This window comes from Brassica napus, chromosome C2 (genome assembly GCF_020379485.1).
Source record: "Brassica napus cultivar Da-Ae chromosome C2, Da-Ae, whole genome shotgun sequence".
In the NCBI taxonomy this organism is placed as follows: domain Eukaryota; kingdom Viridiplantae; phylum Streptophyta; class Magnoliopsida; order Brassicales; family Brassicaceae; genus Brassica; species Brassica napus.
Window position 1 is genome coordinate 7712580 of NC_063445.1, and position 71281 is coordinate 7783860.

Here is a 71281-nt window from a genome sequence, read left to right on the forward strand (position 1 = left end):
CCATCAATAGCATCTCATCTTCCTCATCAGCATAGTTGGCTTCTTCTTCTTCCCACTTTGTACACTCACTCTTGAAATGTCCAAGACGATGGCACTTATAACATTCCACAGTGCTTTTGTCTCTGAATGTTCTGCCTCGACCTCGGTCTCTGCCTCTTCCGTAGGAGCCCCTTCCTCTGGTTTCCATGCCTCTGATGTGTGTTACCTTCAACACATGATCATCACCCTTATCTGTATTCTTGAACTTCTGCTCATGTACCATTAATGAGCTCTGCAATTCTTCAAGAGATATGGTCTCGGTGTCCTTTGATTCTTCTATCGAGACCACAACATACATGAACTTCTCACTGAGTGTTCTGAGGATTTTCTCAACCACCTTTGAGTCCATCATTACTTCACCGTTGCTTCTCATTTGATTAGTCACACTCAATACTCGGGTGAAGTATTCTTCTACACTCTCGGTTTCATTCATCTCCAGCAGCTCAAAGTCTCTTCTCAGCTTCTGCAGCAGTGACCTCTTGACTCGAGCGTTTCCACAAAACTTCGACTTCATCGAATCCCATATGATCATGGAGGACCTCCTGTCCAGGATCTGCTCAAACGTCACCCTATCAATGCTTTGATAAAGGTAATGTTTCACCTTGTGATCATTCGTCTTAGCACTCTCGAGCTGCGCACTATGTTCTGCCGTCAGGACCGTGGTGATTTCTGGTTCTTCAAACCCCGTCTCAATCACGTCCCACAGTCCTTTGGCTCGGAAGAAGTTCTCCATGACTTCGCTCCAATGGTCCCAATGGCCATCATACTGGGGTAACTTCATTTTATCATCACCCATCTCTCTTCTCTCTTTTACTGCTTTCTTTCTCAAGTTTTTAATATCTAACGGAGCTCTGATACCAATTTGAAAGATCAAATGCTCTTTGTTTAGATGCTGAAAACTTGCATACTTTATTCAATGATAAACGATGGCTTTATATAGCCTTTACAATAACTAGAAATCCTAAAACTACTCCAAAGGAAAAGAGTTACTGCTACAACTACTTGACCGATATAATAGGTCTTTATTTGAAAACAACTTGAACTAACTTGAACCGCAAGACTCGTTCCATACTCCCACTTCTTTCTTGTTCCTTATTTCTCGGTGATGCTGCTTCCAACAATATCAACAATGGTCATATAGTTCGACATTGATTATTTCCATAGATGTGTAGTTTGATCTTTGTGGCTACAAAACTATTGCAAGGAAGCTATGATATAACCTTTAAACAAATAATATATAGTTAGACATATATATATTAATTAAGTGTATTAACCTATCTAATATTTATTCATGCTTTTATTTGATTTGTTTCATTTATCTGAATATTAATATAAGTTCAAAAAGTGATACAAAAATGGACGATCTAAGATAACTACAAAGACATGTGCATACAGTCAAGCATGCGGGGGCATGTGCCCCCAACTAATTTTTATTTTTCTTTAACAATTATTACTGTATCTATTGAATGTTCCAAATTACAAAATTAAATATACAAGCGTGCTCCCATCTGATTAAATTTCTACATCCGCTCATGGCATTCACACAGGATTACACGATCATGCTGTTGGATAATTCCAATTAATTTAAGGAACAAGTTAACTCATTAAAGTGAAGTTTGATGGGTTAAGGAAAAAGGAAAACATATCGAGCTTAGGAATGTTTCCATATTATTATTAGGAAAAGATGTAGCTTCTTCCTATATAAAGAGTTCTCATGGAGAGATGTTCCATTAAAAGAAAAACACATTGAAAGGTTTAGTTTTGAGAGAGTTTCTAAATCTAATAAGAAGAGAAGTTCTTATAATCTTTGTGTTTGATGCAACTTTAATTGGTATCAGAGCTCCAGGTTTCGAAGGTCGTTTACAAGAGGAGTTGTAACTTCGATCAAAACATGGGAGATGATTCTCAAGCACGTGATAAAGGTCTTGAGATGAAGAAGGACATACGATGTCTGATGCTAACATCGACCAACTACACCGTAGGGTCGATGCGAATGAAAGTGATGCTTCGTTTATACGAAGTTTGGGATACGATTGATCCAGGGAGTAACGATGCAAAGAAGAACAATATGGCGATTGCTCTAATCTTTTGATCAGTCCCGGAGGCGCTAAGACTTCAGATTGGAGAACATGATACATCGAAGAAGATTTGGGAAGGTATCAAATCCCGTAACCTAGGTGCTGATCGCGTGAGAGAAGCAAGGTTACAAACTTTGATGTCTGAGTTCGACAAACTGAAGATGACAGACACAGACACGGTGGATGACTACGCAGGAAAACTTTCAGGCTTAGTATCGAGAGCAGCCGCGTTAGGAGAGATAATGGAAGCATCGAAGCTGGTAAAGAAGTTCCTGAAGGGACTTCCAAGAACGAAGTTCATTCACATCGTAGCTTCGTTAGAACAAGTGCTGGATCTAAATTCAACGGGATTCGAAGACATTGTTGGGAGATTGAAGGCTTTCGAAGAACGCATCAAAGAAGAAACCCAAGATGAATGTCAATCGAAGCTCATGTTTGGAAAGAATGATATGCAAGGTGGTGGAAGCCATAACAACTCGCGAGGAAGAGGCATAGGTAGAGGTTATGGTGGAAGAGGAAGAGGACAAGGAAGGTCTAATGTTTCTGATGGTCATAACAAAGGAGGAGAAGCTTCAGACAAGACCAAGAAGGACTACTCTAAGGTTAGATGTTGGCGATGTGACAAGATGGGGCACTTCGTGTCACATTGTCCTACACGACCAAGAGAAGAAGCTAACCTAACGGAAACACAAGAAGCGGATGCATTATATATGCATGAAGTAGTATTCCTCAACGAAGAGAGAGTGTTTCCTAAGAGGTTTGATGAATGCGATGGAAATACGAGTATATGGTACCTTGACAATGGTGCAAGTAACCATATGACAGGCAAGAGAGAGTTCTTCTCAAACCTAGATGATAGCATCAAAGGCAAAGTCAAATTCGGTGATGGATCAAACATCGAGATTGTTGGGAAAGGTTCGATCACGTTCATCGGAAAAACAGGGGAGAGAAGAGCACTCAAAGATATCTACTACATCCCAAGTCTTAAACACAATATCATAAGTCTTGGACAAGCAACCGAGATGGGTTGTGAGGTTAATATGAAAGAAGACTTACTGATGCTGAAAGATCCCCGTGGAAGGCTATTAGTACAAGTCGCAAGGCAACCAAACCGATTGTACAAGACGCCAATGGAGGTTGAATATCCGAAGTGTCTTTAAATACAAGAAACTAATGTTACATGGACGTGGCATGCACGGCTAGGACATGTGAACTTTGGAGTCATGAAGAATATGGTAGACAAAGAGATGGTAGTAGGGATGCCTCAGGTGATACACGAGAAAGATGTGTGCAACGCCTGCTTAGTTGGGAAGCAAACTCGGAAGTCTTTCCTGCCTAAAGCAAAGTATCGAGCATCACACGCATTGGAGTTGGTACATGGTGACTTGTGCGGTCCGATATCACCATCAACACCAGCAAACAATAGATATGTATTTGTCTTAATTGATGATTACTCAAGATATATGTGGACGATGCTGCTAAGAGAGAAGAGTGAAGCGTTTGATCGGTTCAAAAAGTTCAAGGAGTACGTGGAGAATCAAACAAAGCTACAACTCAAGACTTTTCGCACCGATAAAGGAGGAGAGTTCACATCTTCTGAGTTCATTCGTTTTTGTGAAGAAAACGGTGTAACTAGATATCTCACCGCACCGTATACACGGAAACAAAACGGTGTGGTTGAGAGAAGAAATAGAACACTAATGGAGATGACTAGAAGTTTGATGAAAGCTATGAAGATACCTAATCAGCTATGGGGAGAAGCAGTACGTCATTCAACGTATCTCATAAACCGCATTGCTACAAAGGCTTTGGAAGACAAGACTCCATACGAAAGCTTGTATGTTAAGAAACCGAACATTGAGCATCTAAGGGTCTTTGGATGTGTAGCTTTTGCAAAAATCAACAGTCCTCATCTCAAGAAGCTGGATGATCGATCAAGGATGGTGATCAACCTAGGCACAGAGCCCGGCTCAAAAGCTTACAGACTCTATGATCCGGTCGCGAAGAAGATAGTTGTTAGTAGAGATGTAATCTTTGACGAGAAGAAAAGTTGGGATTGGTCCACACTATCAACAAACGTAGACGAAGAACCATGATCATTCAAGCTTCCTCATATTGATGTTACAGAAGAAGGAGATGGTGATGAGCATCAAGATCACCAACACCACGAAGAGCAAAACAATAATGAAGAAGAAGAAGCTGTAGACGCAGATGAACAAGAGCAAGTAGTAGAGAACAACGATGCAAACCAAGACCCACATGTAACATTAAGATATGGTCGTAACATCAGAAAACCAAAGCGGTTCGATGATTACATCCTACTCGCTGAAGTTGAAAGTGGCAGACTCTTGCTCACCATCGATGGTGAACCAGAAAGTTACATCGAAGCTGCAGTAATACAAGCTTGGATCGATGCAATGAAGGCAGAGATCGAATCTATCATCAAAAACAAAACCTGGAAGCTCGTCAAGAAGCCGGCAGGTGTGAAACCGATAGGTTTGAAGTGGATCTATAAGATCAAGAGGAATGCAGATGGAACGGTGATCAAATACAAAGCAAGGCTAGTTGCAAAAGGTTATGTGCAACAACAAGGCATAGACTTCGACGAAGTATTTGCACCAGTTGCTCGGATAGAAACCATACGACTACTCTTGGCGTTAGCAGCAACTAATGGATGGGAGATCCATCACTTAGATGTGAAAACTGCGTTCCTGAATGGAGACTTAAATGAGGATGTATACGTTACTCAACCAGAAGGCTTTGTGGAGAAAGGAAAGGAGGATCATGTGTACAAACTTAGCAAAGCACTATACGGTTTCCGTCAAGCTCCGAGAGCTTGGAACATCAAACTCGACCGTGTTCTCAAGGAGATAGAGTTCACGAAGTGCACCAAGGAACCTGCGGTATATCAAAAGAAACAGAAGGGGGAGCTTCTGATCATAGCTATATACATCGATGACTTGTTTGTAACAGGGACTTCGCTCAATGTTATCAAGCAATTCAAAGATGATATGTCAAGAAGATTTGAGATGTCAGACCTCAAGATGCTTACATACTATCTTGGTATAGAAGTAACGCAAGGAGCTGATGGCATTCACATCAAACAAGAAGGATACGCGCAAGGTATACTTGTCAAGACGAAGATGGAGTCATGTAACTATACTCACGTTCTGATGCACACGAGTTTGAAAGTATCAAAGGCAGAGGAGGAGCCTGAGATTGATGCAACATCGTATCGAAGCACCATAGGATGCTTAAGAGAGAGTCATAGAGAAGCAGTGAAGCATCTATACTCACGTTCTGATGCAACATCGTATCGAAGAAATGCGATGCACCTAGTAACGGTCTATGGAAGTTCATCGGAGTTCAGAAGATCAACATACCTAAGATTCAAGTTGGAATTAAGGGGGAGAATGTTGGATAATTCCAATTAACTTAAGGAGCAAGTTAACTCATTAAAGTGAAGTTTGATGGGTTAAGGAAAAAGGAAAACATATCGAGCTTAGGAATGTTTCCATATTATTATTAGGAAAAGATGTAGCTTTGCCCTTAGGAAAAGATGTAGCTTCTTCCTATATAAAGAGTTCTCATGGAGAGATGTTCCATTAAAAGAAAAACACATTGAAAGGTTTAGTTTTGAGAGAATTTCTAAATCTAATAAGAAGAGAAGTTCTTATAATCTTTGTGTTTGATGCAACTTTAACATGCAAACGCGTGAACATGCAAACTTAGAGAAATGTACTTAACGAAATCATATTGAAACTGAACTGCAATTAATAAGACCAAGCTAATAACTATATGATTAGTATATAATAGACAATGAGTCTGGTAGAGTTTACCTAACGAGCTTAATCCAAGGTTAATTGAGGGAAAACCACCATCCGTACCCAATTTATTCGTGACACTCAACATCAAACTTTTAATTATTTGTTTTTTTATTAATAAATCAAAACTTTAGGTCCATGTATTGTCAGTACTTTGCTTTAATGCGCTATTATTAACGTTATTATGATTGTATATATGTGGCCCCAAAGCCACATCATTTCGTAGCCACTATTTGCAAATCTTAAGCTACCTTACAAAAAATGATCATGCCTAAACTGCACATATTGCATCAAGGTCTCTAAACCCACTTGTATGGCAGAGGTCTCTATCAAGTATCAACTATTGCGATCAAAACTATTGATTATGGGTAACTTTATATTTTCGCGAAACTTGGTACAGATTCATATAACGTAACTATCTGCCTATTAAGATATAAAATGACTTACATAGTTCAACTTGAAAAGAGTGCATGAGTTCAGAAGATTATGTAAATAGTTAGCGCTTAGCAGATTGTTTTGCTCTTTTCCTTGCATAGTTTCATTATATCAGATATATACAGAAACCTTAAACAAGTTGTAAGGAAGCTATGATGTAACCTTTAAACTATAATGTAACTTGCAATTACCATTGAAGTTTTATAAACTAAAAACTATAACCTAGAATTCTTGATGTAATCAGTGGTTTTGTAAATAATTTGTATTTATTAAATTTAGTTCTAATTTTTATAAATCATGAGTCTGCATAGCTGGATGAATGATATAAAAAGGATTGCAGAACCAAATACCTAATGACAGGATTATCGCAGGATATAAGTAGGGTTTTTAAGTTGGGGGTCTCACTTTTTGGGTTAAAAACGGTGATAGAAGAGGCTAAATAAGGATCGACTTTGGTGCAATTCTTGCACTGTTCGCAGGCTCCACTGACACGTGGCGGCCCGTGATTGGTTCGATTTTTAATTTTTTTTTTTAATCAGCAAAAACAAAAAAAAAAAAAAAAATCGACCTATGAAACCGTGCAGCGATAATCATGGTCTAATGATAGTATTAATCAGTAAATCACCGATGACTTACGACAAAACATCATAGTCCTAAATGACTTTGACTTTATCTGACAATGATCACGATCTTGCAGAGAGATAAAGATTGGCTCTACAGAAACCCAAAAGGCAAAGTTTTATGAAGTTTCGGACAAAACCATTAACTGCATTCTTCCTACTTCTCAAATTTTCTGAAAAGTCAACCTTTTCGTCTATTACTCTGCGAAAATTCCAGATATGTTGGAATATACAACGCGACTTTTCAATAATTGAGGTAATTAATTACTTAACGGAGGAAAAAACAAATATCTCTCTCAACGGCGGATTGAATTGGATTTTCCGTTTTACGGCGAAGTAAAAATATTGAACCAAGACTGTACTTTTACAAAAATAAAAACAACAGTAAGAGTTTGATTTCCGCTATAAGTCTATAACTATATTTAATTGATAAATTTTGTTATAAAACACTCCACCTAATCTCCTCCGTCAACATATAATAGAGAGACAAGACAACATCAGCCAATATATAAATCGTAATTACCAAATTATATGATTTTCACTTTTCTAAAATAAGCACACATAAATAGAAAAAAAGTTACAGCTTACAGTGGCAGCGAGCTGCGAGAGAGAGACGGTAAAAAAAAAAGTAATCGGGCGAAGCTGTAAGAAAGGATAAATTGGTTGTCTACGGTAAGTCGACGGGTGGAAGAGAGGAGGAGCTTTCAGGTAAATCAGAACGTTGGTACGACACCGTATTGTCCAGCTGAAGCGTAAACCTGACTAAAGAAAACGTCGTCGTTCTCAGTCTCCGTTCGTTTCGCGAAACGGCCTTTGATCCTTGGCCGTGACTCGGCGTAAGCTTTCCTCGAAGCGTAACGTATCGTCTTCTCGAACTTCCTGTTCTTTCGCTTCTCTCTGTACCTCAAAACCCTAGCCTCCCTGTCCATGGAGCTCGGCCGCTCGCCGGTTGTCGCCGTCGAAGTGGTGATCGTGCTCCGGTTAAACGGAACGGAGGTGGTCCCGTCGGGAACGACGCCGTATTCGAGAGACGAAGTCGAGACCTGAATGTCAAAATCGAAATCAGTTGAAAAGTTTTCGACTTTCGAGAAATCCACGGGGGAGAGGAGACTTACACTGTGGCTGATTGATTGAGTTGGGTAGGTGAAAGTCGAGAGCTTTGATCTGCAGAAGTCTATGTCGAAGCAGTGATCGTTGTTAGTTACAGGAAGAGGCTCTGTTTTTGTCTGAACCGGTACGAGGCTGTCTGCTCCGAACGTGTTTGGGTACTCGAAGTCAATGAGTCGATCGAAGTCTGAGAACATAAACTCAGAAGACTTCAGTTCAGTTCCGGTTTCGATTTTGGCGGGTTCGTTGAAGTCGGTAGGGAGCAGCCACGGGCACAAACCGAGCTCATCGGCGTTTCCCATCGCCGGCACGGCGGTTAAATCCACGGTGGTGGAATCGCCGAGGACTCCAAACGTGGAAGGTGAGATTTTCGCGACGGCTGCGTCGAAGAAAGACTCGACGGGGACTCGTTCATGGCGGCTAGCGAGAGGATTAGCCGAGTGGATGTCGGAGTCGCAGGTGACGCAGAGTGAGGCGGCGTCGGCTTTGCAGGTGACGGCGGCGGGAGCTTGTTCGCAGACTTCACAGACGTACACGCGCTCGTGGCGCGTGAAGGAGTGGATGCTTGCGTCGCAAGTGATGCATAAGAAAGCTGAGTCGACTCGGCAGAACACGGCGGCGGAAGCTGATTTACAAGCGTCACAGGAACGCGCCGCCGCGCCCCAGCCGCCGGAGAGTGGTTTGATGCTCTCTAAGCCGAATCCCATTTACTTCTCTCTCTACTCTTTTTTGTTCTCTCTTAAATTTAATTTTCACAAAACTCTCTTTGGAGTTTTTGGAACCTAAAGTTTGAGAATGTGTGAGAGTTGGGTATTTGATTTGCTTGGATGATCTGTCATGCCCAGTCGGATAGAGAACACACAGTACACGCCAACGAATTATAATGTGACACATGTAGAAATATTGTCCACATAAAATACTTTTTTTCAGTGTAGTATGGGGTTTAACAATCTTTTTTTTTCTTTTGCTTACGCACGGAGAAATATGTTTCTTAGAAACTAAAATTAGGCTGACAAGAAACCAGCTAATTGTAAAATATATTAGGCTGGATATAATAAATTTTTTGGTCTTCGAATTGTCGGAGTATATGTTTTAAGTAGGCTTCGGTATTTGGGGTCCCAATCGGATTTCGGTTTAGTCCAATCGGGTTTCTATTTTTCCGCTTTATCAAAACCAGTTTCATTCGGGTTATATGAAAATTCGGTTTGGGTTCTATCGGGTTCGGATCAGGGTTAGTAAATCTTCAAAGAACCGGTACAATCCGATGTACTTTCGGATTCGGGTCCCAATCGGTTCTTCAGTTTAAATGTACATGATCTATATCTATTTTGTAACAAAAAAATAAGTAAAATCGGTTCTTCGGTTTAAAAATACTTGATTTGTACCTATTTTGTAACCAAAACATAAATAAAATCAGTTCAAAAAAAAGAAAGGAACATCAAATGTGATTATTCAAAATCAAGTGAAAGGTAAACATAGTTATTGATCGAAAGAAAACCAAATAAATAAAATCATAAAACGAAAACCAAGTTCTCATGAAATGAAAAACATTATTCAATGAAAACAAAACAAAAATTTTAAAACTTCAACCTTCAACCGCCACCTTTAATCATCAATCTTCATATAATAGATAATTATTTAGATGTTCAATATATTTGGAATACATATTAGGAATTGAGATCATATTTGGTACAAGTTCTTTTTGAGAATTTTGAATGTTTCGGGTTCTATCAAATATCCATTTAGGTTCGGGTTCGGTTCGAATAATACCCATAACCCGAAATACCATAAAACAAGATCCATTCGGAATCTATGCCGGGTTCGGATTCATTTTATCGGATCGGTTTCGGTTCGAGTTTACGGGTTCGGTTTATTTGCCCAACCCTAGTTTTAAGCTTTTAATATATTAAATATATTAAACATTTTCATGACCCTTAAATTATTTGGATGGTATTTTGAGTGGGGTTTATACATTATGGTATTTGGTTGTGTTTGGATGCTTTATTATAATAATTATGAAGTTTTGAATATATGAATTTTCCATACCATATACTTGAAGGAATATCTATGGCCTCCAAAATGTTTATTAGATAACTTATAGATTTTAACTATTGTGCTAATATGTAGCCAATTTTCATGTATCAATAACTTTTATGCCATTTTCGTACATTATTTCATCTGTGAATGGATTGTAGCCTGCTGTCAAAAAAAAAAAAGAATGGATTCTAGCCTATAGTCTTCTTTTCAAACAGGACTTCGAATTTGATAACTACTATTGAAATTTTTTTGTTAAAACATAACTAACCAAATTAATCAATTATAAATAATAGCTCTGTAGTGGATGACTTATTCTTGCAGCATATTCGGATGGGGTCCCTTCACGTAAGTGAGGAAAGTTCTTGGAATTATGAGATTGGATGGTCGGCACTAGGCGTCGGCACGATTTAGCTATTTATCTAGTTAAGCATGAAAGCAACATTTGATTTTCTTTCTAAATTCAGAAACTTTGACTTCGAGAAATCATAAAATATGAGCTTGCTTAAGATTTCATTTTTACGGTTTTAGTAATGAAGATTCGGTAACATATTACACAATGAATAAAGCATTACGCATTTTGTAATGTGTTGCAAAGCAACGTGTTGGAGCATAATTAACCCGGACTCTTAATTTGAAGTTTTTAACTCATAATTTAACACTTTTTTCTTTACATTTTTCGGCTAAAAATAAGTTCTTTTATCTCTTAATTAAGAGACAGTTTTTAGATTTTCTTAGTTAAAAACTAAGAAACGGTTCTTAGCCGAAACTAAAAACCTCACTCTAAGAACCTGGGTTACTCATAGTCTTAGGACATGATTAACCCCGGTCTTTTAGCTGGGGTTCTTAACTCATGATTTGACACTTTTTGTTTGTTTTTTTTTTTACAATTTTCGGTTAAGAGACGGCTGTTATATCTTTTATTTATTCTTAGCTTTTCTTAGTTAAAAAACTAAGAAAAACTAAGAACCGCTTTTTAACCGAAATTAAAAACCCTAGTTAAGAGATTCGGGTTAATGATGGTCTTATAGATTCAGTTCTTTTGAGAGATACCTGATTTCACACTTTCGCAGCACAACTATTGTTTTTTTTTGGGTCAGCACAACTATTGTTATATGCTACATTTTAAAAGAATTATTTCTATTCTGTTCCAAATTATATAAGTTCTATAAAACTCTCACCTTTTGAACTGGATTTATGGTGATAATATTTAGATTTTTTATTTATCTGACATATTGGTTGATATCTTCGGCCAAATGCCAGTGATATCTATCTTTATTAGATATCTTCCCGAGGTACACGCACCCAAAAAAGTGTTGCTGTTTTCGGCACTGAATGCACTGTATATTTTACTCGATTTGGACCCATCTCCAGTAGTGTCAATGTGTTTTTACTACTGCAAGAAACTCTCTCCGTATTGAATGATAATATTGTGATATCTATATATATTCGAGTTGTGGTTAAATTCGTTCCAAAATATTATTGGTCTTGTGCCTAGGTTGTGATTATGGAGGATAAAATATACGATTATGCGGCCAGCAAACCTGTAAAGAGGCATAAATAATGAACTGTACTGTACATTGTTAATCTACTGAATTATATAGTAATGGAATTATGGTGCGGAAATTGTGAGACTCAACGTAAGCACTAAGTAAAATATGTTAGATATGTATTTAGTGGAATGGGTCTGGTTTTCATTAAGAAAAACACTTATCACTTCCGATCCGGTTTAGAAAACCTAACCTTGTCTTGGCATCAGAACCATTAACATCGAACAGGTTAATTTATAGTCCCTAAACCCTTTGATCCAACGTCACCTTGCGTGTCAGTTCATGCAGAAAGCGTCATGCCTTGCGTAGGCTACACGTGATTTTGTTTATATTATCATCAAATCTTTTCACGTTAATGTCTGCAGATTACAACTGTATTAAGAAACAAAAAGAAGTTGTGTCAATAACCCTTTGAGTTTTATCAAACTACAAATCCTTATATCTTCTGATGTTTAAACTAGTATATGTCGCAATGTCATATCCCCACGACCCCACCCAAACATATTTCTGATTAGTATCATGCTTGGTAATATTGCCAACTAGTTCAACTCAGGATCTAGATGGTGTGTTAGCGCTTAACAACCGAAAATTATACTAAACAAAATCTAGCTCTCCACAGATGCAATAAAAAAACCCGATAATAATTCCTCTTCGAAATTGTATAGAATAGATAGACAGTTTGTACAGTTTCTCCAAAATTAAGTCTTAACAAGTCTCATAAGTTTTTAGTCTAAGCAATCGTTGACAATGAATAACGACTTGTAATCCTTGATAAATATTAAATACTAGTATGGATGTGCATTTATTTTTCCCAAAAAAAAAAGTATGGATGTGCATGCCATGTGAGAAATTGAAAGCCAAAATGGATCGATGAACAACGTATATTTAAATGAGCCCTTATTGAATTCTACCGTACATTGAACGTTGACATAATCATTCGCATCACGATTCTTTAATAAACTTGCTATTGTGAGATGCAACCAATCAAACATTTGTAATTTCAATCATTTATAAAGGTCGTAACACTTTCCCTCAAAGGAAAGTGGGTGATCTGATCTTTGCCAGTCTCGCAAATAATCTAATACATGTCAGCATCTTCTGATTTCAAGTAACACGTGTGAGGGTTGGAAGGTCGTGTATCATAAACGGAGTATATATTAGTATAATAGTATTAGTCACCAAAATGATAATTGGTTAGAAAATTCAATAAGTTCAATAATATATTCATTATTGAACTTAATTTCTTTATTCTTCTCTTTTGTCGTCTATTCATCATCTTCATTGTCACTAGAAATTCTCGCCGTACTACGCGCAGTTTATTTATTTTAAAATTTTATCATTTTTTGTGTATGTGAATTATTGCATTTTATATTATATTATATTTAAAATTTTGTACAACTAATTTGAACATTTGTGTTATTTTTACGGGCAGTTTGGTTCATATTAATTGAAAAACATATAAAGTATATTCTAAATAAATTAACAGGAAGAAATCAATTCTCTAAGAATACACTTAAAATAATATTATAGATTAAGTTTTTAATGTGAATATTTTTTTTGAATTCTGGAATAGATCTAAATCATTTTTAATATGTTTGATTGTGTTATATTTAATTTAGTTAATAAAATTTAAAATTTTGTAAAGTAAGATTAATTAGAAGTATATAAAATATATTATCAATTTTATTAATATAATATTTAATTCGCTTTTATATTTTTTTCTTTTTATTTATAATTTTGAAATGTTAACTTATGATTGGTTGATTTTCTTATACTGGTCTCATTTTTCGTATAAAAATTTGACATATTTGCTAGAACAAAATAGTAATTGGTCGATTAACTGTTGTTTCTTATTAAAGGTCTATTAACTACTTTTGATATTTTCTGTTTATTACAATAAATGAAGTTTTATATATTATTTTTTGAACGGTACACAATATAGTATAATATGTTTTTCTTCTATTTCTTTTTTTCGCCCCTTCTAAAATTATTAGAAATAAATCACAAAAATATATTTAATAGGAATTTAATATATTTTATTACTGTGTGTGAAAAACTAAAACATATATCATTTGGAAACATAAGAAGTAGTATTGTATATTATTCAATTTAAACTTCCCTAGCAGTGAAATATTTAGAGATTGTCTCTCACATAATTTTGACAATATTTTAATTTAGTTTTCAGAAAATTTAATGCAGTTTTAACTATTATATCATTTCTAGTTAAATATATACATAGTGTGTGTGACTTTATAAGTTAAAATAAATTAAAAATGATTATAAAATATTTTTATTTCAAAATTAGTTGTTTCTAATATCAAATTGTACATTCAAAATAGTATAAATATAGATTAATTTAGTTGCTTTTTGATTAAAATATTTTATTTTTCACAAAAATTATCAAACTTTCTCCATTTTTTATTCTTTCCAGTATGTGAGATACTATATTTTTACAAACATTATTAAATTTCCCCAGTTTTATTTTTTTTAATTATTTCCCGTATGTGAAATACTATAATTAAATAGAATATAATATCAATATGATAGAATTAAATATTATAATTGAGATTCTATTAAATTATAATTCTTTACGCGTGGAGTATGTGTTATGAATTTATTGTACTTTTCTTTCTTTATAATTTTATTTGTTTTGTTCAATTTGTATTTAAGATGTTTTGCTCCATGTAAATTTTAAATTCCCATAGTTTTCATTAATGTCTTTCACTGTTTTGTTATAAAATATGAGTTTTTTTAATAATAAATATGTCCAACATGTTTTTAAAATACTATTATGTATTAGGAAACAAAAATGGTTTGGTGTAATTTGTTTTTTCTCCTTATGTTTTTAAAATTCCCATATCTTCTGTAAATTCAACCAAATTGTAGCCTTTGATAAGTTGAATATTATTCTAGACGTTTTCTGATTTTGTGAGAATTAGTTTGCATTTGACTTTTTACTCTGGCAAATTCGGAAAATAAGTTTAGTATATGTGACTAACTAATATATTTGCATGACTGAATAAACGGTTTTGTTTAAAGAAAACCGAGATGATGTATCGAGGTCACTTACCAGTAGGCTTATTTGTAGGCTTAAACCATAAACATCGCAGAACAAAGCCTTCAGACATATTGAATATGATGGAGCAAGAAAAAGTTGTTGATTCAGCTTCTGCTCCAGTAATTTCAGAATCAGAAGAAACATGCGTGAATTCAAGAGAAAGCAAATGAAGAGGTGAATCAGTTATAGATATGCTTATGTCATGGCTAGAGGTAGGCATGGACGGAAAAAAACAGAACCGAAGAACCAAATCAGAATCGAATCGAAATCGGAACCGGATGCAACCCTCAAATATTCGAATGGATCCTAATATTTATATATCTAAAATAACCGAACTGAGAACCGAACGGATACCCGAATATATAAAAATATTAATTATGTATACATATAAGTTATAACATAACTAAATATATATTTATAATTTAAAAATTTATTAAAAGTATCTAAAAATATTTGAAAAAATAAATTATTATAAAGTATCCAAACTACCCGAAAGTATCCGGATATTTTTATCCAAAATATCCAAAGTAATCCAAAATATTCGATATTCGAAATTTTTATCTTAATCATTCTAATTATTTGACATTTTATGATAAAATACTCGATATTTAACATGAATTACCAGAACTATCTGAAACCATAATCGAATGAGAACCATTTTTTTTTCTGGGTATCTTCTGGTTCCTATTTTACTATCTGAACCGAATGAGAACCGGTTTTCTGGCTTATATTATTGTTTTGAACGTTTCTATTCAGATAGTTTACTGTTAGATTTGGTTTCTTAATATTATTTTTTCTTTTTTGGTCAACTGTAACTAAGCTAGTTTAAAGGATTCGTTTCCATCATACGAAATTGTAATGACTAAAAGGCATAATATTTTTAGCATAGATATCTACTAATCACAATGACATAAAGGCTGATTCAGACCAGGGCCGGCTGAGGAGGGGGGACAAGCGGTGCGACCGCCCCGGGTCCAAACCCGTGTCCAAATCCGTGTCCCCCCGTATAATAATAGTTAAGGGGTCCAATTTTTTTAAAAAATTCTATATTTGTATATAACAAAAATTATAAATATAATAAATAAAATTGAAAAGGGTCCAAAAATATTCGATATGCATATAGTTTTATTTTCATCACGAAATATACAAAATATTACTGATTAAATTTTAAAATTATTTTAAACATTATCTAAATATAAATTTTAGAGTGTTAAAATTTTTTTTTTTGCCCTATGGCCCATAACAAAGTTAAGCCGGCCCTGATTCAGACACATTTACTTTTTGTGATGTAAATGTTGCTTCAGACCAAAGATGCATGTCCACCGGAGCTTAGGGATTATTTTAAACATACAGTATAATCGTCGTTAACATTCAGTGACTGAGAAGCATGCGATTAATGGTGAAGTATTCCCCCGAGCAGAGAGTTTAGGGTACCTCTTAAGATAAGGATCCTTGCAGTCCACATAATATAATCCATCTCATGTTATACACTCCAAACATCTAATCCATCAACGACCACTGAGAATGCCCTTTAATGTTTAAATCTTTCCTGCTGTGGGATGTTGAATCTTAAGAGTCCTTGCTACTGTGGAAGTTACCTGAGTGAATAAAGCATTGCTTCAATGTGTGAGCTCAGATACTTAAATCTCTTCGTGTCCTCAAGTGATGAGCTTTGAGGACGTCGTCTGACCTGTAGGAGAAGAATCATTCACCGGAAATAGAGCTACAGCCATGAAACGAACTGATGTAAAGAGAGAATATTCTCTGCGATGGTGTACAACTGTAATTGTTGCAGACTCCATGGTGTATTTGCATACTGAAATAAGCAAAATCACCAAACATTAGTATCTCTCTCTCTCTCTTTTAATTGGTAACATATGTAATATATTACGAACCTCATTCTTGAACATTGTGTTTCCAAACGCTGCAAGGTAGATTGACGCAATCAGTGAGCCACATCTTTAGCAATAATCTCACAGAATCATATAATTTAAGGGGAAATTCCACAGCCATGTCTATGTTGAAATCATGGAGATTTTGATTCAGAGAGGAGGACTTATCCTTGACGTAATGTTCCATGTAATTTATAACTCCTACAAAATCGATTGCACCCTTAACTTGTTCCGGCTCACTCATCCTCTGCAAAAGCGGGTAATATAGACCCAAGTCCAACTATGGTCGATTGGTCGTCATCGTCTCAGGATTCTCGCCACTTGTAAGAGCCTTACAAAAAAAACTAACTAAGAAACTCTGTGATAAAAATATATAGATGCTTCAACATTTGATTCTTTGGGCTTAGTAACTGATAGACCATGGATTTTACCCACTTTCAGCCATGGTCTATAAGTGTTTTAATATATATTTACTACTATATAGAGTTTATTTAGAGTATTTACAGGTACAGGTACCTTCTGGAGAAATATGGTGATTTTGGAGTCTTTTGAAGTGTAAAACTGCACAGACATATCAGATGTTTAGCTATGGATGGAGACCTTACCACCGTTAGATATAGCCCATATTTTGACACAATATATAGCTTTGAGTTATCTTTCTAATGCCACCAGTTTGAGGTCAATCATCATCCTGTAGCAGACGTTATGCCTATTTTACTGAAGAGTGGTCAGTCTGCCTCGCAAGAGGAAGCTGTCGAGGAGATGAAGGACTGTCGATCGATGAAACAGTATTGGTGTCGATCGACAGTGATGCCAGAATATGGGCTGAGCATATTTTATGACCGCTGAAGCCCAGAAGCAAACCCAAATTACCAGAATACCCTTGGACGACCAGAAACCCTATTTATGTTATTTATAAGCCATTGTTGACGGCTACGCTATCTAAGCTTTATTATTCATTGTTCTTAGTTAGGAGAAAAAGGAGGAACTCCTTCAGAGTCCTCCTGGAACTCCATTGTCTTTGGTTTTTATATCTATTACAATTTCATCTATTTTATCCATGTTTTATGTGACAAACTTCATGTCTGAATAGATCCACCTGTTAGGTTTAGGGTTCAGATAGGTTATGAGAGATTACCCTAAATTATAGAACTGCTAAGTTGTGATATTCATCATAGGATTTTTCTTACTGCTTGTGTTCTAGAGTAATGAACTAGAACCCTGATCTTAGAATCATTAGACACAATGCCATCGCTTGGTCTTTTCTCTAAACTGAATTCTATTGAGCTAGGATTGCTAGAAACATACAAGAGTTTATTTAGAAACCTTAGTGAACACATATTCAATCCGATCGTAAAGCTTTCTAGAAGCGATATCGATCGATGATCCAATAGATTAATCGATCGATATTGTGAAAGGTGTATCGATCAATATTCCTATAGAATAATCAATTGACACTTTCTACAGATCAACATGCGAGAGCTGAGATCTTAGATCTAGTGATAGATAATCTAGACATGCGAGAGCTGGTAAATTATTGTTATTGTTTGAGTTCTATAATATCTTGCAAGCGACAATTAGCCTCTATATCATTATAATCCTGATTACCTGAATAGAAACCCTAGATCTAGCAAACCATCCTTCCATCAAACAAATCTTTGCCAAGCTGAACAATAGTCTTGTTCAACTTGTTTACTGTTTTGCTATCTATATTTACTACTTTATAAACTATTAGCCTAGCTTAATCGTATAACTATTAGATTTTTTGTGTGCCCTAGCTCCCTGTGGATTCGATCCCTAAGTACTACAACTCGACCTCTTATTTGAGAGAGTATAAATCACTCCTTAGGGTAATTTGAGTGGTATCACTAACAAATAAAGAAATCAGTAATCTATCTGCTGCTTGCTTATCCTCTGCCGAGTTAGTTAAGGGGACATACCGTACGTGTATATTCTAATGCCAACCGATCCATGTTGCTTCTGTTGAGATACTGTCTCAGCTAAAGACAATAGTGCATATGGAAGACGCAAAAGAGAAGAAGAACCTGGTATTGTTACTTGTATAAGTTTGTCGCAGAAGCTTGTGCTGGTAAAATATTGTGTAGGGAAATGTAAAGCTCCGAGGAAGAGTTTCCTTTGGAACAATTAAGTTCAACTGGAAGGGAGCATCGGTACTAATCCATCGTCATAACCTCCAAGTGAAAACACGCTGACCTCGTTAATGTTAGTTCAATGCGATAAACGTACCCTGAAGATTTTGAAAGACATCGGTACCATGTACACTGGCTTAATGTCAATACTGTCCAGACATGCATCCTGAGAACAAACAATGTATGACAACCCATAAAGCACAAAAACTGGGAATAAGCTTTACAACGAAAGATGATTACTTCACACCTTGACTTCTTTGTCTCTAAACAAATTCAACAGAGTTCCCATCAGCATCAAGTATCCTTCCTCTTTCTCTTTGTACAGACAAAAAGCTTCAATTTGGATCCTATCTTTCGTGCAGTTCCCATCATTCCACAATGTGATAGTTGTGCATCAAAATGATCCTAATCATGTCAAAATCGAGTTGTCTAAAGAGACATTACTTCTTCACGGAACAGTCACAAAAGGAAAAAATACAAAAGGGTATTGGGAAAGTCTTACCTCAAAAGCCTCCTCAGCGTCATCGCCATAGCTTCAATTTAGGTTTTCGGGTTTGCTTCGAAGAAAGAGAGGTAGAACGAAATATTAAGAAGAGATTAAAGAGTGTCATTGATTGATGAGGATAAATAGAGGGAGGTAAAACGAAACATTAAGATGAGATTAAAGAGCGTCGTTGATGGATGAATAGGAGCAAGGGAAAACGGAGCTACAGAAAAACCTGTGAAGATGAAGTGGAAGAGTCGGGAAGATCAGCTCTACGCTTCCACTGAGGGTTAGGGGATAATGGGTTTGAACTTGGTCTATGTAAAGACAACGCAAACAAAGGCCCATATACTCTCTTCATTCGACAGAAAGCAGTAGTGACATGACGAATTAGAACTTCTTGATTAGTTGATTTTTTTAAAGGACGTGGCATCCCTCTCCATTGAGCATATCTCCCTTTTAGTATTGTTAAATTACAATAAAGCATTGGCTATATTTATATAGGTCATGGACTAATGTCCAAAAGAAACGGACGTGTGAAATTATAACTTGAATTTCTTCACACTAAAGATCGGTTCTTTTTACTTTGTTTTGAAATAGTCATATAAACTGAGGATCCACTTAAAGGATAATAGAAATTTTCCAAAACGATTCATATATTATGTTTCCTGTATGGTTATGTTTATAATTGTCGAGATAGCTTGCCGTTGAAACATATAGTGGAGTGACAAAATTGAAAACATCACCAAGTTGTATGCTTTTAGGTGAGAGATAACGAATAAATAATATTCACTTCATTTTTTTAACAATCTATATTCTGATATGCAAGCTCCACTACTGTGGTTATGTTTCATACAATCACATGAAAGTTGCTTTTTTTTCAACACATGAAAGTTACTCTAATGCATGAGTTTTGTAAAAGAGGAACTACTATGGATAAAGTATTAATGTCATTATATAATGGGAAAATTGCCAAAATAGAACAAAAAAACACACTCGTTGTCCTATTAGTATAATACCAACCTTAGTTTGTCCCTTTGGTATAAGTTTTTTTATAATTCCAAAATTAGCCTGTGATTAATCAAATAAAATATGATTTAAACTACTTTAAATATTAAAAACGTAGTAAAAAATAAAAGAAAATAATAATTAAAAAAGTTCATTTCTCCGTAACCCTAGATCTAATTGTTTTCTCAGTCTCTCTCGACAAACTGAGACGGCTACAGATGTGGATCCCTTCGAGAAGAAGTAGATCGTTCGGAGAAGAGAAGACGGAGAGACTATGGCTGTAGACGACGCTCTCAAGCCTGTTGTTGCTACCAAGGAAGCGAAGCCTAATTCTGTAGAGCATCTGATTGGACCAGGTGACGATGCGGTAGAAGGAGAGATCGTAGACGGAGATGTTGACGAATCGGGCAAATCCACAGTTCCTGAATCGCATCCCTTGGAGCATTTATGGACTTTCCACAGTTCCTCTTTTCATTCGTTGATTTTCTAACGAAAAGACGACTTGGAGAAGCTCCTTAGATCCGCGTTCACGTTCTCCACTGTCGAGGAGTTCTGGAGGTTGGTGCTTTAAAACAATCTTTTCGTTCTTACAATAATTCTAAAATCTGGGTTTTGGTTTGGATTTCGATTTCTCGAGGAAAGTTATGTTCTTTGTTGATGGGTTAGATCATATGAAGTCATCGTTCTTATCTGTTTTTGAAGAATTGCTTGTTTGATGTTTGAATTTGTAGCTACAAGCTTATATGTTAAGTTTTTGAAAAGATAGCTAAGATATTATGTTCGATGTAAATCAATGTTTTACACCTTAGTATTTTTGTTGGTAACAGAAGATGAACAAAGAGTTATTTCGTTAGTGTTGGATGCTATTGTATTTCTGTGCACTCGGGTGTATATATACTTTCTTGTATTCTCCTTTCTTGAGAACCTTTCTCTCAATGGGAATAATGAACTTGTGGTTCGTTCTATTGGGAGACAATAGAAGGAGTTCCTGAATTACAACAGCTGAATTGGTTTCATCATCCACGTGGGAAGAGTGATTGTCTTGATGCTAATTTGAAAGGCTTTTCTTTTGCATTTCTCAATGTTTGTTTTTTGTCTGTATTGGTTTGTTTTCCCTTCACGAGGATGCGAAGAAGATGAGCAGGTACAACCATACTATTATTGATCAACAATTTGAGTTTTAAGGCTGACGGGCTGACCAGATTCAATGCTTCAGATCCGACACTGAGCGCATGCCTGTTCGATATCACATTTTCACTTTGGTATATTTGTTACAAACTTAGTTATTTTCCATGTCAATATCAAGTTAGGCTTGTTCCTATACTCAAGCTTGATTTCTTTTCCATGTTTAAAGTTGTATTATATTGTACCAGATGCAATTGAATGTCTTGGTGTAGTTTAAAGACAGTTACTATAGAAACGTTCCTTCCAATTTTTCAAACCCACATCTCAAATTTAACCAATTCAACAGTGCACGCACCCATCTAGAGATATTTGACTCGTATCCTTGTTTATGAACAAAGATAAGTTTCTCCTAAATGAGACCCTAAACAAACCTAAATGAGACCCTAAATAAACCCTGAACGATACCCTAAATCACAACTATAGTGGTAAACTAAAACTTTAGAATACACAACAAATATACCCTAAGGCAGTGCTACTAATTCCTTAATTAGAATCGTCCCAAAAGTAGTCTAGAGACAAAGTTATCAAAACAATTTGTGTAATTCTCTTCCACGAGTTCATATCATGACTGAAATACAACACTCTTGACTATGTTTCTCATAAACCCGACATTAGGATCCAACTCAGTCATAAAACCCGACCCGATTGAGATCCACAATTAACCTATTACCCAACATATGTAAGAACAAAAACTCAAACTTTTCCCATTTTTTGTTAGGTGAACCATCGTTGTATATTAACAGATTTACTATGAAAGCAATTGTACTGCTCATCCTAGTGGTTTGACATATTGGTCATTATAGTAAAGGTCGGGTGTTCGAGGTGAAACTGTATTATTATAATTTTTAATCCAAAACACGAACAAAAAAAATTCAAATTTGACGTTCGAACTCGGGTCCGTTAACCCCTAAAAGTCTTTCCTTCACCCCAACTGAGCCAGCTACATATACAGTACATTTAATGCAAATATATCATCTAATTAAATCTCCTACTACAAATATACGCGGAAGTTAGAATATTATAAATATTCTTAGAATATTTTTTTAACTGAAATTTTCATAAATGCCAAAATCAGGTTTTTTTTTCCGTAGAAGTTACTTTCTACACTGGGTAGAACCAAGACAAAAATCCTATAAGCAGATTCTACCTTACGTAGACGTTTGAGTATTGTCTAGATTTCGCATTCCGGGAATTTTAGAATACCTCATAAAAATAGAAACTGCATTCTTAGAAAAAGTAGCTAACTTTACAATTAGTAGAATTCACATTCCATATATTTAGAAGTTTAATTAAAAGTAGATTGTTCGTTCTAAAAAAAATAGATGAACTTGTTTAATCTGGAATTTAATTTCTACTAACCTATTTTTCGTAGAAGACGAAATCTACTTTTTGTAGAACGTAAATTAAAATTTTTATTTATCAAGTTTTTCAACAAAAAAAAAATATCAGTTTGTATATATGGATATTTTATCAATTGTTTCTATTTTTTATAAATTTTTTGATTCATAAAACTATTTATTTCATTAAGTTTTAGAAATGGAAAGGATAAAAGTGAGAAAAAATAGATAAAAAATGTTTTATACCAAAAAAAACAACCATTCTGTTTTCTTGTACCGTTTCGACAATTTTACCTTATATAATTAACATTATCATTTGTTATAATGAGACCTTTCACGAGACTCGACTTTCGGCCACAAATCGACAAAAAGAAAAGACTTACTACTTTTTGCCGACCATTTTATCATTATATTTATAATACATAATATACATATAAACTTAATTCTTCAACAACAAAGTATGTAGCAATTAGATTCATCATTCGTGTGACGACAAATAGACACGATTATTGTAATGTGTACATTAGGGTCGTCGCAAATTAAAACTGAAAAAGACAAAGTATATCACAACTATTTCATAGCAATTATACGGATATCTATTCCATATATAACTTTTCAACTATTGTTATCTTTGTTTCTAAGTTTTTGTCAACAAATACTTGAAGTTGCTAATTTCAACGTCAAGTAATTTTTCAGCATTTATTTTTGCTATGAGGCACAAAAACTTACTCGACTTCGTAGTAGTAAGATTCCAACGGTATCGATCATATATATAATACATATAAAAGCTTATGTTAATTTTTATATCATGTTAAATATCTAGTAATAAATCAATTATTTATGCTACGTAATATATCGTGTATCCTAGTATAAGATCATTATAATAAAAAATAGAGATCTCCATATTAATATCCCACTTTTATTTATTTCAAAAAAAAATATCCCACTTTTATTTCAAAATGGAATAATTCTACAATAAAATTATTTTTTTCTTCAGTTTATTTTATATTTATGTTAAGATGGAACCTGATAAGAAGTCATTGATGAAAATTTTAGTATAAAGATCTATATCCAATCAACTCACACTTGAACAAAGTTGAAACCTTTTATCTATTCAAATCATTAGTTAACCTCCAAGAGTTTGACTGCATTTCTAAGCCCACGAGCGAGAGTGTCCATACCACTAATATGAGCAATGAACAAGTCTTCTACATCTGTACTCTCTCTTCGCCTGTTTGATAAAGAAAACATTATTAGCTTCTTTTTGAGTTCAAGAATGGGAATCAAGAAACGCTCTTACAGTTTTGCGTCTAAGTTGAAGCCTCCTGGAGCAATCCCATCCTGTTTCCAATACAAGACAAGACATGAACATAGGCTATTAATCAGAATGACCTTGGGAGATGTGTTTTACATACATTTCTGAGGACACTCATCATAAACATAGTTGCTTCTCCAACATCTGTAAGAAACTGATCCGTGTCCCATCCTGTTGAGGCAAAGAAAAAGAAGTTGTTTGCATCACCCGGAACCTGATAAGAGTCATTGATGATCAAGAGAGGTGAGATTAAATAAGCATTACCAGTTTGAGCATCGCCAGTGTTTGCATCAATGTTCCCAAGTAAACCATTAATTCTTGCAGTTTCAAGCTCGTGATGACAGGTGTGTCCAGAGAGCCTAGCATGGTTACACTCAATGTTGAGTTTAAACTCGTTAATAAGTCCGTACTTCCTCAGGAAATTGGCAGCTGTTGCAGCATCCCAGTCATACTGGTGCTTGGTTGGTTCTTGAGGCTTAGGCTCGATTAAAAGTGTGTATGAAGATAACAAAGATTATATTGCAATAGTTTACATACCAGTTATTAGCCATGCGGGTTGGTTAGTTCGGTTCAGCCGAAATCTCGTCTTATTTCTAGCAATTTTTTTTTATTTTGGTTAAATTTCAATTTAAAGTGGCTACAAATTCAAAAATTGGTTATTTTGGTTCGGAATTTTGGTTAAGATAACTATAGTTTCCGATGTTTTTAATTAGAAAAACCGAATTATCCGATTGAGCCAAAAAGGAGCTCGTTGCTCCTCGTGCATGTATCGAGGATGCAAAAAAAGCTGAACCGTTCCCCACAACGGTCTAATCTTGGTTTCCTGCAATTTAAAGAAGAAGAAGAGGAACCACATCAAACTAAAGATAGTGCTTTCATCAGTTAAGAACTTAAAAAAATGAAGTGGCTACAGAAGCCATCATCCAAATTTGGATAATTAATTTAAAACAACTTGAATCACCTTTTGGAGTTCTTTGGCAAGTTCAATAACTTCACCCAAGTTTTTATTAGATTTCTGCAGAGAATAGGTTACAGATTCAGAGAAAGTAATGAACTAGTGAATGTTTGGGAAGCTTGAGTTTAGTTCAAGTGTATTGCCATCAGGGGCAATGTCTCTGTCATGGAAACACCACCAATCAACTCCAAGCTTCTTCAAAAACTCAAAGTTGGCTCTCACTGTAGTTGCAGCATTAAACAAACAATCAGTAACTCACTCAATATAGAGAAAGTAGTAAACATAAAACATGTCTGTTTAACTTCTTCTCTTAGCCATAGACACAGAGTTGGTACCATCTTCCCAGGGCCAATACTTGGTAGCAGCACCAAATGGGTCACCTCCAGTCCACACGTAATGTATGCCAAAACGCAACACTGAATCTAAACCAGTCCTGTTCCATTTCACGAGAATTAATATAAAAACAACAACTTAACCCTATCTATCTTCAAAATCCATAACACATGGTTGAAAATGCTGACTTTTACCTTCATTTTCTTGCCAAGAATCTCCTCTTCAGCGTTATACCACTTGTAAGTAAGTGGGTTACTGCTCTTAGGTCCCTGTAACAAGTCGTTAACAATCAAATCAATCTACACATGCAAATAAACTAGTACCTACTCTACAGTTTCACTGCTTACCTCATACTTAATGTGAGGGATCTCAGGGAAGAACTCTCCTTCCCAATCATCAGGACCACTACACTTCCCTCCTGAATCCGCAGGACATGTTTGTGGATCGGCGGACTTCATACAAATCAAATCAACAAACAAACTTTAGAAGAATCTCAGATATGTTTTAGTGATCGAAAAAAAACTAGAGCTTTGGATATAAGTCTTACCACTAGAAAGGACGCTGCGTTAAAACAGAGAAAGATCATAAAGATCTTAACTTTCTTCATAGTGTTCAACCAGACGAACAAAACCCTGAGCTTTGTGAAGTTCAATGTAACCAGCCCAGAGCTTTGTGAAGTTGGATAAATATATGGGTTGGATTAAGAAGAATTGGTCAGATAATGATGTAACGTAAGCCAGATTTTGTTTTGTTCTACCGTTTTGGCCTTACTATAGATGAAACCGATGGTTGTGATATTACGGGGTGACTTAAAGCAATCGAACACTCCTTTATCCGGAAACTACGTAGCGAATATCTCCTCCTGACTCAGCAATTCCTTTCTATTTTTAGGCACAAAATCAAAATACTGCATATCTTGTGTACCCTTTGTGAGTGTAAAATGTAAAGATGTGATACGTTTCTCCGTGAATCTGTGACGCAATCAAACAATATTGAATGTGCCTACGAGATTTCTTACCCATATAGTCCAAATTTATCAAAATGAGGAGCAATCGTTGACCGTCAATTCTCAGTTCTATAATATGTGTTGCAACAAGACACTGTGTTTTCTTTCATTCTAGCTGTAGCTTATTACATGTGCCGTGTGGCCTACATGCATGTTTATAACAATAGGTGGGACAAAACTAATAGTATCATCACTTTATGTGGTTTCTGACTTCAAATAATAAGATTTCAGCTCAGACTCTTCTATAATCCAAAACATAATATATGAGATCAACAAAGAGAAACTGGTCGATAAGAAGTGAATATCAAATTGGGATATATATAAGTTAGAGCAACATTAGTAGGGATGTTATAATGGGTTTTGTTAGTGAATTTTTAATGGGTTTTAAAAATAAATAAATGTCCATTTAGATCCATTTAGTTAAATGGGTTTTAAATGAATAGTTTTGTTAAGTTTCATTTATTAAATGAGTTCTACTTAAAGTTAGTGGGGACCTGTTAACCCATTTAACTTAATATAATTTAATTAATTATTTTTTGTAGGAAAATGTGATTGTATAGTTTTGGTGAAAAATTCGATTTTATGATTTATGCGGAAAAATTTCGATTTTGTAGGTTTGGCAAAAAAATGGATTTTATAGTTTTGACGGAAAACACATTTTTTGGTTTTAGCGGAAAAATTTGATTATGCGGTTTTGGCGAGAAAACTCGATTTTGCGGTTTTTGCGGGAAAACTCAATTTTTATGGTTTTGGCAGGAAAACTCGATATTGCGTTTGGGCAGGAAAACTCGATTTTACAGTTTTGGCGGAAAAAACTCGATTTTTCGGTTTTGGCGGGAAAAGCTCGGTTTTTCGGTTTTAGCGGGAAAACTTGATTTTACGGGTTTGGCGGGAAGACTCAATTTTACGGTTTTGGCGGGAAAACTCGATATTGCGTTATGGCGGGAAAACTCAATTTTTACGGTTTTGGCGGGAAAACTCGATTTTATGGTTTTGGCGGGAAAACTCGATTTTATGGTTTTGGCGGGAAAACTCGATATTGCGTTTTGGCAGGAAAACTCGATTATACGGTTTTGGTGGAATTTTTTTTTTATTTGTTTCATTTAATATCTGTTAAAAAACCATAAAGTTAAAATAATTAAAAATATGGGTCTAAATGAATCTAAATGGGTTAGTACAAATTTTGTGGATCTAAATGGGTATCTCTAATAGACTTATTTTTAAATGAGTCTAAACGGGTATGAATTTTAAATGAAATGAGTCTTAAACGGAGTGGGTTTAAATGAGGTGGGTTTTACCATTTTACCATCCCTAAACATTAGTGATGAATTCTTTATTATGGGTACCTCACGTATATAATACTAATATAATTAAGTTTTATAATTAAATGTAAAAAAAAAAAGTCAATAGGAAGGAGACATGTTGGATTTGAGTCTCTTGACAATCAGAAAAAGTCTCTTCCTAACATACCATCCTCATTCATTCTTACTCTCTCTCTCTCTCTATTTTTCTCATTTAATTTTGCTATTATAATGGCAAGAACTAGCATAGAGACTGCCACAAACGGTGGCCTTATTAGAGCATCAACAACCGAGGTTACTAAAGGGGTTTTCAACCCTTGAGCCCCACAGAAAACACGAAAAACGGTCACAAAAAGTTTGAGATAAGGATCGTTTGTTGTTAGTTTTTTACACTGTTCGCGGGTCCCACCAACACGTGGCGGCCCGCGATTGATGCACTTTAATTTTTTTTTTTATAATTAGAAAAAAAAAAAAAATTAAGAAACTACAGTGTGGGTTTCAGCGATAATGTTGGTCTTATGCGGCTGGATAGAGGACCGCACTGAAATTTATGAGGTTTCAAACATGTCATGGATTGAGGTTAAATGATTAATACATATAATTTTTTAGTTGATGTAGATATCAAATGATAACCATATAAAATCTGAGGGATGAGAAGAATGTTCATTTCACTATGGCTAACACTGGTCCTAGCTGAATATGGATAACTGTTGGAGGGTGAAGTCTTGACTTTATACAAATGGCATGAAGCCTCGAATTTAGAGAAGAATTTTTCATTTCGCTATGTCTAACATTTGTCCTAGCTGAATACTGAAGTCTTGTAATTCGTTTCTTCAGTTCAATTATGCATTTTATCAATGTAAGCATGGATAATTTGATATTTTTGAAGTTAAATGATTTCCATATGCTAATAAAACTCGGTTAGTCAATCTTTCACGATGTTACCATAATAAGGCCAATCAACAGAATTTTGAGGACAAGACGGTTAGGACATTACACAAGTCAACAACAACAACAAAACGATGTTACATGCAAATTAGATGTCTCGCAAACTTTAATTTTACGAGGATATTGAAACAGAAAATATGAAGAAATTAAATGAAATCAAGAACCAAACAAAAAAAACCGTTTAAAATGTTTTTTTTCTCTTAGTAAGGCTTTTCGCCAACGTAGTTACCCGGAGGATCGTAGTTACAAGTGATGAAAACTCCTGCACCATTCTCACAGACCACACTTGCGCATCCGAGCCTTTTGGTGTCACGCCACACAATCTGAGTGTAGTGACCACACATCCCACTTCCGTCACACGAGTTGGTGTTGTAGTTGTATGAGCTACCTTCAACGACCCATGACTGCACCGCGAATCCAGGTGCCCAGCTCGATCCACTTCCCCAGAATAAGTTCTCACCGTATGAGCCGGTCGAATGGGTCATTGAGCAGTCGTAACGCCTCTGGTTCGCCCACCATGTCGCGTAGCTCGCCAGCTTGCCGTCCCAAACCAACGGAGGCAAACCTAATAGGAAATGAGATTCAATTTATTACAAAACAAGCAATAAGAATACCAATATACAAAATAAAAAATATGTAATGGTTAAGTTATATATACTACATGTAAATGTAAACTTAGGCGCAAACAAAAACAATGTAAACCTACGTAACATACTAGCATAGCCAAATTACCCCGTAATTCTGACGTATGTAACAACTTGTCGTTTTTTTTTGTTACTCCGAGGAAACTATGGCAAAGGCTACAAAGCAAGGAGTAACCATCAGACATGTGAAAGATATGGTTTCTTGGCACTTACGACTTCTACAACACACCCAACCATAATCGCATTTTAAGGACTAGAACCCAATCTCTCAACTAATATGGTGAATCATAACAATGTACATTTAAGTAATTTCAAAAAATCGTTAGGCGTTAATTAAAAGATTAGTGTCTATACGGGACTTCTATGTGCCGCCTATACCGATTTCGTAAAAAATCGTTTTAGAAAAATCATTTCGCTTATGATCGATATGCCGTCTAGGCTAAACCGAGTTCTAGAACATCGCTATTGCTAATAAATACCTAGTCTAGACCGAATAGCGTTATGTGGGTCAAGGAACTGTCTAGCGATGGAGCCAACTGGTAGACGCGGAGTGTAAGGAGGCCGATAGACAGGCTTGGGGCTCGGCGTTGGAAGTGGGACCCATGGCTTAGGGACGTAAGGGGTAGGGATAACCGGTGGCCTTGGACGGTAATAGTCTGCATGGACTGCTTGGAAAGCGACCATGAGAAGGGAAATTGTGAAGAAAATGACTTGGGTTGTCGATGAACCGGTCGCCATCTTTGTGGTGTGACTATGAAAGATGTGTTTTGGGTGGTGAAGAGAAATTACTTTGGTGAGTGATTATTTATAAGTTATGATTTCATGAATTAAATAAAAAATTGGACCTTTAGAGGGGGATGTCAACTCCATTTGTGGCTTCCATGTTCGATTATGGTTACCACTCTTTTATCTTTCGTTTTGATAAGATGAATTCTATGGTTAATTATTAATTGTCAATTGGGATCTTTGATACTACTCCTTTTTGTTACATGTACATGAACTTCTTGATTAACTAATGTGGACTCTGAAGATTTTTTTAAAGTTCATTTTAAACTTTTTTGAAAGAATCTTTCATTTTAAATATAGAGTTATGTTTTGTTCTTTGCAAAATAAAACTAAACTAGTTTTCTTCGCTATCTCTCATATGTGATAGTATGTTCGGATGGAATTAAATTCTAATCTTAAATATGCAATGAAAATATGTCGATCAATCGCATGGACTGATTTTTACTGATTTCTTAAAACCAAGTGGCATAAGGAAAAGGTGATTGTCCATGATTTTTTTAATTTTGGATAGAATTGATCAAGTATACTAGTTTTAAATTGATCTTAATATATTAGTTAGCAAGTAACGGATAATAGATGCGAGATAATACAGCAATGTAGCCGGCCTAAGAATGTTCCCTGAAAAGACATTTTAACTAATGCTCCTATGGCCTTTTTATATACAAAAAACTTAGTTATATATGGTCAAATGTATAATAGTATTTTACTTCTAGTTGAGTAAATTAATTTTAAGTTCCTCCTTGTCATACGGTTAGGCCATGTCACTCTCAGCAACTAGTGGGATCTTTATATGGCCTGGCCCTTTATAACTGAAAACCGGACAGGCCCATTGTTTCCTGGTTTAATTATTATTAACCACATATCTATTATTTCTGGCCGAAAAGCCCAAAAGTATACATAAAAATCTTGAGAGAAAAACACTAAATCTTATTCCCCCGTTGACGATCCAATTCCATTCATTCACTCATTCGTTATTATTATAAGAAATATCACTTTTTCGGGCTAGTTTGTTCCGAGTAGATACCGCTAGTTATAACATACAAGTAATTTTTTTTTTTTTGTCTATTGTATTACTAAGCTTTCTAGGTAAAGAATTCTAAACAATCAACGAGAACTAGCAAAATAAGTATAGAAAAATGATACACTAGTATGAATCCAAAGTAAACTAACATAAATCTATCTTACGTGTGGATTACCAAAATTTTTAAGTAAGCATAGTTTGCAATAAGAACTCTGTCACCATCAAATGAAGAACCATCAACGATTGAAGCCGGTAAGATCCGTCGGCACCATCCGCAATAGATATTTCAATTATCTTTTCTAAACGGTTCAACTGAACCGAAGTTTTTGTCTTACCAAATCCATAGGAAGAAACATACAAAGGAACAATAAAATTTTTTGCCAGATTTAAAATAAATTGACAATCAAACAAACCAAATGATAGAAAGTAAAACAAATCAAAGAAAAAAGAAGCAAAGCGAATTAAACAAGCCGATGTCGGAGTTATAGAATCCTCCGACCATCAGCTTGAAACTAAAAAAAAAATCTCTCTCTTTTTCCCTTGACCGCTAGGGTTTTTCCTGGATTGACATTTACTTAGAACCTGCTTTGGAGAGTCGTTTGTATGAATCCTACGAGTAAAATCTATTAGATTACAAAAATCAGTAAAAACTATGAAAGATGTTAACATCTCATCGTAAATTGGGTCAGTAATTACTTTTAAATCCATGTAAGTTTTCAGGTCATTCAATAAGAAAAGCAAGTAAAACTAATCCATGTAAGTTTTCAGGTCATTCAATAAGAAAAGCAAGTAAAACTAATGATTTACATTATTATTATTATTATTATTATCCACAACTCGTTACATTTAAAAAGAAAATGAAAAAAAACCTTTCACCCTCGACATGCTACAATAAGCTTATGACTGTAATAATACATATTCATCAATAATCCAGCCCTATACTTATACATGCATGTACATATGCATGATAAATAAAAATGATTAAACACTGTGGTAGCTCATCTGAGCGTAGTCTTGAAGTATATCCACTCCTTCAGTCGTCTGATCAAGAACAGAAGCTGATCCCCAAGAAATCGACGACATTGTTTTCCTCTCTAGCTCCACTTCTTCCGACCACCAGCTCGAATCGTTCGTTGGCCCAAACTCGTTGCCCACTTGAAACCATTCTTTAGAACCAGATGATCTGTTCATAAGGTCCATGTTATGATTATCTAATTGAAGGTCCTGCGAAAAACCGAAATTAGGTTGAAATTCATTAGCAGGGTTGAGGGCTTGCTCTACGTTGTCTGAATAGATAGGAGATGCTCCATTGCTGATCTCAGCTAGATTGATATGACTCTTCTGATGAACAAAGTTAACTCCTAGAGGGTGGAGGGTTTCTAGGGATGCTAGCTTAGAGTTTTGATCCGGAGTAGTCTGCAGCAATGGATGAAGCTTGGGCCACAAGATAGGGTTGTTGTAGAAACTAAAGAAGGGGCTTTGTAAGTTCTGAAGCTGCATGTGAAGTTGAAGCCTCTCTAGAGCCGAGTTACTCAGATTTTGAGGACTCTTGTTGTTGTTGTTGTTGTTGCTGATATTGTTTTCATTCGAATGGGTGATGGAGTCTTGACGATTCATTTGTTTCTGTCTTCCGAGCAGCTTTTTCTTCAGTTTGGTGTTCCAGTAATTCTTGATATCATTGTCTGTCCTTCCAGGAAGCTGAGCTGCAATTATAGACCACCTGCATGTATCAGATTAAGGTTACAATTATTAGAAGATTGATAAGAATTATTTCATTATATATAGATCACTAATTAACTTCATGTTTCATATTTTACCCAAAAAAAACTTCATGTTTGATTGATGTAAATAAACAACAGGTGCCTCCAAAGTGCAAAAACACCAAATCAAAGAGAAAGAGACAATATAAACCCTAAATTTTATGAGATATATCATAGCTTGAAACATGGGCTTGCATGTGTTTCAGCGTAAGATTCATAGACAAAAGGTAAAAAGACAAGAAGCCCAAGTTAAAGTCTTACAGAAATTACCTCCAATTCTGAATCACGAATACATTATATATTAATTAAGAGGTGATGATTTATTTAAATAACTAATCAATAGATATCAAGCGATATAGATAAATCACTGACCTGCTTCCAATGCTGATGTAAAGATTTAAGATGATACTATCTTCTTCCTCAGAAAAGCCACCATGTTTGATGTTTGGTCTTAAGTAATTAAGCCATCTCAGTCTGCAACTCTTACCACATCTCTTCAACCCTATAATTTACACAAAACTTCAAAATCAGGACAATGAATCTAGCTCATAAATATGAATCAATTAAAATCGGGACAAGGGGCTGTTGATTAAATCCATATTTTATTGATTCAAAAAGTGTATATGATAAATATTCAAAACGAAGCTCAGGATTATAAGTTATGGTAGATAAAATTAAACAAGATGCAGCTACTTATAGGATTATAAGTATAAACTAATGTAATTATTACCAGTTTTCTGAGGCAGTGCGATCCAGTTGCCACCAGTGCCATATTTGTCGATATAATCCTTGAGCTTCACATCTTCTTCAGGCGACCACGGCCCTTTCTTCACGTTTGCCTTGTCGCAGCATGGAGCTCTTCCCATTTTCTTACAAATCCTTTTGTCTTTTCTTCTTCTTGCTGTTGTACTTATTCTTCCAAAGTGTTATTATGTTTGATGAAGATGAAATGATCTAATGCTTAGAAGAGATGGTTTATAAAGACAAGAAAAAGGAAGGTATTAATTAGTGATTATTCTAACTAAAAAGTAAATATTATTATATATATAAAGTCGTCTCCGTGTTTTAATTTTCATATTTCAAATTCAACCCTTAGCAATTATATTTTTCTTACTAGGGTTTTTGTGTTTTTTGCTTTTGGATTAGTTTTCTAACAATTACTTGTTTATTTGAAAGGTGAAAAGCTGTCTCAGTTTTTAAATCATTATACAAAAGAAAAACTTGCGTAAAATTTGTCCAATTGCATAGCACTTTATATATTTGAATTAATATATAGCAATTATATAGTTACTTCATTTGTCGTGACTTGGGTTGAAATGTTCCCTTCTGTAGCCAATCAAACGTTATCACTTAATTTCTGATGTACTTCTTAAATTTGGATAATTTGCTTATTCATAGATAGTGGTTTGAATAAGTCAACTTATATGAGAAAAGGTAATCCAAATTCTTGACTTTCTTATGACAGAACTGAGTAAAAAAAACAGGAGAATTTTTGGAACTTGCATGGCCTCAGTAAGATACTTCAAACAAGAAATGATAATATAACTTTCTGTGAGAAAATGATGAACATTGAGTATTATTAAATCATAGAACGGCAGGATATATAGTACAATGTGTTTTCATAGTTTTTTGCCAACCATGCAATTCCATCATTGCACCAGTTTAGTGATAACAATTAAAGAAACTTTGTCACTCCGTACGTAGTTTTCCGTTTCAATAAAACGTTTTTTGTTTAATGAATTGTAGAAATTCTGCAGGTTGAAGAAGTTTCTAAGAAATTAATCGAGGATGTAATATGATGAGTATGAAATGCGTGTGCCGTGAGGAAAAACGTCGGTACCGAGAAGTACATTTATAGATACGGTTATGACTCGTTGCCATATAAGTTTTGACTTCATTTCAAAGTACATTTATTTCCATGTCTACGCCGATTATTTATCTCTCAAATTTATTCTAGAAGCTCTTGTTCTTTGACTTAGTTTCTTTTACACATACACACACAGTATATATTATACGGATAAATATAACGTATGTGTAGTGGGTGTATTTTCATCTTCGAATTCAACTGAATATGATGAAGTTATAAATTATAAATCTTAAAATACTTAAGACTGCAAGCATTCAAAAAGGCCGTGAAATAGCCATACGAAAATTCATCTTTAGCGATTTAATCAGCCATTTAAACATTTAGAGGCATGTTTTCGGAAGAGTGGAAGACATTATTGTTTTTTCTTGGATTTTTAACGTTAAAACTCTTCAACTAAGTTTGTTTTGGGTAAAAACCCTCAAACTAAGTATTTAAAGAAAAAACCCTCAAACTAACGTTATTTAATGAATTAAACCCTAACAGGTCATAATTACCATTACTACCGGTAAATCTTTAATTTAGAGGTTTTTACATTAAGTAAACATAGTTGAGGGGTTTTACCATTAAAATTTTTTTTAAAAAATCAAAATTTTATAATATTATTTAAAAATTAGTAATTTTTTTTGACAACATAAGCGAGAACTAAGTAACTGGACCACGCGATTCAGAAAGCCAAACCGAAAGTATTGAATCGACATATAACATAGCTGAAGGAGAACTCCTCGCACCACTTGCAAGCTTGTCCGCCATAGTATTTTGTGCTTTTGGAATATGTCTGATCCGGAAGTTAGGGAAGAAAGTCTTACTACGTCTAAATTCTTTATATAATTTTTGTTATATTTTCTCGATTTTTACATTTTTAATTTATACATATATAATGTTGATTTTAAAAACACATCAAACTCATATATTTACAAAAAAAAAAAAATTAAAAAATGCTAATTTTGAAAATTTAAGTTACTAATTTTTAGATAATATTATAAAATTTTGATTTTTTTGATTTTTAATGGTAAAACCCCTAAACTATGTTTACTTAATTTAGAAACCCCTAAACTAAAGATTTACCGGTAGTATTAGTAATTATGACCTGTTATGGTTTACTTCATTAAATAAAGTTAGTTTGAGGACTTTTACGTTAAATACTTAGTTTGAGGGTTTTTACCCAAAACAAACATAGTTGAGGGGTTTTAGCGTTAAAAATCCTTTTGTCTTTAAACATTCTTTTTGTATCAAAGGATTTTTCTTCAGACATTCAAAATTTCCATTACCATCATGTATTTTTGACATTTAATCACTTAAAATTTTATATTCTCATTTGTCATGTATTAATTATTATAAAATCCATTTACAAAAATACTCAATCAAACATTTTGAAAGTATTATCAAGTAAAGCATGCATTAAGTTTCTTATCTAGACTTTGTTAGCTACCATTTTGTTATTTGCTAATAGTAATTTTAATAAACTGTCATTTTTGCAAATTTTAATAACATTGACACATATGTACCAAAGTACTTTGCATGAATCAGATCAGCAATGATAGTTAGAAAGGACTAATGGCTTTTCTAACCTTGCAAGAGTTACGTCTTAAAGTGAATAAGTTTCTATTATTAATAACTAAACTGATTTCGATTAAAAAAATATAATAATAACTAAAGTGATATAAATATTTATAGGATTGGCCATATAATTAACAAACTAATATTGGTTCAATATGCATACGATTCTTTTATTTCTGCTTATATTTTTCTTTTAAATATCAGGATTTACTAATGTTGACGATGAGCTATAAACTGTGGGAATTAAATTGACTGGTTTCAAATACTCTTGTTAATGAAATAGGGAAGCTTAAATACAATAATTGATCGGAACAAACCAGACAATGCTAATTGACCTTGATTTATCACAAAGATGTTGTTTGGAGATAAAAATCATTTATTGAAAATCATTTTAAATAAGTTAATATAATTTTTTTTATCAAAAGATTGTGATTAATTAATCAGTTAAATAATCAAATGAGAAAAGGAACCACAACTAGGCAACAAAATAACAAGAGGAAACAATCAAACTCCAAAAAGGAGCAACTAATATTCTGTATAATTTTATATCCCTACAATATAATATGAAAATATTGTGTATAATATATAGTAAAAGATTGAAGACACCAGGAAATTCAGAGTTTAATAAAAGCAACGCAAATGTTTCTTGTTGTCCTTTTTCAGAACCCTAGAATCGATGCATTTGATAAATCTCTAGCTTTAAGGCACTATAATCGAGCTAGTTAATGGCTAAATATACGCATATATACATAAAAAAAATTAAACTTTTGTTATGTGTCTGATATGTTTTTATGTCATGAGAGGATACAGCTTAAAAAGTTAAAAGTAAGAGCTTAAATATATACACATATATATGCGTAACAGACACTTTAAATCAAATTAATTAATCAATACTGCTTGATATTAGTTTCCCAGCTAATCATTAGATATCAGATCCCTAAGGTTTGCTTACAAATCATTGATCAAGACTCAAAGTCATTGCTAAATGCTAATAGCCTAGTACTGCTTATAACATTGATACGAGTTTATCATGTTTATATTGGACAATATGTTACTTATATTCTTATAACTAGCTATCGAATTCATTGGCTTTACATATAATGGTTTCTGTATGTTACTTGTATTAAAAAGAAAATAATCATGTGGAGCAAATATTTATTTTGAGGAAGAAAACATTTAATTACCGATCCAACTAAATACCGAATTCAAATGTATTGTATTGTATTGTATGTATACATACTACCTTATGGCTAGCTAATATATATGATGAACATGTTAGAAGAGTAAAAAAAAGTTTTTGACAAAAAAAGTGAAGAGTGAAAAATTTAAAAACTAATTTAATAAGGAGAGTAATTAATATTACGACCGTAAATACCCACTTTAAATTAATATGATGAATTTTATATCCTAAACAAATAGCCAGTTTAGGGAGTCTAGATGTGATTAGAAAAAACATGATACCATTTTCACTAGTATATAATTCTATTTTTGTGATTTGGCATTAATTTCCATTCGTTAAAATCTATGTTATTTTCTAAAAAGAAAACCTCGATATTTCTCCCCAACAAATTCAAGATAAGATTTGAGTTTGTCAATTTTATATTATAAAAAATCTTATTTCCCAGGCACAGTTTTCGAGTAGAGTCTTTGCACTTTGGATATTAGAGAGTTCCTTTAAGTTGACTTACCCTTTTTAGCTCAGATCTCTGCCACCCCATCTACCTATTTCAAAAAGCCTTCCACTTTAGGATATAACTACCGGACAATAGCAATACACTGGTCTTTAACCACTGTATTCTCCAAGAACTAGCCGGAGCTAGAGGCCTCTCCGGTCATCACTCCACCCCCAAAGGATGAGGCTTGGACGCAAGGATAACAAGGGGTCATTTGCAAGCCACTTCCCTGCGCTTACAACCTGCTAGGGCGAACAAGGGTGCTTAGAGTCGACAGAACTCCTCTAAGCAAACAGCTCCACCGCAACTTGCCGTATCAAAACGAAAGCACGACCTCACACCACTTTATCCTTCAAACGGAATACTTGACACCAAAGAACGACCAACAATGTCTCCAGAAAACTCACTGCAGCTGAAAAAGGCAAAGGAGTAGCCACCGCGGAAAAGGAATGCTCACGAAAGAGAATCCGAGCTCCTCGCTTCGACAACTCGGCCCTAATCCAACGAAACCTACAGACCCTCATAGGGCATGTTACAAACGCAAAGGAACAACCCATTATGCTCCTACTCGAAGAACTCCCACGGAACTGGACGCTCAAAGGGAGAGTTACTAGTTCAGACTTGGGCCACGACTGCTTCCAGTTCAGATTCGATATAGCTGATGACCTCCAAAGCGTCCTAAACAACAGACCGTACCATTACAACGGCTGGATGGTCATACTACAGCAATGGGAGCCAGTCATATCAGCAACCTTCCCATCTCAGATCCCCTTATGGATTACTCTGAAAGGCATCCCTCTGCACTTTTGGCATGAAAAAGTAATCTATGATATTGGTCAGGACCTAGGGCAGCTCGAAACATACGAGATCACCGACACCTCTGCGCGCGTACGAGTACTACTTGATGGACTCAAGCCCCTCTCTCTCGAGACATTATTCTCGAGTTTGACTCTGGAGAAGAAGCTCTCATAACCTTTGAATATGAAGGCATAGGCAACACCTGCTCTATATGCTCCTGCCTCACACACACTTCAAAGGACTGCCCCTCATTACCACGACGCTCTTCTCTGAGAGAAGTATCACCAGAGGAACGACACGAGGCTAGGGCCACGAGTAATGGATCCTCCTACTACCGTAAAGACCCCCGCTATCAACCATACCCCTCAGCTAGCCTACGGTCCATAAGTAATAAAGAAACAACTTTCAACCAGAGACTAGATCGCCATGGCAGACCTTTCGGGGAACGTATATCCCTGTCACAAAATCAGGCTATGCCACTAAGAAACAAAATCACACCAGCGCTAGTGGAGAGACAAAGCCAGAGACAAAATCAACAAGATGGAGTAAGAGCCCAAATGCACCGGGAAGGAGAACTGGAGGATCATACCTACAGACGCCACTCTCGCTCTTACCAAACAAGTAAAGCTCTCCCTACCAACGCTGCTAGCTCCCAAATGATCTGGAGAGAAAAAAGAGATTCACCACGGAGGTCCAGAGAGAAAGAGCTGATGAATGACTACACCTCCCCACCTATAAGAGCCCCAATATCACCTACTGAACAAGTGAGATCACTTGAAAGGAACCTTGCAATCTCCGACTTCCCTTCCCCTCCAAGGATTCCTACCATGGATGACGTCATGCAGGAACTTGTGGATGTGTCCATCCATCCAATACACCATCTGTGCGGACCCAGTTGAAAGCAAAGCACCACGTCAACGAGTCTTGCAGACTAACGCAGAAGGGATAATGGAGGAAATAGCGGCTCGCATCATTGCAGCTGCAACAACAGCACTCGCACCATTGACTGCTCAATCTGATACCATCCTCCTCCCTGGACCAGATATGCCGGCAATTGCGCCCAAGCGTAGAGGACGACCCCCAGCTAGCAAGAGACAATCACCAAAACCTCGAACCCTTCCTGGGGCATCCTCGCGTAAAAGAAACTTAACTGCTGGCCAGCCTTCCCCAAGAGGGACCCCCAAGACAACAAATAAGAAACAGCAGACAGTGATGGAGGGAACACTGGCATCTACTAGCAACCCCAGGCTTGCAAGTAACACTGATCCAAATGGTGTGAATCCCTCTTCGAATTTTCACACCCGCGAGCCTCCTCTTCCTTAGCAGTTCTGAGCTGGAACTGTTTTGGGTTGGGGAACCCTAGAACAGTCCAGCGTCTGAAGGATATCCACAAGCTGCACTCACCAGATATCATTTTCTTGATGGAGACAAAGAACCTCGATAACTTTGTACTGAATGAACTTTGCGACCTCAACTTTGACTCCCACTTCCTAGTACCCCCCCCCCCCCCCCCACGGGCATGGGGGCGGTGGCCTAGCCCTGTTCTGGAACAATCACATAGAGATCAAGATTATCAGCTCAAGTCATAACTACCTTGACACTATCACCAAAGTAAAAGGCCAAGAGTTTAACTGCACCTTCACATATGGAGCACCTGACGTAAGCAACCGACAAGGAGTGTGGGACACGTTAGCAACTTTCTTAACAATGAGACCTGGGCCATGGCTCCTAACAAGTGATTTTAAAGAAATCATTGAGAATGCGGAGAAGGTGGGAGGGCCTCACAGATATGAGAATAGTTTCGTACCTTTTAAAAGCTTCCTTTCCCATGGTGATCTTTTTGACCTCCAACACACTGGAAACTTCTTGTCATGGAGGGGCAAACGCAATAAGCATGTGGTCTAGTGCAGACTAGATCAGACGGTTGCAAACAGTGACTGGGTGGACCTATTCTCACACAGCAGGTGCCACTATCAGAGACTGGAAAGTTCTGACCATAGACCACTACTAACCATATTTGATCCTACAAAAAAGAAGCCACCCAAAGTGTTCAGATATGATAGAAGGCTTCGTACAAATGATCAAGTCAAAGAGCTAGTGCAAGCTACCTGGAACTCGTATCTTGAAGCACAAGTTTCAGTGAGGATCTCACACTGCAGAAGAGCCATTGCGGAATGGAGCAGGTCACAGTATCTCAATAGTCGGAAAATAATTGAGAGACTTAGGCATTCCCTAGACGTAGCTCTCTCTGCCCAAATTGCTGATGATAGCATCATCTCATCCCTAAATACAGCCCTGCTGCAAGCATACCGCAAGGAGGAGTACTGGAAGCAGAGGAGCCGACAGCTGTGGCTCACCTTAGGAGACAAGAACACTGCATACTTCCACGCTGCAACCAAAGGGAGAAGAGCACGCAACAGGATATCAGTACTGGAGGATAGTAATGGACAAATTTTCTATGAAGAGGCTCAAATTGTGGAAACTATAGCCACATACTTCAAAGAGATATTTACCTCGACAAACAACAACTGCGCCTCGACGGTAAACAATGCCTTGGGCTGCAAAGTTATTGAGGAAATGAACAACCAGTTGATCCAGACCCTCTCAGCAGCGGAAATCAGATAAGCAATGTTCTCCATTCACCCCGACAAAGCCCCAGGGCCAGATGGTTTCTCTGCAAATTTCTTCCAGTCAAACTGGAAAGCAGTGGGACCTGCAATAATACGAGAAATTCAGTCTTTCTTCACCTCAGGGGAACTACCATCGACAATCAATGCGACAAAATATCAGGCTTATTCCCAAGATAAAGAGTCCAAATTTGGTGTCCGATTACCGGCCTATTGCCCTATGTAATGTATATTACAACGTAATTTCAAAAATCCTAGCACTACGACTGAAACCTGTCCTTAAGGAGATAATATCTGAGAATCAGTCTGCTTTCATACCTGGTCGAGCTATATCTGATAACGTCTTGATCACGCACGAGAACCTCCACTACCTCAAGACATCTACAACATAAAAACATTGCTATATGGCAGTTAAAACCGATATGAGCAAGGCATACGACAGATTAGAGTGGAGTTTTACAAAGGAAGTTTTACAAAGACTAGGTTTCCACGAAAAATGGGTTACCTGGGTCTTACAATGTATCTCCACTGTCTCCTATGCTTTCCTCATCAACGAAGCTGTGCTCGGCAAAGTGATACCAGAAAGAGGAATACGCCAGGGCGACCCGCTCTCTCCGTATATTTTCATTCTCTGCAGTGAAGTATTATCAGGACTCTGCTCAAAAGCACAAAGAGATGGAACTCCAACGGGTATCAAGATTGCTACAAACTGCCCAAGGATAAACCACTTACTTTTCGCTGATGATACAATGTTCTTCATACGATCTGATGACAGGAGCTGCCACACTTTAAAAACCCTTCTCAACACTTACGAAGCCACCTCAGGACAGAAGATCAACACCCTGAAGTCCTCGCTTACCTTCTCATCAAAAACAGGGGCAGCGGTTAAAGCGAGTGTGAAACAGATCCTAAACATTGAAAAAGAGGGCGGAGTTGGTAAATATCTAGGATTACCTGAGCATTTTGGCCGCAAGAAAAATGACCTTTTTGGCTCCATTGTAGATAGAATGCACCAACGTGCGATCTCCTGGTCTTACAGGTGCCTATCTACCGCAGGCAAACTCACTCTTCTTAAGTCAGTACTCTCCGCTATTCCAACCTTCCCCATGTCTTGCTTCCAAATACCAGTAAGCCTGTGTAAGAAGATTCAAGCGGTTATGACTTGATTCTGGTGGGACTCAAACGACGGGAAGAAAAAGATAAGTTGGGTCTCATGGGATAAAATGACTCTACCTAAAGGTTCAGGAGGCCTTAGACTCAAAGAAATTCAGCGGTTTAATACCGCCTTGCTTGCAAAAATCCCATGGAGGATCCTCACCCAACCAAACTGCTTGCTAGCACGGGTACTCTTTGGCAAGTACTGCCATAATGCAAGCATCCTTCGTGTGGAGCCTAACAAGTCAATATCTCACGGCTGGAGATGTATTCTTGCGGGAAGAGACCTTCTTGTCGAACACCTAGGAAGAGTGATTGGTAATGGAGAAACAACCAGGATTTGGGGAGAACCCTGGATCTCATCTGAAGCTCCAATCTACCCCCACGGCCCAGTACAGGAAGATATGAGTGACCTTGCTGTCTCCGATCTGCTGTTAAGAGGTTCTGGTGTTTGGAACATCACAAAGATCATAGCTCTTCTCCCAGACCTTGTAAAGGAAATAATGGCTATTAAACCAAGCGAGACTGGAGCACCAGACTCCTATGTGTGGTACCCAACAGCATCAGGAACGTACTCAGCACGGTCGGGCTACGCCGCAGCTTCAGAGAGTAACCCAAACAAGCCAGTCTTGCCGATAGCTACAGCATCCCTAAACTGGAATAAGATGATATGGAACGTCAAATGCCCGCCAAAGCAGAAGCTTCTGATATGGAAGATCCTCCATGACGCCATTCCCACTGGTGATAAGCTGCAGAGGAGAGGAGTACCACACATCGCTAACTGCCCCCTCTGCAAGGAATACGAATCCATAGATCACCTCTTCCTCCACTGCCCTTTTGCTACCCAAATCTGGGATTTGGCTCCGATAAAAACTCGATTCGACTCTGCATCATGCACAGGCTTCGTCACGGCGCTGGAAGTCTCATCTCTTTGGACCTGCTTACCACCGACTGGAGTCACGGGAGACATTTTTTTCTGGATCACTTGGACAATATGAACGGCCCGGAATCAACGAATCTTCGAATCACGATCTTCAACTCCGATGGATGTGATCTCCAGAGCTCTCTCAAACGCACAAGAATGGACAAGGGCCCAAGGAGACCTCTCTAGTACCCAAGTCACCCCCACCTCGATACCTCAATCTCCGGTGATTTCGATTCCCCCTGATACGATCGTGTGCAACACAGATGCAGCTTGGAACCCGATCACAAAAGCGGCGGGGCTTGGGTGGATCTTCACAGCTCAAGACTCCCAATTGCAACAGGGCTCCGAATCGCACACTTGGATCCAATCTTCTCTCCAAGCATAAGCTCTTGCGGTCCGTGCTGCGCTTTCACACGCCTTTCAGCTTGGCTACAACAAAATTTGGCTACGTTCAGACTCCCTTGGGCTAATCAAAGCCATCGTTTCGACATCAAAACCAAAGAATCTCTACGGAATTCTCTCGGACGTCGAAACCCTTTCATCTTCTTTCAGCTTCGTTTATTTCTCTTTTGTTCCAAGAATCCTTAATGGACCTGCAGATTTAGTGGCAAAATCTGCACTTGTAATATGAACTCTGCTTGGGCTTGAACCCAATTCCTAATATAAGTATGTTTGTTCCTCAAAAAAAAAGAATCTTATCTTTTTACCAACAAAAACTAATCCAAGGAAAATTGTAATCATCATCACGTCACTTGGGTTGACTAACACAATACCGTACGCCATTCCCTTTGCACTGAGACGGTAAATTGTTATTATAATTTTTATTATACTGCCTCAGACTAAATTTTTTCATAAGTCTGAATTTAATCTTTAAATTTTTTAATTAAAATTGTATAAATCTTTTTTTGAATTTGGGGCACAGAAAAAAACCCAACTCCTTACTGGACCACCAACACGTCGGTAACTAATTCTTATACAGTTATACTCTATTTTATATTTTATATGGATACAGCTTTTTGAAATTATAATTCATTTATAGTATGCAATCATATTGGTTCATCTAATTTCATTTAAGGAAAAGAAAATATAAATGTTACACTTACACGTATGGGAGTGTACGTGTGAGTTTGACCATATACATGAAGCAAGTCATTAACGCGTGTTAGGTGTTGCATTACGACTTAAGCTGGCATAATTAAAAGAACAAACCGTATATGTATATATGTTTGTCGAAGACAGAAGATAATGGTTTCTTAAATGATGTCACGTATCGTTACCTCACACTTAACTTATATTACTAGCTAATTAAGGGTTGAGTTCTGGAAATTAGTCGTCTTAGTAGCTAGTAATATTTTAAAAAATATATATTACTAGCTACTAAGACGACTAATTTCCAGAACTCAACCCTTAATTATAATGAACTCATCAGACATATTATGTATATTATGTATAATTAGTCTTATACACACTTTTATCTTGAGTCTTATACGCACTTTACTTAATTCGCTTCCGTATTAGCTGGTATATATACATCATACCATCACCTATTAACCATAATTTAGGTTACAAAACTTTACTCGAAACCAATTGTAACATATATACTAACATCTAATCAATCTAATATTCATTTTGAATGTGGATGGATAACATACCATTTATTAAGTCCATGAGTCCAATGATTATAACACAACATTTGTATAATTTTCCTGTATTAAAAATGGTAATTTTTTAGAAGGATATGTTCCGTGAACAAGGAAGATACGACATCAGAGTTGATAATGTCATGCTTTAATTCTTCTCCTACTTCACTAGAAGAGTTTTTTTTTAATGACAAGAAATCAAGATCTTTGGTACTTGCAAGGGGATGACTTTTCTGTTTATTCTAATTAATTTACTATATTTATTAGTATTACTACAGAAAAGAAGAATATATTTGTTTTTTTTTATTGACAACAATAATAACTAAAGTAAGATAAATGCCAATAATATATTTGTTTCTTCTAATTAATTTACTATATTTATTAGTACTACTTAAGAATCAAACAAAACATTAAGTCAAACCTACTAATAGGTACTAACTACTGAGAGGTATATATTGAGAGGATTGCGATCCTATCAAATATTGTTGTCATCCCTTAAGTGTGTCTTTGGACCATTAATGCATTACCTATATATATATATATAGGGAGTAACTCGCCCGTCCAAATGAATGAAACAAAAATATTTTAATTATATTGAAAAATTAGGAATATAAATTTATTATCAATTAAAACAGTATTAACTTTAATTATTTGTTTTTTATTCTTATTAGACAAAAATTTTCTCATCATTAAAAAAAATTTGAAAATGAAATTTTACATTTTAGTATTTTAGCTATGACAATATGTAACTGGTTATGATATAAAATTTAGCAATGAATTTTTATAGCTATTTCATTTCATTTATACTAATATCTTATTTTTTTGAAACATTTATACTAATATCTAAATTTTAAAAAACGGTAAATATTTTGTATATTTACTTCATTCATGATCTAACATCCTTAGATCGAGATACTTTTACGCAACTATATAAAGTATTATAATGGTGTGAATGCTTCGTTAATCAAAGGTTTGACAACTTTAAATCAACAACTGCACAACACATTTTTGCTTTGAGTACTGTTTGGATGATTTGATCAATTTTGAAAATGGAATCAAACAATGTTATGTTTTAGCAGTTTTTTTTTTCAAGTATGCTATGATGGAATTATAAAATATATCATTCGTCTCTTCAAAATATGAATTAATAATGTTAACTAAACAAATTTAAAAGCAAATTGGTCGCTTGGCTCTCTCCCCCGCATGAGGGGGCTCTTCTATGTTAAAAAGGAAATTGGTCACTCAAGAAACCGTCTATCTTCTCTGGAGGGAGAGGAATAACACGTTACACCAAGTGTTTCTCAACCTCGCGATACAAACTTTAGTCACATTGACAGGCTCACCCGGGACATCTTTTTGGCACAAAGGTTCAATAAAGAAAGTGCCAATCTCCTTTCAGTCTGGTTAACTTGTAGCTTATCCAAGTTTCTCATATTGATTTTCACGTTTAGATTCCCCTCAGATGTTTATTATATTTTGGCCAGCGTAGCACTCTGCCCCCAACTTGTAGTACTTCTCATTTCTCATGTTTGATGAACCCTTGCAGCTATAAAGAATCAAACCAAAGTTTGGTTACGCATTATCATTCAATCTAAATCATAGACATGAGGAGATGTAAAGATTTTTAAACAAAAACCTGGTGATGGTATCTAGTAACAGCAGCCCATAATCTATGTAACTGAGAAAGGACTTCTGTGAGATACGATTGTACAAAGAGAGAAGCCTTCTTTCCATCCCAATGAACATCAAATACTTTTTGAACCTTGGGCAGATGTTTGAATCGGATGTCACTCATAAGCTAATTAGAGATATACATAATGAGAGACTTATAAGATTGATTAAGCTACGGTTAAAGCTTTTAGATTTTAAGTACAACCACTGAATTTATCTTCAAGGTGAAGTAAGGACAAACAAAATAATCAAGTTTGGTGATGAGAATATACACACTACTTAGTCACAACTCCCAAAAACCAATTGCATTGAACAACAAACTTAAAAGCAAAAACTAAAGATCTGTTCAAGATGCTAAACCTGAATCCATTGATCCGTAATTACTTCGGTGATCTAAAGCTAATTAGAAAAGCTAAAGACCATTAGTTCATGAAGCATTTTGTCAGAGTAATAATATGAAAACTCATTTACATACAAACCATATTAGAATCAAACAGATCACGTTTGCTACCACATTAGCAAAAAGACCTCAAATCCAGACAAAAGTGTAACTTAAGTTTTATAAACTATTTGGTGCTTAGTACCTAACAACAAATTATATGGTTAAGCCCGGATGATCAACACAAACTTTCTTTCTATATAAATTATAAATTATATACTATAAAGGAAACGAAGATGATTATGAGTTTTATGAACATAATACCTTAGCATCGATGAGAAGCATGTCAACACCCATCAGCTCCCAGCCGCGTTTGACGTTCGGAGTTTACCAAAATCTAAGCAGTCGCACCTGATGGTGGAAGAACAGCGTCCACCTTTCAAATCAAAGAGAAGAATGGATGAGTTAGCCATTAAACTGAAAGTTAGTATCGACTGGTTTTAGGAATTTTGAGGATGATTTTCATGAGAGGCGGACTGACCATTTTATAGGTGGATGAACACAGACAGGAATAGAAGTAAGAAGCATTGAATGATTGGTAGTGCTTGTTGTGGGTTGAAGGAATAAAGATGGTTCGTAATGGTGATGAATGGATGAATTCGTACATATTAAGGGTCCAATTAAGGAAATTTTGATTTAATTTGGGCTTCATATAAGGCATAAAGTCCATCCAAACTCGATCAAACCATTGAGCTATGCATTTTGGATCTCCTCTCCTTCATCTCATCATATGCTTTCCTCTATCGTCTTCTCTCGCCAATTTCCTAGCCGCTGCTGCAAGTGTTGCTCATGTTTTTTTTTTTGCTGATTATGTTCATTGCCTCTGATGATCGCGGCGTGTAACATTTAGGACTATCATGATTTATTATTTAACTTCCTATTGTGAAAAATACAAAAGTCGTGACTCTATTTTATGCAAACTGCTTAATTTTTTTGTAACTAAAATACTAATCTCTATTTACAAACATAGTAGTTTACTGATTACCTTCTATTTTATTTATTACTTTGACAAATTTTATTTATATTAATAAGATATCTTAAATGAGAAAGTTGACCATTTTTATTAACTACTTTGACCAATCTTAAGTTTTGTTACTGAAATTTCCTAAATAACAAATTTGACCATTGTTATTTTATTAGTAAGATATCCCAAAATGATAAAGCTGACCACTTTTTGGAAATAAATTTATTTTTTGCACCAATAAAACAAATAACACTTTTCAAAAATTAATAACTAAGCAATAAAATAAACTTCCGCGTAAATTTTGTTAAAAACATATCTAAGTTAATACTAAAATAATTTCACATAAAATTTAAAAACGAGACTAAGATGGTAAAGTAATAAAATAGATACCCCCATTAAAGTCCTCACAGATAGTTAAGCAATGAAATAAATCTAGCTATAAGTTAGTATATATATGTATATATCTAACCTCTTTGGAAAACCCAAAAGTTAAGAAGGTGTGTGAATATAAATACTACGTTCTATCATATTTACAAAACAACAATATATCTTATTAATTGTCTCTGTTCTCCTATTCATGCAGGGAGAAGGAAGAAAGATGGTGTCTCGTCGGAGGTTTGCTCAGGTGTCCCCGAGTGACGACGAAGAGGACTTTGTAGCGGAGACGAGGTCTCAGGGACAGAACTCAAGGAGACCTGAGGAAACAATGGAGGGAAGGAGGAGGAAGCGTAGGAATGTAATCCTGTACGAAGAGTCTGATGAGGAAGAGAAGGAGACAGAGAGAAAGAGAAAGAAAGATGACGACGAAACGCCACCGAAGGAAGTGAAGCCCGATGTCGTGCAACCGGTTGGTGAGCCGGTTAAAATTACGGGTAGAGGAAATGGGAGAAGAACCCATTACAGGCAGTTCGAGTGCAACGGTAAAAGATACGAGCTGGTGAGTTGTGTTGACTACATTAATTGATGCATTATTATGGGTTTCGAGTGGACCATTTTTTTTAATTTGCACCTGAATGCTTTGTTTCTAGTCTCTCTGACATTTCTTTCTTGCACAGGAGGAATCGGTGATGATGAATCCAGAAGGCAATATTCTAAATCCTTATATTGCCATTATCAAGGTACTGGTGTTAGTGTACGTGCTGCTGATTTTTTTTTTTTTTTTTGTGTATCTATGCTTAATTAAGTTAGACTTGTTTTTTTGTGTCTAGGATATTACCCAAAAACAAGATGGAAGAATGATGATTCTGGGACAGTGGTTTTATCGTCAAGAAGAAGCAAAGAAAAAGGGTAGTGGAAACTGGGAAACAAATGATACACGAGAACTGTTCTACAGTTTCCATCGTGATGAGGTCCCCGCAGAGTCTGTGATGCATAGATGCCCGGTGAATTTTGTTCCAGCTCATAAGCAACTTCGGAGAAAAAAAGGTTTTATCGTGCGGAAGGTGTATGATACTGATGATATGAAGGTGCGGGAGTTGACTGATAAGGTCTATGAAGATGCAAGACAACATGAAATCGACCTCTTTGTGGAAAAGTCTGTGTTGCGATTGGGTGATCTTCCTGACCTTGAAACTGAGGAAGAAGATGCAGAGAAGGCTAAAGGATCTGCCCAGAAAGTAAACATAACTCCTGTTGATGTTAGAAAGGAGGAAGCTACCTTTCCTAGCTCATCAGAGTATCATTCTATCTTACAAAAGTTTGATTCACTAACAGATGATGCTCATCGTAACAAGTGTTTGGCGAAGCTTCTGGAAGCAGTCCGGAACATATGCTCTAACGCTGGTGTTGAAGCAAATGTGGGTTCAGATGTATTAAAGGTCTTAAATTAAAATTTTCTATTCTTTTTTATCATATTCCAAGTAGTCTCAATTTTCACGCACTCACCTTTCATAACCCTTTTTGTTTAAAATTCTTGACAGGATGAGAGTTTTCTCTGGCCAGATGCTGCTGTTTATCCCGTGTGTGCCCTTGAGATGGCTTTAAATGTTTCTCTTGCATCAGATTATTCTAAATACAATCAGAGGATAAGGACATTGGTATTCAATCTCAAGGTTAGAATCTGCATTCATGCCATTTTATGATTGTTTCTGCTCCATATTCCTAACAGTTGATCTATGAAATTATTGTGACAATTCTTATATGAAATGCTAAAATTTGTATGCCTTATGATCACTGAACTGTAATTCCATTTTTTTTTGTCTGTAGAACACTGCACTGCTGGCTAGACGACTGCTCAATGGCCAGCTAGAGCCTGAAAAGATTTTGAACATGTCACCCACTGAGTTAAAGGTTAGGGAATTGTTATATTATCATAGTTGTATCAGATTAATATGAATCTTGCTTTGTGCTATAATGGGCAAATAGTATTTGATTATTTCTTACAAGGTAAACAAATAAGATTTTTTTTTTTGGTGGGATTCAGGAGGGTCTAACTAATGAGGAAACAGAAAAGAATGAGCCTGATGATGCGGAACGAATGCAGGTTTTTTTCATTTATGACAGTCAAATTTTATCCAGTCTCTTGTATTTGAGTTGGAGAATGTCGTTGACCATGTCATGTGTTGGCTTTGGAAGCAGATGACTGATGTAAGATGCTTGAGATGCAGTCAAATTAAAGTTTGTCTGAGGGATATCTTTCAAACTGGGCATGGAGATCGCTATCAGGTTCTTTGGCTTTTTTACATATTAAGTCATATATTCTCGGCATGATCTTATGCATACTCATGGATCATAATAATCACATTCTGATTTTTTAATGCATTTAGTTGGAGTGTATTGCCTGTGGAAATTCCTGGTACGCCTCAAGGGATGAGGTATCAATTCTTGATGTAGACACTGAACAACCTGCCCGAGGTAGATGCAGTGAAGCCATTGAGAAGAATTTAACCAGTCCTCGTGAAGCTGAGAAGAAAGCGGCAGAATATTCCTTGAAGACAACCAATGAATCAAATGCTGACAACAATCCTAAAGCCACCAAGAAACCTGAGTGAAGAAAGTATATTTACGGTTTAATACCTTCAACCTTATTTTTAGGGTGTTGGCTATGAAATCGGACTTGGTTATTCGTGTAAAGCTTATTTCTGAAATAATTGTAAGACTTTGATTATGGGGATATATCAGTTGTCAATGGATTTTTGTTTCATTATGGGTCCAGCAGAATTTGGAATAACTCTATTATTTCTATTTCTTGTTATTATTTCTAAGTTAGATAAATACTTTCTTATGATTGTGTTTAATGTAGGAGTTAAGTTGCATTAGGTTTGAAACTTTTATTTGTTTGGTACGACTAAATGAATCAAGAAATCACTATTCTTAGATATTGTTAGGATAAATATTTTTTTTTTGCCTTAGTTATCTTTTAGCTTATTATTTTAGTGACTGTTGAGACTTTGATTTAAATCTAAAGCCTTTAAAACCAAATTATTCCTTCAAATTCTCAAAACCAAAATAACTGAATTTACTCTTCCAATGGTTTGTTTTTCTTAAAGCCACTATTTTCTTATTTTTAAAAAAATTCTAAAGCCACATCAGTTTAACCGTCAAAATTAATTTAAAAGCCATAACAATAAAAGCCTTCAAAGTGTGAAAACTCTGGCTATCATCTAAAATAACTTTGAAAGTCTGATTGGTATTAAAAACTACAAAAGGTGTGAAAATTACTTTATATAAAACATGTTTATGCTAAATTCTAATATATATAGATATATGATAATATATTGAAAATATACTTTGAACTAATATTATAAATGCTACAAATGTAAGTTTTGATTTATTTTATTAAAATATACTTAGCAATAATTGACTATTATTTTAATATTTTATTACAAACAAAATATCATTTTTAAATTTTAATATTAGTTATTAAATATATGTTTATCTTATAAATACTTTTATTTATATTAAAACTATTGGTAAAAATATAATAAATAAATATATAAATAAATAAATTTATTTCTTAATTTATGTAGAAATGTCATAATGAAAATTTTTATTAAGCAAAATAAGTAATTAATAATAATATATTAACATTTTTTTCTTACAACAAAATCCAATTTAATTTAGATTTTATTATACTTTTTATTGAATTTTCTTTAATTGTGTTAAATATTTTATTTTATTTTAGTTGTTTAATTTTTTTGTTAAAGGAAGAAGGAAATATGCAAAAAATATTAAAAATACAAAAAAGGAACTAAAATGTGACAATCAAGCATTTGAAGACTGGAATGACATTTTTTGGAATAAAATCATTTGGAATGGATCATTCCATGGGATTCCATGAATTAGTTACCATTTATTATGAATGTTTTCCAAAATCAATTCCACTTATTCCATTTTTGGAATGGAACAAAAAAATAAATCCTTTGTAAAAATCATTCCTTTTATTCATGATTCTAAACCTCCGTGAATGAATGGAATGTGTGGAATCTTTATTCCATTTATAATTTCAGTTTTTATTCCATTTTTAACATCATTCCAATTTTTCCTATTCCATAAAAAATCATTCCTTTTATTCTTAACATTCCTATTATGAATAACCAGTTGCACCCTGTGGCTTTAGAACAAATCGTTATTTGAAAGATAAAAATGTGACAATCAAGCATTTGAAAACTGTAGAAGTTTTAGAGGAAAAATGAACTAAAAGCTTGTTTGGTTTTTAAATTAACTTTGGGACTGTATGGTTACATAAACTTAATCTAGGAATGTGTGGAATAAATGAAATTGGAATAAGAATAAGAAAATGGAATGAAATAGCAATAATTTCAGGAATTAAAAGAATGATGAATGTATTTTTTACTTATATTCAAATTATTTCATTCTATTCACTTCTCTATTTTTTATCATCAATGATTTTTTAAGTGATTCTTTTTTTTTTCATTCATTCCACAGGCTACGGGAATGTGTGAAATCAAAAAAAATTGTTTCTTCCACTTAACATGTAAATTTTTTTTGAAACGTTAATTAATGACTTTTTTTTTTTTTGAAACACGTGAATTAATGACTGATTCCACGTGATTCCATTAAAAAGGCATTGCAGTTACAGCAAAAGTGTCGACAGCCTTCACGCCAATAGGAGCAGTAACTTTTTTTTTTTTGAGAATTCGGCTAAAAAAACACTGAACTTTGCGGAAATTGCCAAAAAAAACCTGGACATATGGGCTAGCCAATAAAACCGTGAACTTTTGTTGACTTTTTTAATTTATTAAGAAACTTACGATTGACTGACCAGATTAACACACCATTAACCGAGTTAACAAATAAATAAGCGGATGTTAATTTTGGGTGTTAAAGTATACGACGTCGTTTCATCTCTTTGTCTGATTAAAGACAAACGACGTCGTTTATCAACGCTTTTTTCGTAAAAATATGGGTTTCCAACGGCTCGAACTCGTGTACTCGGGTTTAATGGTAGGAGTTTTTGCCACTGAGCTAGTGGACTTTACAATAGATTTACGAACACAGTTTGTTTTATTCTCTTCGAATCCGAGTTAAAAGACAAATGAATGAAACGACGCATTTTATATTGCTTTTCTATTAAAAAGATGGGCTTCCATCGGCTCGAACTCGTACACTCGGGTTTAATGGTAGGGGTTTTTGCCACTGAGCTAGTGGACGTTGCAATAGATTTACGAACACGGTTTCTTTTATTCTCTTTGAATCCGAGTTAAATGAATCAAAAAGAAACGACGGCGTTTTCTCCTCCGATTGGTATAAACCCTAAATTCCCAAAATCATAAATCCAGTTCGCGATTCAAGCTCGATTATCTTCGATCTCGTCCTTAAGAATCTCGATTCTCACCTTTCCTTCTTCTGGTATCGCATGATGAGTTTGGGTTGTGAGGATTCATCTGTGAATACGATGGGAATTCATGGTATCCCGGAGCAATGCGGGTGTGGTCAAAGAACTGGGATATACACATCAAAAACGAAGGTCAATCCAGGACGAACTTTCTTTAGATGCCCGACGTTTCAAAATGTATGTGTTTAATTTGATTGCAATTGATTGTGTTTATGAAATTGTTGAATATAAAGCTTCAATGGCTAGGTAGTGAGAAATTTTTTGAACATAAAGATTGTGTTCATGATTTGTGTCTAGGATCACTTGTATAAATGGGTAGATGAAGCTGTCTACGAAGAGGTTCAAGATGCATTGCCAAAAGTTGAGTGCTTTGCATCAGATGTTATGAAAATTAAAATGGAGATCGAAAGCATGAAAACCGTGGAGGAAGAGTTGAAAGAAGATGCCAGGAAGGCGAGCAATGAACTTAAGAAGCTGAATGTGATCATGAAAGTGGGTTTTCTGGTTGTTTGTTTAGGCGTTGTGATATGTCTTGTGTTGATCATGTTTGACAAAGCAGATGGGTTGTCTTTGAATAGCTACTAGGAGACTCTGTTTATGTAATGGTAATGGTTTCAGTAAGGTTTTAAGACTATGTTTCAGTAAGGTTTATGTTTTACTTCTTGATTGTTTATAGAAGGACAAATGAACACACCAATGAACAGACCATCAAGATAAACAACATGATGAAAACACAAAGATAATAACCAACACTATCTTCATTGAGAGTTTCAAATTAAAATAGCAGGAAGAGAAGAAAAAAAAGGTAGTTCTTGTTCCAAAAGCATTCAGACAGAGACACCATCATAAACGACACACAACAAAAGCATATTTAATATTGATCTAAAAGAATCAACCTTCCCCACGCTGTTGTCTGTGATGGTTGAGCTTGTGAGGATTGGGGAACTTCCCATCGTGATGGTTGAGCTTGTGAGGATTGACCTTGTGAAGATTGAGGAACTTCCCATGGTGATGCTTGAGCTTGTGAGGATTGAGTTTGTGAGGATTGAGCTTGTGATGATTGAGCTTGTGACTCGCCAAAATGTAATCCCTGTAACATATAAATGAATTGTCAGACACATTACCGATAGCTAAAAAACTAAGACCCTAACCAAGACCCTAACCTGATATTTCCTTGGTCTGCCTCTTGGTTTCTTAGGTGGGCTCTGAACAAAAGCCTTCCGACATGTATTCTTGTAGTGCCCTTCTTCTTTGCAATTAGAGTATGTCATTACCCTGTTCGCACGGCTCAGCTTGGTAGTAGACACTGTCTCATTGGTTCCCTTCTTTCGATCATGGTTTTTAGGCCTACCAGGCTTGCCATTTCAATTAGGTGGTGGAATCACACCTAATCTATTGGTCTGAGGCCACTCTATCATCCCATTTATAGGTCTGATCCCAAAACTGTAGGTTTCACGCCACTTAGAGGTTGTGTAGCAAGGAGCAACAAATTCAGAAAGTTTTCTTCTCACACCAAGGATGACCTTAGCAGCATGGATGCAAGGAATACCATTCATTTGCCAGCTTCGACATGCACAAGTCTCATTCTCCAAATTCACCACAGGTCTTTATCCTCAACCTCAGTCTCTGGCCCAATTGCCCAACGTAGACTACACTCTTTAGACTTCTTCTCAACCCTGTCTAACTATTTATGTGTCTTCTGGGTGAACCTAGTCTTCATGTCCTTAGCCATCTTAGACCTATTGTAGTTCCTAGTCATACATTGGCGCCTTATCTCCTCTAACATGTCTAGCAGAGGCTTCTTCCTAGGCTCCCTGATGGTCTTGTTGAAGGACTCACACAAGTTGTTCAGATTATCATTGCAGTAGGAGCCTATCTTGAAGAAAGCTCTAGACCAAGTCTCTGGCTTTGTCTTTATCAGAGATGCATGTGCGCCAGGATCATAGTTCTTAAGCTCGTCCATGTTGTAGTTGAACATACCAGGAGTGTAGCTCCTTGCAATGAACCAGAAGAACCTCTGTAACCTTAGATCTTTTCCACCTTTCCTCCAGTTTTCGTATATATGGCGACAATACTGTCTATGCTCAGCTTCTGGAAGGAGGGTATGAACTACCTTCACTAATCCCTACAAGATCAGAAAAAAAAGAAATCAGAAACAAGAATCAAACATTCATTAAGTATCATGAAAGCAAGGTGTTTACCTTTTGTTTGTCAGACATTATAACAAAGTTGTTCCCATCTTCCAATCCCAAATCCAAGGCCAAACGCTTCACAAACCAATCCCAGTTTGTATCATTCTCTATCTCCACTACAGCCCAAGCAATAGGGACAATCCTATTGTCTCCATCTCTTCCAACCGCAGCCAACAACTGTCCCTTGATGTCCCATTTTAAAAAGGCTCCATCAAAGCCAATAACAGGCCTACAAGTCTTCTTCCATGCTTCCTTTTGTGCTTGGAAACACATGTAGAGCCTGTAGAACCTCTGCTTGCTTCCAACCGTGGCTCCTGGTATGGTCTCAATGTCCATGGTTGATCCAGGATTGCTCCTCAATATCTCTGCTTGGTAATCCCATATTTTATCAAAATGCTCTTCATGGGTTTTCCTCCTTTCTTTCATCACCTTCATCTTGGCCTTAATGCATGAGTTTTCTAAAATTTCCATCTTATACTCCCTCAAGATCTTAGCATGTATCTCCTTTGCTGTGAGCTTAGGATTCAGCCTTAACCTCTCAGCAAATAGACTTGCAATTGCTGGCCTCTTAAGTATCTTGGAATACCCTGTCCTCTCACACTTATGGTCATTGACGTATGTCTTTACCATTAACTTCTGTTTCCTCCTATCATACGAACAGTAGACCATCCAGGGACATGGAGCCTCATTATCTCTCATCTCAGCAGCACATTTTGCCCCCATCTTCAAGCTACCGGATTTGTAGTACTTGATGTTGTATCTGGTTTTCAGGGTATACCTGAGACAAGCATGTTTGAAGTCCTCAGCATCTGAAAATGTCTTGCCTAGCTGAAGGAGCTCCTCTGGATCAGTGTCTTCTCTGTAAGCTTGCGCAGGTATCATCTCCTCTTCATTCTCATCATCTGATGACACAAGATCAGGGATTTTATCATCATCCCATGCATCATCATCCCCTTCGTCTTCATCAACCTCACAGTCATCATTTTTTGCTTTATCACCAAAATAAAGACTCAAATCTGTACAACCAACTTCCTCAATGCCAGCAATACCGTTCTCATCTTCTCTACCATCATCACCTATATCCCCAAATTCCTTTTCTTTATTTACCACAATCTGGAGAAATTCTTCTCTGTCATCACCGTCATCACCTAGACTCTTCTCCGAGTTTACCTTCTGCTTCTTCGATTGTCTAGGAGACACATGCGACCCACCATATGAAGTTCCCCGCCTCGTGGTCTTCTCCGGAGATGACGCAGGCGACCCATACGAAGTTCCCCGCCTTGTCTTCGATGCCTTCGACGCCTCTGTAGATGCCAACATCGATATCCCTTCAACGCTTTAACGGATCCTCGATCTCTCCGGCGATGACAAACTCACAGAAGCATCGCGTTCTCCACCCTTCTTCGACTCTTGAACCGCTTCGTCACTCCCGTAATCGAAATTCCTCATCGCTCCGAAAATCATTACCTCCCTTCCATTCCTTGTGAACTTCGTCTTTACCATCTCCTCACATCACAAGAAAAATCCCCAAATCGATTTGAGAAATTAGGGTTACGTCCAAACACGGGTTTCGTTTTGTTTGATTTCAATCAAACACATCTTTTGATCAATAAAAATAAACATGTGTGGTAATCTTCCGAAAAGTCCACTAGCTCAGTGGCAAAACCCCCTAAGGACCACGAGTGCACGGGTTCGAGTCCAGCTAACAACAATTTTAATTAAGCAAAACGACGTTGTCTTGAGATTTTGTCTTTAACAAAACAATTGGATGAAACGACGTAGTTTCACTAAACGGCAGTAATTAACGGTGAGTTAACGCTGTCTTAACTGTTGGTTAACGGTGTGTTAATCTGGTAAGTCAACTGTAAGTTTGTGAATAAACTAAAAAAGTCGACAAAAGATCTGGGTTTTATTGGTCAGGCTCGAGTACAGGTTTCTTTTGGCAATTTCCGTAAAGTTCAGTGTTTTTTTGGGCGATTTCTCTTTTTTTTTTGGACAAAGAAAAATGTAACCTTAAATAGGACAAAGTGGTGAATAGTGGAGTAACGACCATTATTAATGCCAGTGGGGAGAAACGACAATCATTGCGTGCTAGTAGACCTTAACGCACCAGATTAAATCCCACTAGAGACCGATTATAATCTCCAAAAAATAATCCGAAAATCACCGAGAGAAGACTAAGAAGAGGAGACTGTCTCAAAAGTCTCAAACAACAATACATTTCCTTTAGCTACTAATCATTCGACGCCGGCGGTTTTCTAACTCGGCGTGATATAGTCTCACAGGTACTTTCTTGTCACTTGTCTCTTTTATCCTTAGTTTTGGTTCTTCAGTTTGATCACCAAAAGAGTGAGTTAGAGTCTACATGGAAGTCTTCTCTGTTCTCAGACGTGAAATTAGTTACTTGGTTCCGTTTGTTAAGTGGAAATGAGTTATCCTCGAGGTTATTTTTGTCTGGTTTTGATTTTTTTTTTATAGTGATTTTGCAGATCTAGGAGTTGAGAGTAATGTCTAAGTAGAATGGATAGAGGTAATAACATGAACAGAGCCAAGAGGAGTTTTGATGGTAATGGTGATGGTGATCAACCTGACCGAAAACGTCCTGCTCTTGCTAGGTTATTTTCACCTCCCTTTACCGTAATTTGAACTAGTTTGATTATATACTGAAAAGTTTTTCTAACTTTGTGTATTTTATTTATATACGCTTGTGTCAGTGTGATTGTAGAGGCTCTGAAAGTAAACAGTTTGCAGAAGCTTTGCTCCTCTTTAGAACCTATTCTCCGCCGAGTTGTAAGATTCTCCCTCTCTCCTCTTCTCTGCTTTTACTTGCCTGCACTATGCTTAACTCTCTATTACCACTTACTTTTTTATTTTATAAGCTTTTGCTTAGAAACTAGCTATCCTTTGTTAAAGGCTTTAATATGAGATTGTTAAATGTTGAGCAGGTCAGCGAGGAAGTTGAACGTGCTTTGGCAAAACTAGGCCCCGCTAGGCTTACTGGAAGGTAAAATCAAAATTTCTCTTTGTATCATAATGGCTCTATATACTGTGACATGCGTAATGCCTGCCCTCTGGGGCTTAGGCGATTTAGTAAAATATTTAATAAATATTTTTTCTGGCGCAAATGTTTCATTCTGCTTTGCCCAGAACCGGCCCTGATGCTAGCTCTTTCAATGTTAGATGACATTTGACTATTACTTTTTTGCAGTTCTGGCTCTTCTCCAAAGCGTATCGAAGGTCCAGATGGTAGAAACCTACGGCTCCAGTTCAGGTCCAGGCTATCTCTCCCCTTATTCACAGGAGGAAGAGTAGAAGGAGAGCAAGGCACTGCGATCCACGTCGTCCTCTTCGATGCAAACACTGGCCGCGCCGTGCTACACGGTCCAGAAGCTTCAGCAAAGCTTGAAGTTGTTGCGCTTGATGGTGACTTCAACGCTGAAGACGATGAAGACTGGACTCAGGAAGAGTTCGAAAGCCATGTGGTGAAAGAGCGTCAGGGAAAGAGACCGTTGCTAACTGGAGACTTGTGCGTTACTCTCAAGGAAGGGGTTGGGACTTTGGGGGAGATTGCTTTCACGGATAACTCGAGTTGGATCCGGAGTAGGAAGTTCAGACTCGGTTTACGTGTTGCTTCTGTTGGCGTGCGGATACGCGAGGCGAAGACTGAGGCTTTTACTGTTAAAGATCACAGGGGAGAATGTATGTGTGCACAGTGTACAATGTGGTTGTTAGTTACTTCTTTTTTTAGTTTGACGCATGTTCTGTTTTATGTGCAGTGTACAAGAAGCATTATCCACCTGCTTTGAACGATGAAGTGTGGAGACTGGAGAAGATTGGTAAGGATGGAGCGTTCCATAAGAAGCTTAATGCTGCAGGGATAGTCACCGTAGAGGACTTTTTGAGAATAATGGTCAGAGATTCTGGAGGATTACGTTCTGTAAGTGCTTGTTTGATGTCAAATTTTTGCTTGTCATGAGGAGGCCATGGCTAATTTGATCTCTTTCTCTTGTTTGTTTAGATTCTGGGAAGTGGAATGTCAAACAAGATGTGGGATACACTGGCGGAGCACGCCAAGACGTGTGTCTTGAGCAGTAAGCTTTATATCTACTATGCGGAGGATTCAAGGAATGTTGGAGTTGTGTTCAATAATATCTATGAGCTAAGTGGTCTCATTTCTGGGGATCAGTACTTCTCTGCTGATTCACTTTCTGAAAGCCATAAGGTTTTGCTGCACACTATCTTCTATATTAGGTTTAATGTTACTAAGATGTGTTTGAACTGCATTGTTTTAAAAGTCTTTCACTTATATTTTCTGAAGGTATATGTTGATGGGCTGGTGAAGAAAGCATATGACAACTGGAACTTGGTCATAGAGTATGATGGAAAGTCTCTCATAGACATGAAGCAGCCTCAGAATCCTCCTGAAAATTACTCAACTGCTGCCTTTGACCATCCTATGCAGATGGCAGGGGCTAATCAATCTTTAGATTTTACTATTGGAGGTTTGTGAGTTGCTATCACTCCCTTGAAAAAATTTGTAGTAAGTACAAGTTACATTTTGTTAAATTCTCTCAAATGCTGCAGGGTATGATCAAACTATGGTGACAAGTTATCCTCCGCATCCCCAGCTTCTAGACTCCAACACAAGAGCACACTTTGAGGTTGCTTCGGATCAGCTCATGGGAAGTGTACATCCACAGGCTCAAAGCTCCACATACAATCAAAACATGAACGGTCTGCTTGCTATTGGTCCTCCACAGTCATCCACGAGCCATTACCAAAACATCAACCAGGCAAATCTCAATCCATTTGAAGACTGGTCAAACCACGGCGAGAGAGGAGGAGGAGGAGCAGAAGATTTCTTCTCAGAGGAAGAGATCAGACTCAGAAGCCATGAAATGCTGGAGAACGAAGACATGCAAAAGTTCCTCCGCTTATTCAGCATGGGGGGAGGAGGAGCAGGCAATGGCTCTCCAGCACATTTTCCAGAAGATGGATATGCTTCTTTCCCGTCGTTTCTAAACACGCCTATGCAAGGTTATGATGATGAAGACCGTGGTCAATCAGGCAGATCTGTCGTTGGGTGGCTTAAGATAAAAGCAGCAATGAGATGGGGTTTCTTCATCAGGAGGAAAGCCGCTGAGAGGCGAGCACAGATCGTAGAGCTGGATGATGATGATGAAGAATAGTACTGTGCCCTCATGATGGCAACATAAAATTGTTCACCAATGAAACCGTGTTTCAATGAAGCGTACAGTTAGATTCAGTGGATGTCTGTTTTATCAAGTAGGAGACTTGTATTATGCTTGATTGACTTATATAGACGTTAGCATTTTTAAGAACTGATTTTGCAGTCTTGGGATACCTAAGAGTTTTATGGCTTTTGCAACAATAAAAATTAAAATTCGAAGTTTATGCTGACATACATAAAAACCAATAATAAAACCTCTGTTCTAGGGGAATAGCTCTAGTGTTCGATGGTGTCTTACTGTCCTTGAAATTTTGTTAATTGAAGTTTCTTTTTAGCCTTACCGTAAGAGAGTGGTCGCTCTGGTGTCGTTTGATTGCTTTGACACTCTGTCTGGTCTGGTGGTGTTGTATGCTTGATCGATTTCAGTGATAGGAGTGTGAATCAGCTGGAGAGAGTCTTGTGGAAAGTGAGATTTTCCTCTGGCTCTCATGTTTTGTTTATTTTTATTTGTTGACAGCATCTGGCTCTAATTGAAAATCATATATTTAACTTTTAAAAAATATATAATATTATAAAATAATTAAATTACTTAACAAAGTGAATTATTCAAATAATTTTAGAAAATTTAGAAGATTCTTTTAAAATATATATAAAATGAAGGAAAAGACAACTCTTTATGGACATATGCAGGCTCTACGATGAAAATATACATTTTTGTTTCTTAGGCATTTTGAAAATTTCTTAAAAATCTATGCAATTTTTAGATCGAAAAACATATTATTATGAAAAACACATCATTAAATATTTTGACAACCTTTTAAAATAGACAAATTTTAAGATTAAAAATAAAATTTTAGACAGTTTTTATGAATTTCTATTATTAATAGTTATATTTCAAAAGATAGAGTTGTGTTGGTACTGCAGTGTTAATCATATTTTTCATTAAACTTATTTGTTAAAATTGGTTGATATAGTAAATATAAATAAAAATAAATCCATAAAAGCTTATGTAATCTTGAAGGTGAAAAGATATAATCTTAGATATTTTAAGGGTTTTCTGCGAAAAAACCCTCAATGTGGTTTTTTTTTGCAAATTAATCCGCGAACTCAAAAACCCACGGGTCAACCTTCCAAGTGCCAGTCAACCCGCAATATAACCCTCGGCCGTATTTATGTGTATTTGATTGTGTATAATTTTAACATTTTTTCAATACTAGATCGTTTTGGCGCTAATTTTTTAATGAAAAAAAATTGTTGAAATCGTGGTTTGAAATTTGAACCTTAAATACCATGTGCATGCTATATAACCATCTCGGCCAACAAATATATTTGTTTACTTAACAAACGCAATTATATAGATTTCTAAAACGAAATGACCTTGTTTTTCTCGGACATGAGAGCTTGCGTAAATGCACAATGAAGGTGGGGTTCAACAAATTTTTTTCATTAAAAAATTAGCACCAAAACGACCTAGTATTGAAAAAATGTTAAAATTATACACAGTCAAATACACATAAATATGGCCGAGGGTTATATTGCGGTTTGACTGGCACTTGGAGGGTTGACCCGTGAGTTTTTGAGTTCGCGGATTAATTTACAAAAAAAAAACGACATTGAGGGTTTTTTTGCAGAAAACCCATATAATAACTCTATTATTAATAATATAGGGAAAACGAGAGATCTTATTTTCCATACATATTCTGCTATAATGATTGAAATCTGAAACTGCTTCAATCTTTTTTGTCTATAATGATAAGAGACAGTTCTTGAAGATATACATACATTGCTTTCTTCTTTATTTTGATTACCACTTGATAATTAGTAAATGCAATACTACAAAAAAATGTTTATGTGCTTAACTGAAAGTTTAGCTGTAACCTACCAAATAGAAATAGTATGAGACCTCAAAGATATTATTATTAAATGTATTTAATTATGTAAATATATAAACTTAAATATACTTAAATTACCCAACAAATAGACTCACCAGAATATTTTTAGATAATTTTTAAGATTCCTTACAAAGATATATAAAAACAGATAAATGATCTAAAAAACTTCTTAATAATTTATGAATTTTTAGAATGAAAAATACTTCCTTACCCATTTTAACAACCTATTGAAACCAATGCAATTTCCCATGTTCATATGTAGTTTTCTAAATATCTTTTTGATGATCTAAGAATAATGCATCTCTCTCTTTTCTATAATGTTTGTGATTGTTGTGAATTTTTGGTTTCTTTACGTGGTTGTAATTTGTCATTTCCTACAACTCTTTTTTTTTTTTGTCAAACCCTACAACTCTTTATATAGGAAACTACGTGCTGCAAAAGTTGAGAGTTAAATATTGCAAGGGTTAGCTAATTGTTACAAGGGCTAACACCAAAAATTGTAATGACATCATCACCAAATGCTGCAAGCACCAATAATTACAATGGTTCATCACCATGTAGTGCAATAGTTCATCATCAAAGATTACAGTGGTTTATAATCAAAGATTGTAGTGGTTCATCACCAAAAATTACAATGTTTCATTTATCATCTAAACAACTGCAATAGTTCACATAAATGGTTCCATAGAGTCACTTAAATTTCCAAGAATCCTTTTCCATTTAAGTGTACTCAAAAATTTATTAAATAAATAATACTTGTATCAATCATGCATAAATAAAAAATTTACATATATAAATAATACATGTATCAAAATCATGCATAGATAAAAAATGTACAAATATAATTGCATAATATATATAAAACAATATATCAAAATCCTCCCATTCAAGGCGGCTACGGTGGAAACCCGTCGTATTAAGACGGTTACAGTGGAAACCTGCCATATCACAGCGATTACGCTCGTATCTCCAACAAACTCTATTAATTTGCAAATTTAACTATCCATAATCCGTAATTATTTGTAAAAACAATTAAGTGAATTATAATGAGTTTTTCTTACCTCTTTGTATTAACTTTTAATTAGATTTTATTAATAAAATCAGAATAAGTAAAAAACAAATTTATAAATTTGCTTTATATTTGCTCAATTTTTACTCAATATCAATTTTATCTCTTCAAAAGTTCATTGTCTCCTTTCTTTCATAGACATTTTAAAATATTTGTGTTGATTCCGACAGTGGTTACCCCGACAGTCATAGCTACATGCGTTCACAGAGGTTACAATCCTGGCCACAACGTTCACAGTGATGGTCTTCATCTCCAGATGATAGAGAGGCACATCAGAACTTTCTTGGCGGAAGCTTTACGCCTTAGTGAGGTACCAACACATACATCTCTTGGATTGCCAGTGATGGAGGCAGAAGTCCGTCTCACCGTGGAAGCTACAGTGGAAGCTACAGCGGTGGAAACTCCCCTTTTCAAGGCGGCTATGGCAGTGGCAGTAGCCCACCATACCAAAGCGGCTACGGTGGCGGTAGCCCGTCATACCAAGGCGGTAGCCGTCATACCAATTTTAGTTATTGATTTATATGTGAATGGCAATTTCAGTTGGGTGGATCATTAAAGTGAGAGTTTATTAGCTTCCCATTCTAAATCTAAGTTCAAGCCAATTTTTATATTCTAGAAAAATGAAGAAGATTGCATTTTCTTCAGCTAAACCAATTCACGTTTATTTAAGCAACAGAGTTCTGTCACTCCAACAAAAACAAAGAAAAGATGAAGAAAATAAATGTTTCTTCCAAAACGGTCAAATATGGGCTTCGTGGAGGCAGTCCCTCTCACCGTAGAGACAAAAATCTCTCACGGTGGCTACAGCCCCAATTATGGTGGAAATACATCCGGCGGTCATGGTGGTATCACCCATAAACTCTATTAATTTGTAAATTTAACATTCAGAAATTCATATTTATTTGTAAAACAATTAAGTGAATTATAATGAAAATTTTAATTTTTCTTACCTCTTTGTATTAAATTTTAATTAGAATTGTATTATTGAAATCAAAATAAGGATAAACAAAATTTATAGAAATAACAGTTCAATTAATTTGCTATATATTTGCTTCTTTTTTTTAGTTTTACTTAATATCAATTTTATCTAAAGTCCATTATCACCTTCTTTCTTTCATAGACATTTTTAAATATTTGTGTTGATGCTTTCAATCTTAAGCCTAAGTCTGTGGAACACATTATTTTGTCAGTTTCTAAACTTTCTAACTATGTTATCCATATTTTAGATCTTACAAAATAATAGTAGTATAAGTGTTAAATTTATTTCAAAAGCCCACAAAATGCTATATTTAAATTATTCGAATAATTACTGAAAACATAAAAACAAAAAATGAAAGAACTCCAAAAATAGAGTAACTCAAATGACAATGTGCCTAAACCATATTATTAGTTTTATTTAAACCAAATTAAATCTGATATTCGAAGAATTTGCTCAATACTTAAGAAGGTCTCTCATGGCCCAATTATTATTACAGTGTTCTCCACCCGGTAAAAATATAATTTAAATATTGATAACAAGAGGATTTCATGTAACAAACACAATACTCATTTATAACCATAATTATAAATGTCCAACAAAGATGACAAAAAAACGATCAATTGAATCCATAGTTCACTAACACCTAGCGCACACCATATAAATTGATGAAAACATAAACATAATTAAGATATAAACACAAGCATTATTAAAAACACTCAAACACTATAACAGTACCATTTCCGCCTCATATATCTTAGCAACTATCTCCATTTTCTGAGTCACTGCATTCGTTTCCAATATCACCACTTCGTGGCCACCTTCCTCTCACTTCAATGGTCTCGTTACCACACATTTCATACCGACATCAAGAATATGAAAATATTACATCTACACGTACTTTTTCCTCCTTTCTTTACACTTACACGTATTTTCGGCTTGTCCATTACTTTGTTCTTGTAAGTTTACTGTACTTAAAAAACTTCATTTTTTTTATCTTTCCATCTTTTTGCACCACCACAAGATCTCCATCTCGACAATGACTTCATCATCCAGCATTCCAGCTCCACCAAAAGCCCTCACTCCTCCAACACTCATGGCTGAAGACGATGGTTATGGTTCTGAGTCTAATTTGTTGAGGAGTGTGATATATGGTGTTTTAGCACATTCTAACAATGTTTTTAAAGTGTTTTTGAGTCTTTATCGAGTCTTTTTAGTTTTTTTCGAGTCATGACAGGTCTGGAGTTGCATTGGATGTGAGATAAATCAGCAGGAACAAAAGATGCAAAAAAGTACCTTTTAGTGACTTTCACGCAGAACAGTCTTGATGGTTGTTCCCGATCGCGCGGAACACTCTGAGTGCCTGTTCCAGCGGCAGAGATTTTTAAGGAAACTACAACTTATTTCGGGATTTTCCCTAATCTCCCTATTTTTCTCTCCCAGCCGCCTATGACTTTGATATAACTTCTTTTTCTATTTTTTCATATTTTTCTACGCTATTTTACAGAAAAAACCAGACCCTAGAGTTTTAGACTTGACGATTTGCTACTTGTTAGGGAGAAGGCTCCATCTATTTCGTCTAGAGAAGATTATCCTGAACCCTCTTGCTTCTATTTTATTTTATATGTAGTATTATTCAGTTTCAGTCTCTGTGTTTTCTTGTTTCATGGTTGAGTAGTCAACTTGCTTAGTCTAGGGTGTTAGGGTGTTAGATCCGTGAGTTAAACATAGATAAGTGAATCTATTGATTGTCTTCATTCATAACTGTTCTTAATGCTTGCATTAAACTGGCCGCTTAATGTTAGATCCTAGGTTTAACATGTTTATTAACCGTGTAATAGGTTGCTAGATCTGTTATGAATGAGCATTGCATCCCTAACCAGCGAAAGTAGATGTTATGGTGTTTTGTGAACATATCGGACTTGATCTTAGTGTTTGTCATCGCGTCTCAGTCCAAACAACAGTTTAGGTACTGAAATCAATTGACAAAAGGTGAAGCACCACGACAGTGGGCTGATCTATCTTAAGTGATCCGAGAGACTAGTGCTAAATTAAACTTGAATAATTGTTTGGGTCACATTTGTTTAACCCCCGATCAACCACCCTAGGTTAGCATTCTTTATAATCTGAAACCATACTTACTTGTTTACTTGCTTTCTACGATTCACAATCTTAAAATCTCCATATTGTTTTAGCTTAATATTGATCCCATAAAGATAAAGTGTAATCGTTGGTCTCTGTGGATTCGATCCTAAAGTGCTACATCGACATACCACTCGATTGTGGTAGTGTGCACATTAGGTTAATTGGTGTGCGTATACACGTAATATCAGAGTGGTAACCAACAGAAGCTTGACGCTCACCATAAGAATGGTGTGAGGTTCTTGAGGAACACCGCTTGTACGGAAACACAGTTATGGGCAGGTCAAGTGAACGACATGAGGTTCTGGAAATTTGAAGAAGGTATTATATTGGCGGTCAGTTACAGCGAGGAGATGAAGATATTGCACCGTTTCATGAGTCAATTACTATTTTCCCCACCATGTGTTCAAGGGCTGGCCAGAGTAACAATTTTTTGTGGAGTGACCACAAGGATGAAAAGATCCCTACCAACAGTCTGACTCTATGGATTTGCCAGCTAGTGACCACAGCTTCAAGTTGTTACGTGTTCAGATTGACCACTGACCACAACTATGCTTACACTAGTACCCACTACCCAGTGACCACAACTGCCACGTCGGTGCAGTTGGTCACCGGAAACTGCTCTTATCCGCTGCAGTTGCTCACCAGTAGTTGCAGCCTCAACTCCACCGAACACATTTCCCGTAGCCGCAAAGACAAAGACTCTGACCACATATTCGATGACCAAAACAAACTGACCTATGCAATTCCCTTTAAAGATAATGTCTATGGGTTTGGTGATGATGGCTTAAGATCCATAACGGCTAACTGCAGAGGTTTTTGCCAGTTTAGATGAAGTAAATGTAGAAAAATCTAAAGAAAAAAGGTAAACTTGAAGATTTGGATTTGAAGTAAGTACAAATCTTCACAAAATGGTTATGGGTTTAGAGAAGAAGAGAAAGATGGGGAGGAAAATTGAATACGGAGGAAGAAACGAAAGTGGTGGAAGTAGACGACCATTAAACCACCAGACTTAGTTACTCTCTCTCTCTTCTGTATGTCTTTTTTTATTTTTATTTTCAACATGGGTATTTCGGGAACAGAAAATTCAAAAGGTAAGTATAAAACACTTCTCCCGCAGAAAGTACCTAAATATGTTAAAGACCCAATAAAAAGTAATCTATAATGTAATGCTATCCAGGAATATTGCCAACTATTTAAGAAAAATCAACATTCCTACCCCACTTAGGTGGAAAGTTTCTCGCGAGAAAGTTTTTCAATGCAAATCTATTCATATTTGTTCTTACTAGTTATCTTTTTAGGATTATTTCGGGATCGTGGTCTATTTCTTTGTATATTTACTCTTTTTATACATAAATAATACACACACAAAACAAGCCATAACATGATATCAAAGCAGAATCCATCTACATTATAATTCTCATAGCTTTCTTTGATATTTTCTTGTTTCTGCTTATTTCTACGTTTTGAGACATTTTCAATAATACACATACAATTATAACTTATAACATTGTATCACAGTATAATTATCTACGTTCTGATCATATTCATAGTTTTCTTGATATTTGTTCGTTGACGCTTACATCTGCGTTTTGAGACATTGTTTAATAACCTTACAAACATGTCTTCAAGTTCTTTTTCTACTACTGGGATAGTTGAGAGTTCTTCATCTGAGTCTCCTTACTTACTACATCCTTTGGGAAATCCTAGTGATTTAATCACACCGGTTTTTTACATGGAGATAAATTTTCTAAATGGTATACCGATTTTGGATTCTCTCCAAGCTAAAGATTGGGTTCATAAATTGAATGATCGCTTAACTTACATCTAATCTGTATCTTTCTCGGTGGACTGCTACGGTAGGATTCGAACATCAATTAACATATTGTTGGATTGAACTGTCTAATACTTTTGATGTTTTCAAGGTTTGGGAATCACTTCAACGTCAATTCGCTGTCAAAACAACTTATTCTTTCATTTGGTGTCCAACATGATGCTCTGGTCCGTCTCTTCTGTGATAGTAAATTCATTGTTCATATTGTTGTGAACTCAGTTTTTCACGAAAGTACTAACATGTGGAATCTGATTGTCACTTTGTTCATGATGCGGTTCAAGGCAAAATGATTACAATGGAGCATGTTTCGACAAAGGAGAAACTAGAAGACCTTCTTTCTAAGTCATTTTCATTTCCATCATTTGCCTATGTTTCCAAGTTGAGGATTCAAGATGTTCCACTCTCAATTTTAAGAGGATATTGAATTAAGAACATATCATATTAAAATAAAAACATTACCATATTTTTCCGTTATCTATGCTAGATATCCTCTTGGAATTAGTATCTACTTCTTTGTATGTATTTTGTCTTCGTACATCAATAATATATATACACACATTACAATTCTTTTTTTGTGTGCAAACTACGATTTTGATTAAATTAAACATGATTTAGGGAATACAAGGCATGTTTGGCAACAGAGTCTGCCATATCATTGGCAGCTCTAGGGATGAACTTATAGTCGATAAAATTAAAGTTTTGTGATAGGAGGTAGATGTTGTGGAGAACACCAAAAAGTTCCAGGATCACTGCGTTGTTCTTGATCATCTTAATCAGCGATTGAGAGTCGGAGAGCAGTATTAGTGATTCAAATCCACGGTTGAGGGCGAAGGTTATGGCTTCACGAATGGCCAAGGCTTCCACCATGAGGGGCGATGAAACAAAAGTTGCAGTCGCACACACATTACAATTCATAACATAGAGTTTGGGCCTGCTCAGAGAATTGTGATTGCAAATGTTTATGAAATTTTAAAATTTATTATCAAAATTCTATACAACTTGATAATTTGAAAAATGTGTTTTATGTTTCATAAGAAATTATTTTATGGGTATATAATTTCTTAAAAAATGTTTTTAGAGAACCTCTCTCTCTCATTAGAGATGTACATATTCTTATATCTTACAAATTAATAAGGAAGCATCAAGCAAGTAGCATGGTCATGAACTTAACAGAGACTTGCTATTTTTAGTTTCTATCTTCCAAATCAGTTTTATTTTAGTTATTTAATTAAACACTACAAGAAAACATAATCTTAACGAGGGCGGTTTTCCTCGTTATTTCGTCGTAAAAGAGGATTTACGACGAATTAGCGAGGAAGCGCGTTTGCTCGTTACTCGTCTGTCGTAACACATATTTCCTCGCTAATTCGTCGTAACTTAGCGATGAATATATTTCGTCGTAAAGACGAAGTAGAGCTATTCGTCGTAAAGACCACGTCAATATTCCACGTAAGGACGTCGCTATATTTCCTCGTAAATACCTCGAAACGAGTTCCTCGTAAATACCTCGAAACGAGTTCCTCGTAATCTACACGTAAATACCTTGAAAGAGTTTCCTCGCAAAATACACGTAACAACCACGAAAGGATTTTCTCGTAAAATACTCGTAAATCTTTCCTCGTTATTTCCTCGTAAATGGTTCCTCGTAAAATACTCGTATAGTATTTCTCGTCATTTCCTCGTAAGGTTTTCACGTAAAGGGGTCGTACATTAGCTACGAATTTACTTCGTTTTTATTATTTTACAGAATTTAAAAATATAATTAAAAAATAATTAAAATTATTTAATTAAATAATAAATTAAAATTTAAAATAAAAATAAATCAATATGAAAATATTTAATATATAAATAAGTTTTGAATTTATATAATACAACAACCGAAAAAAAAATAAGGGTCGTTCATCGCCTGGTAGAATTCATCACTCCTCCTCGTAACATCCGCCTCGTTATGTACGTCGGACGACTCGCCTTGAATGGGATGTTGTTGTCGCATGTTCCTCAA

General features: G+C 35.8%; 7 protein-coding genes and 1 pseudogene across 8 annotated transcripts; 3 read left to right on the plus strand and 5 right to left on the minus strand.

Moving 5' to 3' along the window:
- Positions 1-7477: 7477 nt before the first annotated feature.
- On the minus strand, positions 7478-8949 carry LOC106439603 (zinc finger protein CONSTANS-LIKE 5-like). The gene is made up of 2 exons (XM_013881086.3): positions 8112-8949; positions 7478-8039 (listed from the first exon to the last, which is right to left on the minus strand). The coding sequence occupies exons 1-2, from the start codon at positions 8808-8810 to the stop codon at positions 7710-7712; spliced, it is 1029 nt and encodes a 342-aa protein (XP_013736540.2). The 5' UTR covers positions 8811-8949; the 3' UTR covers positions 7478-7709.
- A 14879-nt stretch (positions 8950-23828) lies between these two features.
- LOC106442335 lies at positions 23829-26147 on the minus strand (annotated as a pseudogene).
- A 2485-nt stretch (positions 26148-28632) lies between these two features.
- LOC106444142 (pathogenesis-related protein PR-1) lies at positions 28633-30110 on the minus strand. Its single transcript, XM_013885657.3, has 2 exons — positions 29783-30110; positions 28633-29224 (listed from the first exon to the last, which is right to left on the minus strand). The coding sequence occupies exons 1-2, from the start codon at positions 30039-30041 to the stop codon at positions 28860-28862; spliced, it is 624 nt and encodes a 207-aa protein (XP_013741111.1). The 5' UTR covers positions 30042-30110; the 3' UTR covers positions 28633-28859.
- A 223-nt stretch (positions 30111-30333) lies between these two features.
- On the minus strand, positions 30334-35114 carry LOC106400350 (transcription factor MYB36-like). The gene is made up of 3 exons (XM_013840723.3): positions 33601-35114; positions 33243-33372; positions 30334-32830 (listed from the first exon to the last, which is right to left on the minus strand). Exons 1-3 carry the CDS (start codon positions 33734-33736, stop codon positions 32092-32094), a joined length of 1005 nt encoding a protein of 334 aa, XP_013696177.2. The 5' UTR covers positions 33737-35114; the 3' UTR covers positions 30334-32091.
- A 13635-nt stretch (positions 35115-48749) lies between these two features.
- On the plus strand, positions 48750-51331 carry LOC106439605. The gene is made up of 8 exons (XM_048747093.1): positions 48750-49123; positions 49242-49304; positions 49395-50003; positions 50106-50237; positions 50392-50475; positions 50609-50668; positions 50764-50850; positions 50952-51331. The coding sequence occupies exons 1-8, from the start codon at positions 48764-48766 to the stop codon at positions 51174-51176; spliced, it is 1620 nt and encodes a 539-aa protein (XP_048603050.1). The 5' UTR covers positions 48750-48763; the 3' UTR covers positions 51177-51331.
- Positions 51332-54043: 2712 nt separating this feature from the next.
- On the plus strand, positions 54044-54568 carry LOC111203019 (uncharacterized protein At1g43920, Chloroplastic-like). The gene is made up of 2 exons (XM_022696396.2): positions 54044-54160; positions 54281-54568. Exons 1-2 carry the CDS (start codon positions 54044-54046, stop codon positions 54566-54568), a joined length of 405 nt encoding a protein of 134 aa, XP_022552117.1.
- A 1099-nt stretch (positions 54569-55667) lies between these two features.
- Positions 55668-57624, minus strand: LOC125582146. The gene is made up of 3 exons (XM_048748676.1): positions 57549-57624; positions 56185-57479; positions 55668-56108 (listed from the first exon to the last, which is right to left on the minus strand). Exons 1-3 carry the CDS (start codon positions 57622-57624, stop codon positions 55668-55670), a joined length of 1812 nt encoding a protein of 603 aa, XP_048604633.1.
- Positions 57625-58247: 623 nt separating this feature from the next.
- On the plus strand, positions 58248-61590 carry LOC106439607 (calmodulin-binding protein 60 B). Of its 2 annotated transcripts, none has more exons than XM_048747095.1 (9): positions 58248-58460; positions 58665-58790; positions 58890-58965; positions 59121-59179; positions 59384-59874; positions 59952-60112; positions 60194-60397; positions 60494-60677; positions 60760-61590. In XM_048747095.1, exons 2-9 carry the CDS (start codon positions 58696-58698, stop codon positions 61362-61364), a joined length of 1875 nt encoding a protein of 624 aa, XP_048603052.1. In that variant the 5' UTR covers positions 58248-58460; positions 58665-58695; the 3' UTR covers positions 61365-61590. The 2 variants fall into 2 exon arrangements, with proteins under 2 accessions (XP_048603052.1, XP_048603051.1); XM_048747094.1 differs by having other exon boundaries at positions 58279-58460; positions 58654-58790.
- The last annotated feature ends 9691 nt before the right edge of the window (positions 61591-71281 follow it).

Excerpts from the sequence above, each read along its gene's own strand:
- LOC106439603 (XM_013881086.3), bottom strand. The coding sequence starts at position 8,810 with ATGGGATTCGGCTTAGAGAGCATCAAACCACTCTCCGGCGGCTGGGGC. Across the intron at positions 8,040-8,111 it reads CTCAATCAATCAGCCACAGT|GTCTCGACTTCGTCTCTCGA; the intron begins GTAAGTCTCCTC and ends TTTGACATTCAG.
- LOC106444142 (XM_013885657.3), bottom strand. The coding sequence starts at position 30,041 with ATGGCGACCGGTTCATCGACAACCCAAGTCATTTTCTTCACAATTTCC. Across the intron at positions 29,225-29,782 it reads CGCTATTCGGTCTAGACTAG|GTTTGCCTCCGTTGGTTTGG; the intron begins GTATTTATTAGC and ends ATTTCCTATTAG.
- LOC106400350 (XM_013840723.3), bottom strand. The coding sequence starts at position 33,736 with ATGGGAAGAGCTCCATGCTGCGACAAGGCAAACGTGAAGAAAGGGCCG. Across the intron at positions 33,373-33,600 it reads CGCACTGCCTCAGAAAACTG|GGTTGAAGAGATGTGGTAAG; the intron begins GTAATAATTACA and ends TGTAAATTATAG. Across the intron at positions 32,831-33,242 it reads TACATCAGCATTGGAAGCAG|GTGGTCTATAATTGCAGCTC; the intron begins GTCAGTGATTTA and ends TGATACATGCAG.
- LOC106439605 (XM_048747093.1), top strand. The coding sequence starts at position 48,764 with ATGCAGGGAGAAGGAAGAAAGATGGTGTCTCGTCGGAGGTTTGCTCAG. Across the intron at positions 49,124-49,241 it reads ACGGTAAAAGATACGAGCTG|GAGGAATCGGTGATGATGAA; the intron begins GTGAGTTGTGTT and ends TTTCTTGCACAG. Across the intron at positions 50,851-50,951 it reads GGCATGGAGATCGCTATCAG|TTGGAGTGTATTGCCTGTGG; the intron begins GTTCTTTGGCTT and ends TAATGCATTTAG.
- LOC111203019 (XM_022696396.2), top strand. The coding sequence starts at position 54,044 with ATGGGAATTCATGGTATCCCGGAGCAATGCGGGTGTGGTCAAAGAACT. Across the intron at positions 54,161-54,280 it reads GATGCCCGACGTTTCAAAAT|GATCACTTGTATAAATGGGT; the intron begins GTATGTGTTTAA and ends ATTTGTGTCTAG.
- LOC125582146 (XM_048748676.1), bottom strand. The coding sequence starts at position 57,624 with ATGAGGAATTTCGATTACGGGAGTGACGAAGCGGTTCAAGAGTCGAAG. Across the intron at positions 57,480-57,548 it reads AGAACGCGATGCTTCTGTGA|AGGCGTCGAAGGCATCGAAG; the intron begins GTTTGTCATCGC and ends TGGCATCTACAG. Across the intron at positions 56,109-56,184 it reads TAATGTCTGACAAACAAAAG|GGATTAGTGAAGGTAGTTCA; the intron begins GTAAACACCTTG and ends CTGATCTTGTAG.
- LOC106439607 (XM_048747095.1), top strand. The coding sequence starts at position 58,696 with ATGGATAGAGGTAATAACATGAACAGAGCCAAGAGGAGTTTTGATGGT. Across the intron at positions 59,875-59,951 it reads TAAAGATCACAGGGGAGAAT|TGTACAAGAAGCATTATCCA; the intron begins GTATGTGTGCAC and ends TTTTATGTGCAG. Across the intron at positions 60,398-60,493 it reads CACTTTCTGAAAGCCATAAG|GTATATGTTGATGGGCTGGT; the intron begins GTTTTGCTGCAC and ends TATTTTCTGAAG.